At 39.4% G+C, this 60,948-nt stretch overlaps 1 protein-coding gene across 1 annotated transcript; it reads left to right on the forward strand.

Moving 5' to 3' along the window:
• The first annotated feature begins 10,397 nt into the window (after positions 1–10,397).
• On the forward strand, positions 10,398–60,542 carry Slc5a8 (solute carrier family 5 member 8). Its single transcript, XM_027392580.2, has 15 exons — positions 10,398–10,748; positions 16,397–16,462; positions 18,542–18,593; positions 31,976–32,043; positions 32,993–33,147; positions 36,155–36,295; positions 37,493–37,622; positions 39,142–39,230; positions 40,444–40,556; positions 42,625–42,692; positions 48,516–48,602; positions 49,492–49,697; positions 58,719–58,822; positions 60,011–60,090; positions 60,417–60,542. The coding sequence occupies exons 1-15, from the start codon at positions 10,398–10,400 to the stop codon at positions 60,540–60,542; spliced, it is 1,836 nt and encodes a 611-aa protein (XP_027248381.1).
• Positions 60,543–60,948: the final 406 nt, after the last annotated feature.

A 60,948-nucleotide genomic window follows, 5' to 3' on the forward strand; every position in this document is an offset into this window, starting at 1 on the left:
AATGTCCCTTTGAAGCAAAAGGATAGCATGAGAAACCCTGACCAGCACACACACAAGGACACACCCCCAGATGCTCCCTGGCTGCTTTTCAGATGTTAGCTTTGGGGGTTATTTTGTAAACTTAAAGCTTTCTCCTTTTCCAGCAAATGTAAAGCTTAACTGAAGCATTCAGGAAGTTTGCAAAATCCCACTATGCTAACTGTGCTGTCAGCCTCATCTTCTGTGGTACCTTGTGAGCACGGGCTGGCAGTTGTCTCCCGGTACTCTCCATCACAAGTCCTTTCATTTCTTTGAAAGGAGCAGAGAAAACAAGGAGACCAGTCTACTAGCTCCTTCTCATGTTGGAAAAGGGCTCCTGCATCCTTGAAACTTAATTCCTGAGTATCTCTCTAGGAAAACGGACTTAGGGAGACCTGGAAATATTTCAGGCACTTTATAATTATCCAAAAGGCAATGCTGTTCACTGGGCAAAAGAAGGAATAGTAAATGTGTTTAGACTCTCATAAGACAGAACTCTTAATGTCATTGGATTTGAAGTGTAGGGAGTCCCATACAAGTCACATTCCTAATTCATTTTAAAACATAAGAATTCATACCATTCCCATGTTATTAAAACACTATGCGGCACCTGTGAGGCAATAGTGTTTTACTGCTTGGCTTTATAATGATAATAAGGCCACAAGGAAACTAAGACTTTCCTTTGGAGATTCCAAGGCCAGGCCAGCACTGAAACTGGAGGAAATAAAGTTAAGAACAGCAGCGCCTGAGCCAGACTCCAATGAAGGGATTTCCCTCATCTTTGTTGACACGCTAATGCAAATTTCTGTTCTTTTATTGTTGTTCCTTGTGGTTTTTAAGAAGACTAGTTGATCTGGCCCATGTTAAAATAAGGGGAAGTTGATTTTACAAAGGCTACAAGGAAATGTTCATTTGCTAACTTAAAAGGCAACTGCATGCATGTGGTACACACACACACACACACACACACACACACACACAGAGAGAGAGAGAGAGGGAGAGAGAGAGAGAGAGAGAGAGAGAGAGAGAGAGAGAGAGAGAGAGAACAAATCTTTAAAACTTGTGTGTGGCACATTTCCCCCATCTCAGCTCCTCACCCAGATCTTGCATGTAACAGGTATTCAATATATAGTCTGTGCTGATTATGACATTTACAAATAATTTCCTCTGTTTATACAAAAAGTCAAGGACTATCTATCACAGAAGCCTGTTAAACTAGAGTATGTCTATCTTTTTTCTATTATGATTGTACAGAGAATCCCTGTCTTGAATATTTTTCCTTTCAGAAGGAAAATGAATCACCAATAGTAGGATAATAATTGATCAGACAGTAGCTAGCTTTAATTGACTACTTATTATATGGCAGGATTTAAGCATCTGGCATGTGTTAATTCATTAATCCTTAAAATAAGTCTTCCAGCCACCGGTATCTATCTCAGCATTGTTCTTAGAAACTCATCTGAAGGGCTGGAGAGATTAAGAATAATTGTTGCAGCCAGGTGGTGGTGCTGCACGCTTTTAATCCCAGCACTTGGAAGGCAGAAGCAGGCAGATCTCTGTGAGTTTGAGACCAGCCTGGTCTACAAAGCTACACAGAGAAACCTTGTCTCAAAAAATCAAAATATAAAAAAGAATAATTGTTGTTCTTGTAGAGAATCCAGGTTCAGTTCCCAGCACCTACAGGGTGCCCCCAAAGCACCTGCCACTCCAGTTCTAGGGGATCTGATTTGTCTTCTGGCCTTTGTGGGCACTGCATGCATATGGCACACAGACATACATTCAGGTGCACACACACACACACACACACACACACACACACACACACACACACACACACACACAATTAAAAATTTTTAAAAAGAAGCTGAAGTATTTGCTGATTTTGTGGAACTAGCGGATGTACTCTGTGATCTTAGTTGACACAAGATGGTTACTTGATGCTCCTCGAAAGACTTTTGGGAAATGATTGATACATAGGTGCAAAGGTGTGGTACCTTTGTCACAAAATCAGGACTTGTAGTGTCACACATTGAGGAGTGATGAAGGGAAGACATTGTTTCTTCTGGTTAGAGATTTTGAAACTGAGAGGCTGATGCTATGTGATATGAAAAGCAGCTTACTCAACGAGACTCTGTAGTCCCTCCCTTCGAAACTTCATCTGACCACACACAGAGTGAGTGTACATGCAAATTAGAGAAGACTCTATTGAAGGCGCACAGGACTTACAGGCTAGCCTTTCTAACACAGTAGATTCTTCCATCTAATGATCTCAAAAGCTAGTGTCCCTTTCCTGAGGTTGTTTCTGAGGGAAATGAGAGTCAGATAATAAAGAAAGCAAAGAGAAGTCAGCACCCCACCCAAACCAGAAAAGCAAGAGCCCCAACACCCTGAGGTGTGCCTCTTCCTGCCAGTCAGGGGCAGGGCTTCCGGACAGGTCCCCTCAGTCCTGAGAACAGGTCACACCATTGAGATTAGGACACTGAGCTGCCTCCTGGACTGCAAGAGAGTCTGAGCCATAAAGAAAAGAACCACCCTCAAGACTGCCAGGCGTGAACACGTAGTGCTGCCTATTTAGAACGGCCCATTGACATTCTATCTCTAGCCAGAACTGAAGCATGGATAGGGCTCATTCCAGCAGCAGAGAACTAGAACTTGGGAACTGGGAAGCCTCATGCCTGCCATTTACCAAGAGAGAAAACCAAAGCCTACAGATGCACAGACAGACTCACCTAAAAGTCATATAGCAGCCAGTTCTGGAATCCAAGTTGTGGACTTCAACAAACTTTTATTTGTGATTTTACTTAAACAGTAACAACAATATTTCAACTTTAAAAACACTTTTTTTTTCATATTTAGTTGTTGAGTGCCTCTTGGAAGTAAACATTGTAACCCTGTTCTTTTTCTGCCCCACTTTTTTCTTTTTTGGTTCCTGGGGTTGAACCCAGGGCCTTGTGCTTGCTATGCAGGCCCCCTACTTTTAAGCTACACTTCCAGTGTCTCAAGTACTGTTTTAGATATCACAATGTCGGTATACTTACAGAACTAGCATTCTGTTGGGGGTAGAATGAAGAAACAAGCAACGAATTATATTCTCCGGTTTATAAAAGTCCTTGTAGAAAGAATTATTATAGGTGGAAATGAACTTAAAATAATTTCAATGGAAATAATGTTTTTCCTCTCAGGCCCCCAAATTAATATCCATTTAAGCTAACATGTTCAAATAGGCAATTATTTCACAGGCAGTCACCATAGGACTTACAAACATGCTCACAGAGCATTCAAGACACTCAGTGTATGTTCAATTAAATATTCAATGCAAAAAAGAAATGATCAATAGAGACCCATGATAGTTGCTTCCTTGGGAACTTCAGGAGCCAATGAAGGTGACACGCACCACATTCAGGACTATAAGATGATGTGTCATAGTTTATGTTGAATTTGCTCAATCACTTCCTAGGCCCTGGGACTCTACGTCAGTGCTCTTAAACGTAAAGAATGCCCATATGCTCAAGTTGAGGTTCTAAATACTTTTTATCTACTTGTGTCATGGGCTCTTATTCAGAGCAGGAGTGAGTAGTGGGAAGGCAGGGTGTGGTGAATGGTAGAGAAAATAATCAGAAAAAAGAGTGGGAATGATGAGGGATGGGACTGAGCGAGGCAGGGTGTATCTTAGGCACAATCATCAGGGAAAGGAAAGCCAAATGGGTCAAAAGGAACATCTCTGGACAGCGTGAATGTAAGTCAGGGGATCCTGGAAACCAGTGCGTCTCATTCTCTGCCTCCCAGCCTGCTGGGGGTCCCAGAAGATTAGCAAGAACACTGGTGTGAGGGAACCTAGTAGAGAAGAGAGGCAACATTGATGGCCAGGGACTACATTAGGAGTGCCTGACCTGTCACTTAGGTGTTTGTACTGGGAGATGGGTAAGCTGTTTTGAACAAGGGTGACACGGCAAGAATTACATGTGAGAAGCTGGCTGTGAAGCAAGTGAGGAGACTCTAGTGGGATCCAGCTGGGAAAAGAGGCAGCTTAACTCAGAGTTGCCTTGGTGAAAGTAGAAGCAATGACAGTTGAGTTGTATTTTGAATATAGAGCTAATAGAATATGCTTTGTGTTAAATGTGATACATGAATGAAAAAGAGGAATCCGTGCTTTCAATAATCCTGAGGTATGCATTGTGTCAAGTCCTATGATATAGACTCCATCGCTGTCCAGAGCTTTCTATCAATTGTAGCTTCAAGGCAAAGAATGATTAGGGACTTGTACTCAAAATATATTTTAATTTTTCTCTCAAAAGGAGAAAAAAGAGTCTCCTTACCGCCTTGTCCCCAGTGGAAAGCCTGTGAGTATGCCTTCTTTATTCACGGATCAGTGATAGCCCACTGAGATTTCCAAACCTTGCATTTAGAAATCTTTGAAAATCTCAGTAATGTGAGCATGGCAGCACATTTCCTTATGCAACACATAATGCTGGTGATTTACTGAGATGAGCAAGCAGTGGTTCTTTCCCATGTAGCTTAGCATCTCATACAAGAGAAGACAAGGCAGAGTTGATTAATAGAGGATATCTCAGGCACAAAATGGAAGACGATGAAGCTTCAGGTGTGTAAGTGGGGAAAATACCCTCCTACAGTGACAGCTCACCCCCTTACCTTCCTTAAGGTCAATCTGGGCAGCTGCAATGACAGTCCTGACACCTGGCCATTGCTGACATTGTTACAGGTCCAAGGACATATGACCTACACTATACCCTATACCTCTGCAAGAGATTTAGAATTAGAATTCAAAGATGCTAATTGTCCTGTACTGCCCAACACTGAGGGCTTATATGAACTGCCTTGGGCATTTTGACCAAGTGCTATGATAATGCAGAGAAAAATCCCTTTGGTGAGACAAGAAAGAACAAAACAAGTATGTAGATTGGCTTCTGAGTTTACTTCATGAGATCCACGAGACACTCCTATTCTAGCAACCCTAATGAAAGCAGCTGAAAGCCAGGCATGACAGTACATGCTGTAATCCCAGTCTCATGAGGCTGAGGCAAGAGGATTATGATGTAGTGCTCACAAATTATGATACACGGGATTGAGATGAAGTAGGTTAATTTTACTGGGGAGAAAGCACTTACATGAGAAACCGATAACCCAGGATCTGTACTCCAAACATTGGGGTTCAGCTGCCCTCCGAGAGCCGGCCAGAAGCCAGAGAGCAAGCGAGCCTGCTTTCCCCTCAGACATAAATCCTACACGCTCACATTTACACCTGTGACCACACCTGTTTGGGCGTGGTCAGCGCCATGTACCTAGAAGATCTCTCACTACATTATGAGTTTGAAGACAGCCTGGGCTGCATAATACACCCCTGTCTCAGAAAAAAAAAAGTGAAGAGAGAGAGAGAGAGAGAGAGACTTGTAACTATAACTTGTATCTTGCCAAAAACTTTTTGTTTGTTCCTGTCACTGGTAACCATGTTCAGTGCTATTTGGTAAAATAGGTAAGAAAAACATGATGGTAAGTGAAAGAAAACTTTAAGTCTGAAATACAGTTTCAAAATGAAAAGTACTTTTTGATGTGTATTCCTCAATTTTTACTTTCAAACTTCCCATGAAAATTCTAAAAAAAACTAGGATTAAACCAACATATTTTAGAGGCTTTTCTATAAATTCCTTTTGCTGTCCACAAGTTTATTAAGAATGCACACCTACCTTATACCAGGTTGTTCTAGACCCAGGAAGTATAGTGGTAGACAAACAGACAGAATCCCTGATTTCATGACTTTCTATGATAGTGAAAGACAGCAGATTGCAAGCAACACAAAGAAATGCAACACCAGGATGCACATAAAGAAGTAAGGTAAGCAAGAAGAAGGTGATGATGGCGTTCCCAGGAAAGACTTCCTGGAAGAGCCGATGTTTGAACCTACACAAGGGAATGGGTCCTGGTGATAGCTAGAAGAATGTTCCAGACAGGGTAAACTATGCAAACTCTCTGGGACAGGCAAGTTTCAATATCCCAGGCACAGTAAGGAAGATGATGAGGCTGCAGGTGTGTAACTGTGGAGAATAAATGTGAGGAGATGTCTGACAGCTTGTTAGAGGCCAGGTAATGTTAAATTTTTAAAGGCCACGTTTTGATGGTGGTGTTGTTTGAAATGGGTTTCCTTGAAACCTCAGTTGTCTTTGAACTCATTCTATATATAGTCCTCTGGTCTCCATCTCTGGATCCTCTTACCTTAGCCTTCTGATTACTGGGATTGCAGGCCTGTACCATCATATTTAAATGAAGTAACACACACACACACACACACACACACACACACACACACACACACACACACACACACACACACACACACACGGTGCTTTCTTGTTCACATTGAGATGGAGATACCTCATAAAAAGAAATCCTTCTTGTTTAAATTGGGTTTAGGATCGATACATGAATCACCTGCCAAGTATTGGATGGCCTGTATTCTGTTGTCTATATGATGCCCACTGATATACCTACATGTACAATCATAGGTTGTGTCCTGGCTAGTTTTGTTTGTCAAGTTGGCACAAGCTAGAGTTATTAGAGAATAGACACCTCAACTGAAGAAATGCCTCCATCCAGATTGCCTGTAGACATGTCTGTAGGGCATAGATAGATCACTTTGGGTGGTACCACCCCTGGACAGGTGGTCCTGGGTTATATTAGGAAGCAGACTGAATACATGGAGAGAAAGCCAGTAAGCAGCACTCCCCCATGGTCTCTGCATTAGGTCCTGCCTCCAGGAGCTGCCCTATTTGAGTTCCTGTCCTGATCTCCTTTGATGATGAAGAGTGATATGGAAGTGTAAGTGAATAAACCGTTTCTTCCCTAATTTGCTTTAGTTATGGTGTTTCAACCCAACAATAGTAACCCTAACTAAAACACTGTCCAGTGTGGGGTGGAGGTACACCAACGGCCCAGAGAAATGAGAATACCTTCAAAGATTCAACAAAATGAAGCATGGACTAAATAAAAAAGAAATATACAGAAAGCAGGCGCTCTTAACTGCTAAGCAGTCTTTCCAGCCCAAAAGCAGCATCCTAAAGCTAAAAAGACTTTATAATGGTTTTGATATTTTTATTTATATTAAAATGTAGAAGCAGATGTAGAATCCACATCAAGGGCAGTAGAGTAGAGCATGCCATTTTAGACACTGAAGCTAATGCCATAAAAGACAAAATCAGGACCCACAGGCTAAAGGGGAAAAAAGAAATACAGATGAAAACTACAAATTACTCGTTGGGGTTATTGAAGGTTTTAGACTTCCATGAAAGAGTCTGGAATAACTACTACAACAGCAAGTTTTAATTTTAAAAATACTTTGTGTGTGTGTGTGTGTGTGTGTGTGTGTGTGTGTGTGTGTGTGTGTGTTGGCACCTTTGGAGGTCAGAAGAGGGTATATCCCCTGGAGTTGGAGTTACAGTAGTTGTGAGCTGCCTGGCATGGGTGCTGGGAATCAAATTCTGGTTTTCTGCAGGAACTGCAAGTGATCTTAACTATAAAGCTCTCTCTCCAGCCTCTGACATTCCCACTTAAAAAGTCATAGTTATTTATACTGCAGGGATCACTTTGATAATCTTGAAAAATGTGCTATTCTGGAGATCACTGAAAGTTTGGGGATATAAGAATTGAATGATCAGCCAGAAGACCAGCTATTTATGAGAAAACAAAGATCTGGTTGAGCCCAGTTCTCCATTAAGAAATGTCAGAAGGTAGACGATTCTTGAAAATTTTTGAAGGAAAAGACTGTGTGGAGGTAACACATGATGACTCATGGGTCCATAGGCACAAAAACAGACCACTAACATATTCTTCTTGGAGATATTGTTTGAAGACTTAAATCAGGACATCCAAGATATGTAAAAGGACAGAGTGTGACTTATACACAGCCCACAGCATTACATAAATGTTATAAGCAAGGGGAAACAATGAGGGAAATGCATGTATTTAAAAGTAGACCTTCTAAACTGTAGCTTTTTACCAGTCCATTATTACTAAACTGGAAAGCAAATAAACATTTACCCAGTGTCAGTACTTAAACATGTCAAGGCCTTTATTCGTGTGTCATGTCATTTAGCCTTCTACAATTGTGAGATAATAATCATTATCTCTTAGAGGCCAAGAAGATGGATCAGCAAGCAAAGACTCTTTCCACCAAGCCATCCCTGGAACCCATGTGGTGGAAGGAGAGAATCAAACAGTTGTCCTCTGACCCTCACACACACATATACAAGTAGATGTAAACATAAAACATTGCTAAGTATTTTGAGTAAAGGAAACTAAGACATAGAAGTAGGTTCCTGTCCAAGGCGTGGCTAATGGGTAAGAGGATGCAAAAATTCTGAGTTGGCAAATGTAGTTTACTGCTAAGTGACTGTGGTGATGCATTGCTCATGGGTAGCCAGAAGTTCTGTACTTGACTTTAAGTGTCAAAGGAAGGAGTTTCACTTAATTCCTTTTCTCAGATTTAGGCTTGTTGATTTTACAGGCATTTTCAGAAGCAGATTCATTTCCTAGAAGCATTTCTGTCTGTGTTGTGTTTACAGTTTGAGATACATTTCTCATGGATGGGACAAAATTCCACTCAACATCTTGTTTAAATGACTGGGTTGCTTTGATTTAGCTTGTGTTTTCCTCCACAGATGATATATAAATGATAACAGCTGATTTTAAAAGTCTGATAGAGCTTTCTTCAGGCTGTATTGGGATGACTACTGCTTTCTGCAGATGAACTGGTAAATCATAAAGATGTATGAAAATGAGCTAAGAGAGTTCAAAATTACTAGAAGTCTGGGTACAGTTGGTTGGAGGGGATATTTTGGAAGGAAACCCAGAGAATCATATTATTTTATAAATGTGTCACATGTTGACAGTAATATTTAAAAGTAAGATACTTAAAACATGCCTTGAGTGGTACTAGAAATGATCTTTTCAGAAGATGGCTCTTTAAGAGCACCGGCTGCTCTTCCAGAGGACCTCGGATGGACTCCCAGCACCCACGAGGTGGCTCAATACTGTTTGTAATTCCAGGGAATCTGACGCCCCCTTCTGACCTCCACTGGCACTTCATGCACATGGTTCAAAGCCACACATGATGGCAAAACACACATACGCATAAAATAAAAATAAATAAATCTAAGAGACACCATTAAAGATATTTTAAGTGGCTTTAAGTGTGACATTCATGTCTACCTTTAATACATGAGCCCGGTTAAGAGACTTCGTCTCCATCATTTCCTTGGGTAAGTGACTCACCTCCTCTCCTACCCTTTCCTCCTCTTTTCCTATCTCTTCTTCCCACTCCACCACCACCTTCCTCCTTTCCTCTCTCAGCAGGGTCTCATGTAGTTCTTGCTGAACAGCCGAGGATGACCTTGAACTTCTGGTCTTCCTGCTCCCACCTGGCAAGTGCTAGAATTACAGACATGTGCCTCATGGCTGGTGACTTCACCTCCACCAAGCAGTTTCCTTCCTTAGAAAAATGGAGATAATTCCCACCGTAAGGGTAATTGTAAGAATCACATTCGATACTGTAAAAGGCACTAGACACATCTGGGATTTTTGTTTTTGTTTTTATCGTAAATATAATTAGAGGATAACAGTTGTAACTGCTACTGCAGGCTCTAGTAGGGGATCACATAGACTATAAGGGATCAGAAATGTTTGGCGAGTGAAAACTCAAGCAACCCACAGAAAGCCTCTTTCATCTCCTTTATAATTGCTCACCTGACTAACCACTGTGATCTCAGTTACCACAGTTGTCACTCCCATCACCCATTAATCTGTCAAGTGATGATGAGCCTCAAACTCTAGGTGTACCTTCAAGCAAGGACCTGGACTGTGAACTGGAAAGCTAAACTTAAAGGCGTGACAACTGCCCTTCGATCCACACCCCCGCCCCAACACACCCATCACCTGCCTTTTTAAATGGTGCGTCGCAGCCGCTGTCACTTAATGCAGAGAGCGCGCTGTGGATTCGCTGGACGCGGCGGGAGGCTCCAGATCTCACCCGCCCCAGAGTCGCTTGGTGCCTAGGTAGTCACAGTTCGGGGCCACTCTGGTCTGGCAACTAGTGAGCGCTCCGCGCCAACGCGCAGACTTCCCCAGGTCCCAGGCTGCCGGGGACGCAGCTGGCGACAGGGGCTCCCCCACCGGGTGATTGGCAGCGGGTAGCTAGGCTCCCACCTCCACGAGGATCTACATCTGCTGGACGTACCTGGTCTCCGCCGACGCCACGCCAGCCGCAACAGGGAGAAAGAAGGTAGCGCTGTCGGAGGCTAAAGCGAGCGACCTGTGCTGCTGAGCAGGCCACCACTGTTCACTCCGGGCGGGCTCAGGTCACCGCGGGGGCCATGGACGAGTCGCGGGTCATTGGCAGCTTTGTGGTGTGGGACTACGTGGTGTTCGCAGGCATGCTGCTCATCTCGGCAGTCATAGGCATCTACTATGCCTTCGCGGGGGGCGGCCAGCAGACCTCCAAGGACTTTCTGATGGGTGGTCGCAGTATGACCGCAGTGCCGGTGGCTCTGTCTCTCACCGCCAGCTTCATGTCCGCTGTCACTGTCCTGGGCACCCCCGCCGAGGTCTACCGTTTTGGGGCAATGTTCAGCATCTTTGGCATCACCTACTTTTTTGTGGTGGTCATCAGCGCAGAGGTCTTCCTTCCGGTGTTTTATAGACTGGGGATCACCAGCACCTACGAGGTAAGAGGTGAGGGGAGAGAGTGAAGGCTTGCTTGCATTTTCAAGCTCCTGAAGGAACTTTCTGGGGGCAAGCAGTTTCTGCCATATGGGAATCTCTTCTTGTGGGTAGGTCTCGGACTCTGGCCCCCTACTCCCCATTAAGGCATATGTCTTCTAAGTGGGATAAATCCTTGGGATTGAGTTTTCTGAGCTGAAATCCAAAGTAAACTGAGTGGAAGGGACGAGTACTTGCTCAAGTCTTTCCAAAAATGTGTGTGTGTGTGTGTGTGTGTGTGTGTGTGTGTGTGTGTGTGTTTTGGGTTGGAAAGGCTAAGCTATTCCAGTCTCAGATCCTCCCTCTGGAAGATGGAGAAAGAATTTGTCAACCCTGAGCGGTTAAGAAGTAGCTCTTGTTCCAGAGCTTGCCTTAAGATTGAATTCCACCACTTACTTGTGAATGACCTTGGGCCATTAATTAACCTCTTGTACCAATGTCTTCTCTCAAGAAGAAAATGGTACCACCAACCTCATCCGATTGTGGAGAGAATTAAATGAACTGATGCAAGGTGTTTCGTTTAGAATAGAGCCTAGAGCAGAGCAGATGCTGGGTAAAGGCCGAATGTAATTACTGGGATGGAGGTTACCCTGAGGTGATTAGAAAAATGCCACAGTGAGATCTCTAAACAGCCCTGCCGCCTTCCTATGGGAAAAAGGAGACCCACATTTCATCCGTTGCAGCCTTCCTCTGGATGTCTTCTTAAAGTTGCTCCCAGAAAAAGGGTTTTCGAAGATGAAGAGTGTTTGATTTGGCTTAAAGAGATGTCAAAGGTGAATGTGCCTGTGCCCCTGTTAAAAAGCTCAGTCTCTTGGGAGACAGGGGGTGTCCTTCACCCAGGCCCCGACCTACAGGCTTCACAGACAAGTTTCCACTGTGCTAGGCCATCAGCCAGAGGGCTCAGAGTCCCCTCAGGCCTGGGGTTTGTGACCTGTTTCCTTGAAGCTCAGGGTCACTGGAAGGCGGTTTCAGAGTGACCTGTGCTGGGTACCTGCCTGGATGGCATGGCAAAAGTGATGTCCCCTGGGTCTAGGCATGTCCCAGGCTGAATTGTCTTCTAACTGTGGTCACCGAATTTATGGAAACAGTCTTTGCCCTGTTGGTGAGGGGAGGTGACAAACTGGCTGTCCCAGGTCAAGTTCAGCTTTCATTGCCATTTTATTTTGTTTTTCAAAACATTTATAAGAAGCCCTTATTATTTTGTTTAATAAAAAATGTTAACTTAAGAATTTAATGAAGAGAAAGAGTCAAATAAAAATTTCAATGTCTTTTGAAAACTTGGAAGGCTGATGACATTGTATCCACATTTCCTGTGACCACTGGGCATCCAGCAATAGCCACTTCTCTTGTTCTGTTAATGCCTATACCGAGGCTTTTCATGCCTGAACACCCACTTCTCATGGCAGAGAAATCCTTTCTTACATACACGTCCTTATGAAAATTACACATGGAAAATGACCAGTGCTGAAGGGGCCCTTGTTCAGTGAGTTATGTGACAGAACATATTTCTTAGTGGCTGTGAGGAATATTCCAGCATCTTTAGATATGCACACCCCTGGCTTTTGTCATCACGTGTGTTTCCAGGGTGGGCTATGCAGGGTGTGAACTCCTGACCTCTGTCACTCACGTGCCTTACCAGGTGGACTATGCTGACACTGATGTCTGTGAGCTCTGACCTGTAGCTAACCAACTCCAAAACTTAGAAAAGGGTTCGAATAACCTAGCAAGAGGACTGCAGCCCTGCCAGGAGAACACTGCTCTGAGAACCCGTGGCCCATGCCTCTTCAGAGCTGTAACATGAACTCAACCAGAAAGAGAAGTCTCCTATGCTTTTAGTGACAGAAGCTGAGTTAGTAAGGATTCTGGCTAAAAATGACAAAAAGCCAATGTTGATTGAATGCTTAATTCATTCCAGGCACCAGGCTGAATGTTTTACACGTATTATGTGATTCAACACCCAACAAAATTCTTGTAAGTGTATGCTTACAGCCCTGTTGCTGGATGGAAAGCCTCAGAGCAAGTTAAGCCAGTGTGTGTGTGTGGGGGGGGAATGGGGATCCACGCCAAGCAATTTACTGACTGCCTCTGAGGGCTCTGGTGAGTTGTTATAACCCCAAGGCTTATGCCAGCTCTGAGCGAGCCAAGGAAGTCATGGAGGACCCTTGAACTTAACAGCATGCTGTACTTGTCCAGTTAGGAGTGCTAGGTGTCGGAGAGAAGGGAGTTGAGCAGCTTTGCTGGGCCTGCTTGTTCAATTAGTCACAGCAGAGGATTTCTTGGGGGAATTGCTTTGTGGCTTTCCTGAGGACACGTATACAGATGTTGTCCAACACGGAGTAATGGTCACCTTCACATTCTTTCTCAAATATGAATTATCTCTATGTTCCTATCTCTATAGCCCAATTTGGTGGGCCACAACCATTTTTCCTCTATCATTGCTGCCAAAATATAGGTTGAGTAGGTGTTTAACCGTGTCCAGACCCACAGATTGGCAGGAAGCCTCTGGCAGGCATCTGGTGCAATTAATAATGTCTTCAGGATCACTCAGGCTCTACTTCTATTTTTTAGTTACTTTATTTATGAATATCAATGGAAGCCTTCACATTTCTAAGTTATTCTGAATTCCAAAGACTATGAAAGTTCTTTGTTCACTGTATGCATCTATTATTCTGTAGTTTTGCTTGTAAACTCTGGATCTGTTCTCTAAGTCTATTGCAATAGGACCAGGGTTTCTTGTTAGGTCTCAATGTATTTCCTCTGAAGTCTAGCAAAGGATCCATGGCTGTTTGGTTCTGTCTTCAGTTGGATTTATGTAAGCGTAAACATATTTGTCAGTTGATTTGGGGGACAATTTTAAATGTAAAAGATTTCAAGTTATTTGGTTCAACTTGCTCCATTTTTTTCTGCCATAATCTCTCTTTTTTAATTCTTAAAACAATCTTATTTTACATACCAACCCCAGTTCCCTCTCCCTCCTGTCCTCGCACTCCCTCTACCATCTCTCCACCCTAGCCTCATCCTCTCCTCAGAGAGGGTGAGGCCTCCCATGGGGAATCATCAAAGTTTGTCACATCATTTGGAGCAGATCCAAGGCCATCCCCTCTGTATCTAGGCATCCCTCCATAGGGAATGGGCTCCAAAAAGCCAGTTCATGCACTAGTGATAATTACTGGTTCCATTGCCAGCAGCTCCATCGACTGTCCAAACTCTCCAACTGTCACCCACATTTAGGAGGCCTAGTCCTTAAGCTTTGTGTATTCTCCAGCAATTGCATGCGTGGACCTAGAAAAAGACTTCTCTATTTATGCCCACTCATGTATATTACAGATTTACTAAAAAAGTTCTTCAAAAATAGCACCACTCTGTTTCTAGTTTTCAGAAACTTCTCCACTCTCCAAAATGTCTTCCAAAATACCCTAACATGTTTTTGATATAATTCACAAGGTCCATGGATTTTTGATTCTACTAATCTTAAAATCTTACTTTTGAACAGTTTACATCTCCTTGTCAACTTTTATTATTGGATTCTTTCTTTCTTTCTTTCTTTCTTTCTTTCTTTCTTTCTTTCTTTTTTTTTTTTTTTTTGGTTTTTCGAGACAGGGTTTCTCTGTGTAGCTTTGGAGCCTATCCTGGCACTCACTCTGGAGACCAGGCTGGCCTCGAACTCACAGAGATCCACCTGCCTCTGCCTCCCGAGTGCTGGGATTAAAGGCGTGTGCCACCAACGCCCGGCCATGGATACTTTCCCTTGCAAAATAAAAGGGAAAAATTGCTTGATTGACCCTCATTTTAAACACAAGGAAGCCGAGAGAGTGAGAGAGAGAGAGAGAGAGAGAGAGAGAGAGAGAGAGAGAGAGAGAGAGAGAGAGAGGGCCTCAAGTTCATTAGTCAGGCATGGGACTAGTCAAGAGCTGAGACTCTGCTGCAAATGCCTTGCACTGTGTTGGGCATTTGTCATCCTTCAGTTGTTTTTGAAAGTCTTATTGTCTGTGGCTCCACATACCTATTGCATCTCAAACTCATTGTTAGATTATTTACTTATATACACAGATTACATGTATCCAAGTTTCTAAGATTTTGTGTTACATTCCTTACAACAATTAGGTTACAAGCTTGGTCTTCATCTCTAACACAGTGCCTGCTTCACAATGTGCACAGCAAGTACACCAGATGTGTTAGTTGTGATTATGGAGCAAAAATAGCCATATGTCTTTCCATTTAATGATTAGCTAATGTCAACATCTCCTCCTCCTCATGCTTCTCTGTCTCCTCCTCTTTTATACAGCAAGACTGCTAGGCTGTGGCTTCTTTTTACATGTACTAGTAATATTCAAGTTAAACAGTATCTTGGACTTCAACTCTGAAATTCTGATTCTAACTCTGTAATATATTATTATATATTATACAACACAGGAAATAAACAGAACATATTAAAAGCTAATGCAGATTTCAGGGAGAGTTAGAAAAAATGGCAAGATCTTGGCTCTATACAGAAGCTGACTTGACACTCAAAGACTGAAGCAGAAGGATGGGAAATTTGAGGCCAATCTGGATGACACAGTGAAACTCCATTTTAAGAGCAAAAGCAAAGCCAAGCCAAAACTGACACAGCTAGCCACAAATTGTGGCATATCATGTAATTCACATGTAAAGGGCAGGAGGAGCAAAAGAAGACCAGCCTGGTCTACACAGCAAGACCTTGTCTCAGAGACAGAATAAAACAAAACAAAGCAACAACAGAAAATTTAACCTGGGTGACTTATGTTACACACACACACACACACACACACACACACACACACTTAAACATATATACACAAACTTGGACACACACAAACTTACACACATGCATATATATATGTACATATACACACATTTAGACACACATACACACATCACACATTTACACACACACACACAATTGCAGAGGAAGGAACTTGAAGGTAGTTCACACAACAGTATGGGAGGTTGAGTAAAAAGCTCCTGGAAATGACAAAGCTTCAACAGATTCTTTAGTTCTTAAGGTTATAATCAGTTAGTGTCAATCCAATCCCTACCCAGTTTAGCAGCTACCAATGTGGAGAGAAAGTGATTGGGTGTATAGGGGTCACGTGACTTTCTCCTGCTCAGAAAAGGCAGGGCAGCTGATGCAGATTTCCACTTAGAAATAGAAAAAGGTTGAATTCTCAATCGAATCAAAGGGAATGTAGAGTGGTCATGAAGAAGAGGGAAGAAACAATAGTTTGCATATTATTTAAAGAAAAAAAGCTAGACTATAATTCCATTTATGTGATCAATTTTCCAATTTTTCCAGACCAAACTGGGGAGGGAGTTGAAGAAAAGATTGGTTACTGATAGGGGCATCACGAGGGAGTTTTCATGCACTGATTATGTAACAGAATTACATAAATCTTATGTATATTAAACATCATGGAATTGTAATATAAAGCATCAATATTGTTATTTGTAACAAATAACTAAAACAAACACAGAATGCAAATAAGTTATGATATTTCTTTAAATATCTTATGCTTTATTTCTAGAGCTGATTTTTAATGTGTTTAGAACATTTACATCACTGTTTTTCGGTTTTATTTATTTTTTTTTGCAACAGTATTTGGAACTTCGATTTAATCGATTAATTCGTCTCTGTGGGACAGTCCTATTCATTGTTCAAACAGTAAGTACCTCTCCATTAATTTACTTCCTCTTCTGTCCTCTAAAATATGTTTTGTCCTTGGCCCTGGGTGAGTTTTGCTTGGGAAATACATGGAAGATAAAATAGAGATGAATACAATATGAGGAAATGAAAAAGAAACAAAACAAAGAAAACAGAACAAAAACATACTTGTCATCACAAAGAACGAAACCTGAAGATCCCTAGACCGTGAAGACGTTACTTCCTGGAAAAACAATGGTTTAAGTGAATTTAAATACTGTATTGGTCAAGGAATGGTTATGGAGCTTTAGGAAACTACCCTTTCTTACCTTCCTCACCCTGGACCAAAATGACAATGAGTGCATGATTTAAAAGACAGAAGTATTTGAGGGATATATATCTATATTTAATATATATCTCTATATAATCTGACAGGAAGACCTTAGGGAACAATTTTGTGTAAAAATGTATCTTAAAAATGAATTGGCATTCTTTAAAATTGAGCTCTTAGACTCAATTGGAGCAGTATAGTTAGCATAGGAGAATCCTGAGCTCTAGAAGATATTTTGAAGACACATCCACAATGCAGTCATTCAAGAACATGCAAATGTGGACATATTGATGAGCATGAATGGAAAGCAAAGGTTTACCAAGTGGCTGGTACAGATAAGCATCACTGCACTGATGCTTCTGTAAAAGGCTGCTGGAGGGTTTTCATGATCATTATCACATGGTTTATATCTCTCTCCCTCCACACTGAGCTTTTAGGTTCAGATTTGGTAAGGAAGGTTGACAATGTGCATTTCTCCACTCAAAAGCTGCTTGAGCATCTGCTCCAGAGAGATGTGAGACAGGGTGCCTTTTCCCTCTGTTTAACTTGGTTTTATTTTATATCTTTGTACATTTTATCAGGTCTTAGTATTCTCGGTATGAAAGACAGGTAACTTTGGGGTCTGGTGGAGATTCTGATACTCTAAGGCAACTTGCTTGTATGTCTAGACAGTGGTTCTCAACCTGTGTGTGGGATCACATATCAGATATCCTGCATATCAGAAATGTACATTATGATTCATAATTAGCAAATCACAGTTATGAAGTAGCAATGAAAATAATTTTATGGTTAGGAATCACCACAACATGAGGAACTGTATTAAAGGGTCACAGCATTAGGAAGGTTGAGAACCCTCTATGTTTGAGTTAAAAATGTGTACATGAACAAGAATTGGGAACAATTGTTAGGAAGATAGCCCATCACATTTCAAATCTTCAACACAGACAGACTATTGACTAGGGAAACTAGCTCATTTCTTTTCAAAACAAGGGGACTTTAGCACATCCTTTTTGAAGGATTTGCTTCTATGTAGGATAATTAAGCATTCAATTCGCAAATAATGTTTTTATAATGTTACTTCGAGTTAACTGCTATAGAATGTATTTGAAGGGTGGATGCAATAAAATATTTTGAGGAGCAGATAATTTTTCTTAACTATTGTACTCAAGGTCAATAAATATTTGTTGAATATATGAGTGAAAAGTGATTATATAAAATAATGGACTATAATATTTGAAAGGTTTCATAATTTTTAGTGTACGTTTACACTTTTATCTTAATTATTTTAAAACCCAGTTTTCAAAAATTTTACTTTGAAAGCAATCATTTGAATGGTTGGTTTGTTGCTTTGCTTTAGACTGTTTCTTATGTCTGTGTAAGGCACTGGATTCCATCCCCAACATAGATAAGAAAATGGTGATTAGCAATATTTGAAGGCATATATTAAGAGGCCAACCTAATATTCCTTCTTTGTAGTTAAGTATTTTAAATCTATGAAAATTGAATTTAAGCTAAAGGTGGTGGATCAATGAACCTATTTTTTTAATTACACACTTTTACAAAAGATCTTCATAAGAGATTTTTTGTGATGTTTAGCAACACTGCAGACAGAAAATAAAAAAATCAATTTTATTTAAATACTCCCAAGTTATAATTAGACATTAAATATATTTAAAAATATCAATTCATATTTGATTTTATAATTGTCATATGTAACTCATTAATTTCATACTTCATATTACTCATTATTTTTCTTCTCTCCCCACTAGATTCTGTATACCGGAATTGTTATTTATGCCCCTGCTCTGGCTTTGAATCAAGGTACATTTAAAATGTCAATCAAGGAGCTCACAGTGTTGGGTTCAGTTTTGCTAAGTGCTATTCTGTCCTTGGAGAGATAGACAGATGGAAAAGGACTTCTAGTAGTCCTTATGGGTTTTATGGGGGTGGTGGGGTAGGCTTAGTGTCTGTACTAGCTTCTTTGGTGTTTCTATTGGATGGTTTGAAAACATCTATCTGTAGGCTTAAAGGACAGACCTAGACCTTACTGGGGATGGCATGGAGTAGGAGTGGTTGCTTCTGTGTTGTATACTACTCACCAGCCATTCTTAGTTTCTTCACAACCTGTGCCCCTCTCCACTGTAGGCTTAATGACTGTACTCCCTCCTTTTTGACTAATCCCTGTATTAATTTGCTTTCTATTGATTCCATAAGCACCATGACCAATAGCAACTTGGGGAGGAATGGATTTGTTTTGGCTTATAGCTTACAGTTCATTATGAAGGGAAGTCAAGGCAGGAACCTGTAGGCAGGAAGTGAAGCAGAGGCTATGGAGGGATGCTGCTTCCTGGCTTGCTGCCCGTGGCTTGTTCAATTGTTCTTTGCTTTTCATATGAAAACCTACTTTATTATTTTTTTTAATTTTAATTATACTTTATTGGGGATTAATTTTCATATAATCAGATGTGTTGGCTCCAATGCCAAGTTCAATGAAAGTGGACATATGTTAACTCATGTAACCAATATCACAATTAAGACATCACATCAATGTTTTCTCTCATGCCTCCTTAGAATTAATCTTTCCCTGACTCTAGGCAACCTGGATGTGTTTTCCCCCCTTTTATTGAAAATAGATTCTTTTCCCACAAAGTATATCCTGATTACATTTCCCTCCATTCAACCCTCTCAGTTCCTTCCTTTTTCTCCTCTCATTCAGCCCACACCCTTTATATCCATCATTAGAAAACTAACAGGCTTATAAGAGATAGTAACAAAATATAACAAAATGCCAGGCAGTGTCGGTGCATGCCTTTAATCCCAGCACTAGAGAGGCAGAGGCAGAGGCAGATTAATCTGAGTTTGAGGTCAGCCTGGTCTACAGAGTGAGTTCCAGAACAGCCAGGGCTACACACAGCGAAGCCCTGTCTTGAAAAACCAACCTCTAACCAACTAAACAAAAAACAAAACAAAAGACACAAAATAAAATATTATAAGATAAAACAAAAACTATCATATAGAAGCTGGACAAGACAAACAAACAGGAGAAAAAGAGCCCAAGAGAAGGCAGAAGAATCAGAGACCCACTCATTCACACTCTCAGGAATCCCACAAAAACACTAAGCTGGAAGCATAATATATATACAGAGGACCTGGTGCAGACCTGTGTAGGCCCTGTACATGCTGCCCCAGCCTTTGTGAGTTCATATAAGCCTTGCCCATGCTGATTCGGAGGGCTTTGTTCTCCTGGTGTCCTTGATCACTCTGGCTCTCATATTCTTTCTGTTCTCTTCTGAGGGGATTCCTTGGTCCCCAGGAGGACAGATTCGATGGAGACTGCCCATTTAGGGCTGAGTGATCCAAGGTCTCTCACTCTCTGCATAATGTCAAGCTGTAGGTCTCTATATTTGTTCCCATCAGCTACAGGATAGCACAGTGTCATTAGGGGTCACTTTATCAGTACTCTTTTTTTTTTTAAGAGTTGGGTTCCTGGACCCCAGCAGTGTCATGTATCATCAGTCTCATAGAGTGGTTCTTAAGTCAAACCAGGCATTGGTTAGCTAGTTCCACAAGTTCTGTGCCACCAATTGCAGCCAGGACTATTATAGATAAAAGGGGTGTGGCTGGCTTGAAATAAGTATAATATAGGGTAAGCCTACTAACTCCATACTCCATTCTCCTGATTTTATGACAGGTGTGGTAGTAACTGTTACCCTAGTATGTGAAATATGACAGCATCATTACAAAGAAGAACTCCATCATATAATGTCCTCTTCATGCCTGCATGTCAGGCATGATCCATGTCAGCATCACCAACATCAGGAACAGGTTATTTCATATCTTAAGAACTGAGTTTTTATTTAAATTAGAAACAATCTTATTTTACATATCAATCCCAGTTCCCTCTCCCTCCCATTCTCCCATTCCCCTCACCAACCCCCATCCCATGTCTCTTCTGCTCCCGAGGGAGGGGTGAAGCCTTCCAAGGGAAATCATCAAAGTCTGTCACATCATTTGGGGCAGGGCCTAGGCTGAGAGAGTAACCCTCTATGTGAAATGGCTCCCAAAGTTCATTTGTACACTAGGGATAAATACTGTTTCACTACCAGAGGCCCCATAGACTGTCCAGGCCTCTTAAATGACACCCATGTTCTGGGAACCTGGTTTGGTCCTATGCTGGTTTCCTAGCTGTTAGTCTGTTAGTCTAGCGCCCCCTTGCTCAGGTCAGCTGTTTCTGTGGGTTTCCCCAGACTGGTCTTGACCCCTTTGCTCATCACTCCTCCCTCTCTACAACTGGATTCCAGGGATTTGGCTTAGCGCTTAGCTGTGGATCTCTGCTTCTTCTTTCATCAGCTGCTGGAAGAAGGCTCTAGGATGGCATATAGGGTAGTCATCAATCTCATTTTGAGGGAAGGGCATAGAAGGTAGCCTATTGCTTAGATTCTTAGTTGGGGTCATCCTTGTAGATCTCTGGACATTACCCTACTGCCAGATTTCTCTTTAAACCTATAATGGCTCCCTCTATTAAGGTATCTCTTTTCTTGCTCTCCTCTATTCTTCCCCGACTCAATCTTCCTGGTTTCTCATGTCCTCCTCTCATCTCCTCTTCTCCCCTTCTCTTTCTCAGCTATTGATTTACATGTAATTAAAAGTATCTGGATTTTGAAGTGTGTTCTAGGAATAATCTGAGCATGGACATTGATCTCTGATGAAATCAAGGATTTTGTCCTCTCAGTCTGGAGAGTTCTGGAGCCATTTTCTAGGTAATCAAAGCCAGAGGGATTGCATTTGGATGATTAGAATATCAATTGTCTGCTGTACCTGGGAGAGTAGCCACAGTACCTGTTGTACCCAGGAGAGAAGACACAGTACCTTCTGAACAGCAGATGCTTGTAAAGCTTCACAGAACTGGAACTTAGTATACACAGAATTATCTTTATAGATTTCATTTTCTATTGTTATGGAAAAACTTCAAACAAACATTAAGATAGGGAGGAGAGTTCACTGAACCTTGATGTACTCACCACTATATTTTAGTAATTATCTACTCGTAGCCAAATTTAACCAACCCCCTTCCCCAGTAGCTTTATTTGCTGTAAATCTGAAATGTTGCATCAGTTCATCTGTATTTCAGTGAGTCCTTAAAAACATAATAATAGTCCATCATCATATCTACAATACTAATATCAAAAGATCCTATCATATTAATACTAGATTTCCCTGGTATGTTTCTCAGTTTCTTAGAGTCAGAAAACAAAGTAAGTCTGCTTAATCACAAGTATATGTGTTATTTTTTTCCTGTTTTTAAAAGTCAAAAGCCAGTTTTTATTGAGGTACAGTTTAGGTGGACAGTTGGATGAATCTTAAGAATTGCATATTCTCATGTAACTATAATCCAACTCAAGATGTAGACTATTTCCATAATCTACTTCCAAGAAGTTTCTTATGCCACTTTCTAATACATTCTCCTACCGTTTTATGTGATTCTTTTTTTATTTTTATCCGAATAAGTCAGTTTTTACTGTTCTTAGATTGTGTGTAAGCAGAAGACTAGACAGCCTTTGTGTATCTGGTTTCTTTGGTCAGCCAACTGCTTCTGAGATCCCTTTATGTTGCTATATGAATAAGTAATTCTTTTATGTCTTTTTGTCTCTCTCTCATGTGTGTGTATATGTGTACCCACATGTGTGCATGTGTGGAGGCCTAAGGCTGACTCAGGGAATCAGCTGCAATGGTTATTCACTTTTGGGTAGGTTCCTTCAGTTGAAACTAGAACTCTCTGATATTACTCATTGAGTTGGCAAGCTATTCTAGGGTTTCCCTGTCTCCCCCTTCTTAACGTTGCACTTGTAGGCAAGCAGCCATGCACAACTAGCATTTACTGGGGTTGGGGATTCCAAATCCCAGTTACCACATTAAATGGCAAACATATTAATAATGAAGCCATCTCACTAGCTTAGTTCATTACTTTTCATCACTAGAGATATTTCACAGCATATACCCACCAAAATCTATTCATCTAGTCTTTTGCTGATGGCCATTGGAATGCTTCTAGCTTTTTAGGCTACTATGAATTAAAGACACTAACAACATCTTCATACAGATTTATGTGCTATTTTGCTTTCATACCTGTTTTTATTTGATCAGAAATGAAGTATGTGAAGGTATAAAGTTAAACATACATCTATTCTGAACTAAGCTAGGACAAGTGTATGCATGAAATTTAAGAGAAATTGCCAAATAGCTTTTCTAAGGTTTCCCCAATTTTATATGCACATTCCACAATATCTGAGAATTCAAGTCATCTTTCATCTTCGACAACACTCAGCATTCTTTTTTCTCATTTTTAGTAATATTAGCATATGTTATAATTTTGCAGTGTGGTCTTGATTTGTTTTTCTGGTGACTACTCATGTTGAGTTTTTTTGGTTCATGAAATGATCAAAATAAATTTGCTATTTAGTTCAATTTAGTATTTGGGATTTCCCTTTTGTTGTTCATGTTGTTTTGAGACAGGGTTGCATGTAGCCCATAAATATGCTATATAACTGAGGCTAGTCTTGAAATCTTAGTTTTGTTTTTTATATCTTATTCATTGTGTATGTTAAAGAGAAGTGCCCACGAGGAGATCAGAGGACAACTTATGGGAATTGGGTTTTCCTTCTGCTGTGTAGGTTTGGGGGATTCAACTCGGGGTCTTCAGGCTTGGTGTACCCTTTACCCACTTGAGCTCTATTCTTGAACTCCCAATCTTCTTGTTTCTACCAGTCAAGTGCTGGGATTACATATATGCATCATCATGCCTGGGTAGGACTTTTGTATTTATGAATGGAGATAGATTTTTTGTTCCTTCTAAAAGGCTAGAATCCTTTGAGTATGTGCTAAGGGGTGGCATAGCTGGGTCATAAGAAAGTTCCTTTTTTAGTTTTTTTAGAGAATGGAAGATTCTGGAAAAGTGATTTCCATATTGACTGCAACAGTTTATACCCCCATCAACAGTTAACACAGGTTCCTCCTTCTCTACACGTTTGTCAGATTGGGCACCATTTGCTTTCTTGATATCCATTTTGAGTGGGACAAAATGAAATCTTGAAGTAATTTTAATTTGCATTTCTCTGATGACTAAAGATGCTGAACACTTTAAAAATTATTTATTGGCCATTTTAATTTCTTTTGAGAATTGGCAGTTCAGTCCTTTAGCCATTTTTTTTTTTGGTTGAGTTGTGTATTTTCCTGGCATTTAGCATTTTAAAGGTTTTTTTTTTTTTTTTTTTTTTTTTTTAGTAATCTATATATTTCCTGTTGGATATATAGCTGGAAAATATTTTCTCTTATTCCATGGCCTATCCCTTTACTTGATTAACTTTTTCCTTTCCTGTAAAAAAGGCTTTTATTTTATGAAGTCCCATTTGTTGACTGTTGGCCACATTTCCCAAGTGACCGGAGTCCTAGAAAAAAGACCTTGTGTCTTGTACTGTTTCCCTAGCTTCTTCCTTCTGCTGTTTCAGATATTAGGTCTTGTACTAACTAAGGTTTTTGAGCCATTTGGAGTTTAGTTTTGTGTAGGGTGAAAAAAAAAAAACAGTCTAGATTCAAGCTTTATGTGTAACTCTCCATCTAGCTTACTCAGCACCATTCAGGAAAATGCTATCTTTCTTCCAGTGTGTATTTTGACAAAGCTGTCAAAATCAAGGTGGCTGTGGCTGTGTAGGCTTACATGTAGGAACTCTGACCTATCCCATGGACCCATGTTTCTGTTTGAGTGCCATTATCATGCTATGTTTGTTACTATGACTCTATAGAACAATTTGAAATTAGGTATGGTAATACCTAAAGCATTATACTTTCTGACTGGGATTCCTTTGGATATATGAGCTCTTTTGTGCTTTCATTTGCTTCATAACATTGATTTTTTCCCCTATTTCTGTGAAGAATAGTGTAAGAATTTTATTGGGTAGCGCATTGAATCTGTAGGTTGTAAGGCAGCCATTTTCACAATACTAATTATTCCAGTTCATCAACATGGGAGATCTTTACATATTTTAATGTCTTCCCCAATTTTCTTTTTCAGTGTTTTAAAGTTATCACCATAGAGATCTTTCACTTCCTTTGTTGAGTTTCTTCCACTATTGTCAAGTGGGTTGTTTCTCTGATTTCTTTCTCAGTATGTTTGTCATTGCAATGTAGAAAGGCTACTGATCTTTGTATGCTAATTTTGTATACTACCACTTTCCTGAGTTTATGAACTCTAATAATTTTATGGTGGAGATTTTAAGGACTCTTATATGTAGAACCTTATCATCAGAAAATAAGAATATTTAACTGCATCTTTTCTTGTTTTTTTATCAATTTTATTTTCCTATCTTGTCTTAGTGTTCTAGCTAAGACTGAATCACTATATCGAACAGGAGTAGAAAGTGTGAACAACCATGTCTTCCTGATTTTAGCAGAAATGATTTGAATTTTTCTCTATTTACTATGCTGTTTAAGCTGTAGGTTTGTCAAGTATAGCCTTTATTATGCGAAGATACATTTCTTCCATCCTAGTCTCTTCAGGGTTTTTAGTTATGAAAAAGATAATGGATATTGACAAAGACCATTTCTGCATCTCTTGAAATGATCATATGATTTCATCTTGAGGCCATCTACGTGATGAATCACATTTACTGATTTGTGCATGTTGAACCATCCTGTATCTCTGGAATGAGGCTAAGTTGATCATGATGAATTATCTTTTTGATATGTTCTTGAAACCGGTTGTAAGTTTATTGATAACACTTTACATCTGTGTTCATAAAGGAAGTTGTCTGTGATTTTCTTTTTGTATATTTACCTGGTTTTGATATTAGAGTGACACTGGCTTCATATTGAGTTTGGAAGTGTTCTTTCATTTTCTGTTTTATGGAGTGATTTGAGGATTGGTGTTAGCTCTTCTTTAAATGCTTTACAGAATTCTTCTCTGGATCGATCTGGGCGTGGACTCTTTTTAGTAGGGCCATTTTAATCTCCTGGTTCAATCTTATTGTTTGTTACAGATCTGTTTAACTTATTAATCCCAAATTGGTTTAAATTTGATAGGCCAAAATTATAAAAATTTATACATTTGTTTTATTTTCCAAATTAGTGGACTGTAAGACTTTAAGGTATGTCTATGGTTTTCTGAATTTCATAGGTGCCTGTTGTAATGTCTCCCTTTTCAGCTCTATGTTATCAAATGGCCTTTCTCTTTCTTTTGGCTTGGCTAAGATTTCCCTATCCTGTCCGTCTTTTCAAATAACCAACTCTTGGGCCAATGATGTGACTCAGTAAGTAGAAGCATTTGCATGCAGGTCTGGTGGCTTGAATTGTATACAGATATTTATATACACACATACGTTGTTCTTATTTGTTCCTCTTCATTGTTTTCCTCTTCCCCGTCTCCATGTATTACTGGTCCCCTTGCTTCCCCCAATAGTCCTTTCTTTTGCTTTCATGAAATAAATATTCCATCATCCTGCCTTTTCCATACTTGACTTAAACATCTTCTTCCCCCTTCCTAGTGCTCTTTCTAATTTAATGTCTTGTACATGCTATGCATGCATACACATACATACACACAGACACACAGACACACAGAGACATACACACACATGCCAAGACACACACACATACACACACATACACACACACACACACACACACACACACACATTTATATCTAGATTCTACATCAGGGAAAATGTCTGACTTTTTTTTACTTAATAATGATCTCCAAAACCATTCATTTTTCTCCAAATGTCATGATTTCATTTTTCTTTACAGTAGAATGAAATTCCATTTTGTATATGTATCACATTTTTCTTATCCATTTATCTGATGATGGACATATGGTCTTGTTTCATATCTTGGCTGTAGTAAACAGTGCATTATGTATGGGTATCCTGGAGTCTTTGATATATTGACTTAGAATCTTTGATTCTATGTACTGGAATGGTGTATCAGGCTCATAGGGCAGTTCTACCTTAGTTTTTGAGGATCCTCCATACTGATTTATGTCATGGCTGCATTAGTTTACATCTTTACTAGCAGAGGATCTTTTTTTCTTCATCATTGGTTATTTTCTTGATGACAGTCACCTGACTGAGGTAAAAGGGAATCTCTAAGCATTTCTCTGATGCCTAAGCACATTGAACACTTCCCCAAATATTCATTGGCCATTTGTATTTTTCCATTATGTCTATTTAACTCATTAACTATTTTTTAATTTGAGTGACATTTTAATTAGGGTTGCTATTGCTGTAATGAGACACTATGACCAAAAGAAATTTGGGGAGGAAAGGGTTTATTTGGCTTAAATATCCTGAATCACAAGCCAGGTGCTGGTGTCACATGCCTTTAATCCCAGCACTTGGGAGGCAGAGGCAGGCAGATCTCTGTGAGTTCGAGGCCAGCCTGGTCTCCAGAGCGAGTGCCAGGATAGGCTCCAAAGCTACACAGAGAAACCCTGTCTCGAAAAACATGCTGTTTCTCATGTCTTGTTCAACCTGCTTTCTTATAGAACCCAGGACCACTGGCCCAGCATGCTGCCACCCACAATGGGCTGGGCCCTCCCTTATCAATTACTAATTAAGAAAATTCCCTACAGCCTTATCTTACAGAGGCATTTTCTCAATTGAGGTTCCCTCCTCTGAAATGACTACAGTTTGTGTCAAGTTGACATAAAGCTAGCCAGCACAGATGACTTTGGGTTTTGATATTTAATTCTTTTTTTTGTTTATTTCTGGAATAAATTTCTTTTTTAATTTAAATTAGAAAAGGCTTGTTTTACATGTTAATCCCAGTTTCCTCTCCCTCCCCTCCTTCCCTGATGCCCCCACTAAGCCCTATCCCTTCCCCTTTCTGCTCCCCAAGGAGGGTAGGCCTTCCATGGGGGAATCTTCAAAGTCTGTCATATCATTTGGAGCAGGGCCTAGGCCCTCCCCAGTGTGTCTAGGCTGAGAGAGTATCCCTCTATGTGGAATGGGCTCCCAAAGTTCATTCTTTTGCTTGGGATAAATACTGATCCACTATCAGATGCCCCATAGATTGCCAAGGCCTCCTCACTGACAACCTCATTCAGGGGGTCTGGATCAGTCCTATGCTGGTTTCCCAGCTATCAGTCTGGGGTCCATGAGCTCCCCCTTGTTCAGGTCAGCTGTTTCTGTGGGTTTCCCCAGACTGGTCTTGACCCCTTTGCTCATTACTCCTCCCTCTCTGCAACTGGATTCCAGGAGTTTAGTTCAGTGTTTAGCTGTGGGTGTCTGCTTCTGCTTCCATCAGCTACTACATGAAGACACTAGGATGGCATATAAGGTAGTCATCAATCTCATTATCTGGGAAGGGCATTTAATGTAACCTCTCCACTTCTGCTTAGATTGTTAGTTGGTGTCATCCTTGTAGATCTCTGGACATTTCCCTAGTGCCAGAATTCTCTTTAAACCTGTAATGGTTCCTCTATTATCCTCTATTATGGTATCTCTTATCTTGCTCTCCTCTAGTTTTTCCCCAACTAAACTTTCCTGCTCTCTTATGTCCTCCTCTCCCCTCTTCTCCCCTTCTCTTTTTCCTAGCTCCCTCTCCTCTCCCCCCTATGTTCCCAATTTGCTCAGGAGATCTTGTCCCTTTCTCCTTCTCCGGGAGACCATGTATGTCTCTCTTAGAGTCCTCCTTGTTTCCTAGCTTCTCTGGCAGTGTGGAATGGAGAGCAAACGATACTTAATTCTTAATGGTTCTTTATATATTCTAGACTATAATTCCCTGCGGAATTAATTATTGGCGAAGACTTTTCCCTCCATTCTGTAGTTCACTTTGCTGACTGTATCACTTTCTATGAAAACCCTGTTTGTCACTTTTGGGCTTTTATCTCTTGGACTCCTTTTCAGAAAGTCCTTGCATATGCCTTTTTTTCTAGTGTTTTTTTTCTTTAGCCAATATTTTATTACAGTATTTCAGGTTTTACATTAAAATATTTGACCCATATTTATTTATGGTGCGTGATGATATGGACCTAGTTTCACTCTTTTAAACAATGGCTTTATTTGTTTTTTAATTATATATATATGAGTGTTTTGCTCATATGTATGTTTGTGCACCATGTGCATGCCCAGTGTCTGTTGTGATCAGAAAGAGATAAACGATGCCCTGGAGCTGGAGTTATGGATGGTTGTGAGTCACTAAGTGGGTACAGGGAATCAAACCTGGGTCCCCTGTAAGAGCAAGAAGTGATCTTAACCACTGAGCCAGTTCTTAACTCCCTCTCCCTGCAGTTTGATGCTTGTATATGTGACTATCCAATTTTCAAACGCCATTTGTTGAAGAGGCTGTATTTTCTAACATGTTTCTGATGCCTTTGCCACGTATTAGGTGGTTGTAGCTATGTGGGCTCCTTTCTGGGTCTCTTGTTCTAACACATTGTTCTATGTGTCTGGTTTTCTGTTAGTATCATGTTGCTTTAGTTCCTATGGCAAACCTAATTATATAAATCAGTGAGAGGTAATACAAAATAAATACTAAGTTTAAAAAGTAAAATAAGTAAAAATATTAGTAAAAGTAAAGTATAATGAAAAAAGGGATGGAGCACAAGGAGCCAAAAAATAGGAAACAAGTATTAGAATGAATTTATTTTTGGATCTTGGAGGCTGCCAGATGTTCGGGTATTCAAGTTCTAGGTTTTTGTATTTCTGTGATTTACGCTGCAGTTGTATCTGTATCCAAACATCCAACGTCTTCCTGAGCTATCTTCATTGTAGTAGCTCCTCCCTACTCTCTTTTTTTTTTCATTCCAGTTGCCTCAGCAGACCACACTTTGCTTTCTAGTCTGTAGGCAGAGTAGACTCACCAAAATTCTGGGGACTTCTCAGTTCGAATCCCCTGAGATGGCTGGTATTCTGAGGTGTCTCCAAAATATGTTGGGAGTGTGAGTGACAACTACAACACTGAGATATGAACAGATGAATCTGTTCTTTGCTTTCAAAACATAGTCAACATTCATCATTGCCCTGTGGGTATCTAGGATACAGAAGCTTCAGAGGTCTCAGACTCTATAACTGCAAACAATGGCCAAGTAGGTGGTTCTACTTGCTGATCCTAGGATCAGGGCTATTAAACTCCAAGTTATTCTCAGCTGAAGAGGCCTGCTCCCAGACACTAAGTGTAGACCTAGTTTCTCTGTATACTCCACTGCCTGGGCTGAGCCTCTTCTTGCCTGCACTTTTCTGGTTTTTAACATCTGGCCTCCTGCCCTCTCACATATGCCTCCTAGAACTAACTTCTCTTTGGGACTGTGGCAGGTTGAAGTCAACACTTTCTGATTGCTGATCAGTCCCTGTTCTTGGTTCCAAGAGCAGCTTAGTTTTCAACGATAGATTCCTCTCAAGATGGTGCCCCACCACAGTCCTTCCAGCTATTTCCTTTTCTCTGCTTTCTATCACAAAAGAAGCGTCCTCAATAGTGTCTAGAACTGTATTTGTGGCTTTTCAAACCTATGAGCTTACCCTATGAGTAGGACCGTCATTCTCTTTTCCCCCGGGCTTGTGTTTTAGATGCAGCTTTTGTCTCCTTTTTCCCTCCAGTGAATCATGTGGCTGGAGCTGCATTCAGCTTTCGTGTCTGCTTTTGGATGCTATACCCAACAGAATCATCTCTGCACTTTTCAGCTTTTTGCTCACTCCTTTTGCCAATTTCCAACAGATTTTCCTCTTTCTCTCTTTGGAATAGGGTAGATTTTTTTCTTATCCTGACATTCTCTTTCACTGGATCACATGGAGACAGCCTCTGGTCCACCATCTTCATTGGATGCTCTCTACAGTGTGTCCTACTGGTCACTAAGGATGCCACCTGTTGAGTTGTTTATTTCCGCCATTTTGTTTTTACTAGATGTAGTTTGAAACTCTTTTTTTCTTTTTAATTTTTTGTTTTTTTTTTGAGACAGGGTTTCTCTGTATTGTTTTGGAGGCTGTCCTGGAACTCGCTCTGTAGACCAGGCTGGCCTCGAACTCACAGAGATCTGCCTGCCTTTGCCTCTTGAGTGCTGGGATTAAAGGCATGCATTACCAATGCCCGGCTTAAAGTTGTTTTAAAGGTTTCTTTTAGTTTATAAATTCCATCTGTTTTTCACTTTTAACTTATGTTTATTTATTAAAGAAACTGCATTATTTGTCCCATCAAGCTTCTCAGGGTCTTCATTAAACTGACTGTACCCATATTGGGTCATTCAATATTTCCCAAGTCCTCAGTGTTTCTTATAAATAGTATATTGAGAGTTCGTAATTTTCCAAATGCAGGTCAAATTTTGGAACTGTCTTCTAGGCAATAATAAATATTTGAGGGCCTTTTCTTTTTTAGTTGTTAGACCTTATTACACATTATATTCTAATTTTTTAATTCCCTTTTCATTGATTATATAGAACACACCTAAAGAGGAAGTTTCTTTGTTTGACTATTTAGTTACTCTGAAAAGTCATTTGTATAGGAATGGCAGGATAGCTGGTTCCCCCTTTACCTACTAGTTTTGAAAGTAATAAATTGCATATTAAGTATATTGCTCAGTTCTTAATTTTTAATTTCATGAGGTCCTTAGCTTCAACCTCTCCAATTGTGTAGAATATATGATGGTTTCAATGTTAAATCTATAAATAAAAATGTATTTGAAGAAGTCCAACATAGCTCCATCCCTTCTGTCCTTTTTATCTTTTATATACAGCAGGTAATCCTTTTCTGTTGGCTTTTATTTATCTTTCCATTAAAAATATATTCTTCCACTTCTTAGAAAACTGGTAGCAAATAATAGACTTTCCTACCTCAAGTCTTATCTTAAAAACACACATTTCAGGGTCTGATGAAATAGTATATTTATATAAACCAGTGGGAAGGAATGGGAAACTCCCCTTGATCCCATTTGGTCTGATGAACTACTACACAGAATCAAACAGTTTCTTAGCTTAACTACCATATAAATCCCTTTCTATGTATTTCATTTAACAAGTGTTGGATCTATGTACAGTGTCTATTAATATAAACAAGCAGCATGTCTGTTGAACTTAACAAATACAGTTTCCTACTCCATTTGTCTTTGGGACATCGATGATTCAAGTTTTAAGCAAGTGGGTATGAAATTAGATCTTGAGAGGAGATGTTGTTACTGCCAATTTCACAGTCGAACATGTGTTCTCTCTTTTTTTTTTTTACAGTTACAGGATTTGATCTGTGGGGCGCAGTAGTGGCAACTGGGGTGGTCTGTACATTCTACTGCACACTGGTATGTAAAGAGTGTCATTTCCCTTTTACTCTACTTGCTTTGCAAAACTGGAATTACAAGTAGTCATGTGCTGTAGACTGTTCATACTTAACTCTTTTTCTCTGGGCTTCTCACAGTACAACATTTTTGTAAGGAATATTTGGTCCTTAGATATGGATTACAAATGAAAATTTTTTCTTTCATCTGAACCATGGCACAGGTCTCTATTTTTGTCTCTTGATTCCTTCTTATGGTTTTCAAAGTATTATAGATGTGCTTATATAATAACTCATCATAGAGACTTGTAATAATGGTCTAATAACTATAGACACAGGTGGCAAAATATATGTAAAAACCATCAAGGCTTGATGTTGCTTTACTGTGGAGGCAGGTTCTTTGCAGCAATGCAAATTTATGTGATCTTTAATAGTCTCTATATTAACCTTTATTTTGCTTGATCTTCTAGGAAGTAAGATCCTTACATAGAGCCTGTTTAAACCCAGGCCATAGAGGCTGAAGAGAAATATTTGTGGCAGTGGCTAGTATACAACAATTTTAGTGTCTTAATAAATGATATGGGTATCTGGGTATAAACTGAGTGTTAGCCCACACAGTGACTTTTATAATTTAATTCTGAATTGTCTATCCAACACTCTCCTCATCTCACTTATCTCCTGGCTACATTCAGTAGACTATGTACAGTTTTCTCCTCTTCTACTTTTTCCCAGGCCATTTTCTGGCCTTGAGGGGGGAAACCTTCCATCTTTGCCTCTGCCTATGCTTGAGGGACAGGTTAAATATCTTCTTCTCTATAAATATTCTTTGAACACGACCATCTCTTTTGCGTGACCTTCTTGACCAAACTCTGTGTTTCATCATTTTTTTTTTCTACTATGGTACATTCACATTTAGACAGACACATAATCGCATCTCATAGAAGTATTAATCCTAACACGCTTTCTTCTCAAAGGGTGGTCTTAAAGCAGTTGTCTGGACAGATGTTTTTCAAGTTGGGATCATGGTGGCTGGATTTGCATCTGTGATTATACAGGCCTCAATAACTCAAGGTGGCTTCAATAAGATTTTAAGTGATGCCTCCAGTGGTGGAAGATTAAACTTCTGGAAGTAAGTTGCTGTTTACCTTCTGGTAAATAGAATGCAGCTTTTGTTTTCTTTGTAAGAAATAGTTTTGTTGGCATATTGTATTGGAAAATAAATAAATTATAAGGGTGTGGTCTGTAAAATTAAAGTTGGCAAGTCAATGTTGAGGGAGTTTTTGCTGGTTTTTGAGGGATTAAAGCAAACTGAAGCCTTGGGGTCATATGTTTCCTTTTCCAAAGAGGGATATTAGAGCAAAAACGTATTTTCTTCCAGAGCCTAGAGTCCGAAACAGTTTGAAAGTAGGGTAGGAAAAAATGGTGAAAGGTAAGCAAAGGAAGAACCTAAGAGACACATACTGAAAGACAGTAACTTCATAAGGATAATGCTTTATTTTAACCAACACTGAGAAATTCTCTTGATATCACTCTGGTAGCATGTAGCATATTAAAATGGCATATTGTTGAACAGTATTTCATGTATGAATCTCTATATTATTTCCTAAAAACTGGCCAGAGCCAGGTGGTGGTGGTACTTGGCCTTTAATCCCAGCACTCTGGAGGCAAAGGCAGGTGGATCTCTGTGAGTTCAAGGTAGCCTGGTCTACAGAGTGAGTTCCAGGACAGTCAGGGCTACACAGAGGAATCCTGTTTTGAAAAATCAAAATAAATAAATAAGTAAATAAATTTTAAAATTAAAGAATAAACAAAACTGACCAGAAAAGTTATGGCTGGTGTTTCAAATGACAGCCTGACATAGGATAAACATGTCTGAACAATGGAAAACCCAGATAGTCCATCCCAAGCATATCAGACAATCTAAAAGAATTATGAAAACACGTTTCTATATATTCACCTTGCTGCACCATGTTCAATGTGGAAAGAGGTGCATTTTGACATGGACCATAGTCTCCTCTCTTTAAATAGTCGTAAATTGAGGTTGGAAAACTGCAATCACTAGTGGGGAAAAAAAAACATGATTTTTTTTTTAAAAGATGGCTCGTTTGTGTCTTTTAAAAATAGTCCTCTTCTTTTGAAAAAGGCATTTTCAGAAACTAAACAGCACCACCCTGCTTACTTAGAGGAATCTGTGCCAGGAAATCATGTTTAACTGTTTTCATTCAATACTTGTTTCTCCCTTTACGTCAAGATTCAGATCTGAATCTTTTTTTTTAAATTTATTTATTTATTTCCATTTTTGAATTTGAATTAGAAACAAGATTGTTTGACATGCCAATCCCAGTTCCCCCTCCCTCCCCTCCTCCCCTACCACTCCCCCAACTAAAACCCTACCTAACACATAACCTTTCTGCTCCCTAGGGAGGGTGAGACCTTCCATAGGGGTTCTTTAGGGTCTGTCATATCATTTGGAATAGGGCCTAGGCCCACCCCCTTGTGTGTTGGCTCAGGGAGTATCCCTCTATGTAGGATGGGCTCCCAAAGTCCACATCTATGCTAGGGATAAGTACTGCAGATCTGAATCTTGAGAGCTTCCAATTGGACTACCTTTGGTTCTTTCCATGGTGAGGGCAGAGCAAGAAGATACTTTTAATTGATATTTACTCAGATTAGTCAATGAAGAAAGCACATTGATTTTACCAGGAGAGTGGAAATATATCACAGGAATTGGAAATGAACAATGGTTGTATAGAAAATATTGATTATGTTCAGTCTCTTCCAGAATGCCCAGGCTGAGGGGATAAAATACAAAGTACAAAGCCAATCATTTTTCTTCAGGATAACTGTCACTGTATGCAGAGGACATATATATATATATATATATATATATATATATATATATATGTGTGTGTGTGTGTGTGTGTGTGTGTGTGTGTGTGTGTGTCTTAATATATTAATAAGAGATCCTTTAAAATAAAAATTAGATACTTAAATAACCCTATCTTTGAAGACTGCTAACCACTAAATGATAGTGAAAAGGCCCATTGTGTTTTAGATTTTTCAAGAATGTTCCCTATTATCCTGAAATGTGTTGTGATATAATTAGCAAAATATCTTTTCTGACTGAGAAAAATGAAAAAAAGAACTACAATCTCTAAATTGTGTTTTTCTATTCAGATAGCCCACTGAATGTTTTTGACCCTTTTTTTGGTTAATGTGGTAGGTAACTCTCCACAGGAGAAAGGGTCCATGCTATGGGATAAAGCAGTGGTTTTCAACCTTCTTAATGCTGTGACCCTTTAACACAGTTCCTCATGTTGTGGTTACCCCCAACCATAAAATTATTTTGTTGCTCCAGTTATGAATCGTAATGTAAGTATCTGATATGCAGGGTATCTGATATGTGACCCACATGTTGAGAACCACTGTGAGAGAGGCTCTCAGTTTTCTAATTTCCAGAAAGTGCTCATGAAAGCTTACTTTGTGGGACGTTTTCAAGTGTGTATTTACGTGGAGATGAGCAGACTCCTCCCTTCCAAGGTGACATACTGAAGAGTTAAGAGGTTCTTCAAATGGAACTGGCTCTTTCCCTAATATGGGCTTATGTGCTTACCATAAAGTGGTTTTAAACCTTTAGTATTTGCACACAGAATTCTAAGACAGCATAGTTATAATGACATGATAATTTTACCAATATATACATTTAGAGTGCATTGTCCTCTTAAGCTGAATTAAGATTTGACATGTGCTAGATGAGGAATGATGACCACACAGTGTGCTAGATTGTATTTACTGGGGTATGATATCTATTTACATGGTACACTTTGAGTCCTCTCCTGCCAGTATAACATGGCCAATTCATTTTACAGTAGTTTCCAAACACTATGGGAGAACAATTTATCTAAATGCTCAAAGTGTTAAGAATGTGTATTTTCTTCTAATTCCATCTAGAATATCCTAATATCTGAAATATCATTGTTTACTTAATTGCATTTAAAGTAGAAATATTTGTATTTTGACATAAATTTGGACATTTTTATGTACGTGTATATGCTTGCATTTAAAAGTCTTCTAGGAGGGTTGTCTTTGGTCTCTTGCAAACAATTTGTATTTGCTTTCCTCTCCTTTTCATTCAGTTTTAATCCTAACCCTTTGCAAAGACACACATTCTGGACAATTATCATTGGAGGGACTTTCACATGGACCACCATCTACGGTATCAACCAGTCTCAAGTACAGAGATACATTTCCTGTAAAAACAGATTCCATGCAAAACTGTAAGCCTAACTATGGTGTATGAATCATTAATAACTACCATTGCTCTTAAGGGAATGCTTCTATAGTCAACTTTAGTTCAATTTCAAGTTTTTTTTTGTCTTAAAATGCCCCAAATAAATGATGAACTAAAGGACCAAATTTGGCTGTGTGTGGTTCTATAGTTGAGCCAAAGTGGTACTAGATGTTCTCAATCAAGCATTTGAAAATATTTTTATGAATTATTAAGGAAGATGCCCTCATCAAGTAAATAAATGTCTCAAGAACCTATGGAAGTTAAAAAATATAAAGGAGAGCTCAATGAAAGAATGATTAATTACCTAGCTTGCTAGATCCCCACAAAACAACTTTGTATATGAGGAAATTTAAGATCAAATTGGAAAAGTATATGCAATCTGGAAACTGTGAAATGACAATGGGCAGGAATGTAAGTTCCTCAAAACAATATAAGAGCGATTATTCCCGAGTGGGTGTAGTTGCATGCATCGTATTATTAGCCTTAATCATGGGTTATAATGCCCTCTAATTTACTACGTGGATGTCATTGTACAAATTACTTAGTTTCACTGAGCTTCAGATCTACACTTGTAAATGAGTACAAGAAACCCTGTGACCACATGTGAAGTTGGGGACACACATGTTGGGCACACGCATGTAAATATTCATTCTGCTATAACTAATGGGTTGTGAAGAGAGAACTAATGGGTGTGAGAGAACACGGTTTGAGGAGAAACCTGTAATACAAGGTGTGTTTCTTGTCCTTAGTGGGTATTCTTAGAAACCATGTTGGAAGAACTTTAGTGGATTGGTATATAGATGCTGCCCATGTTTAGCAGCTTATCATTAAACTACCTTTTAAAGGAAAACGAGCCAGTTACTGCTCCAGTGCCTATTAAAATCCTCACTTTATTGTAAGAGGACTCGGAGTATTATAATTAGATACTGTTATAAAGCCATGGATGCCTGTGGATTTCAAGTAGGAGAACAGTCACTGAGAGATGGCATGTACCTGAAGGGTTTCTAGATACATTGTTGACTGACATCAAAGAAGACAATTAGACTAGCAATCACTTTTGAGAATAAAATATTATGTGCATTTATTAAGTACAATCATGACATTATCTCTTGTTATTGTAGTGGTTTTCTTAGTCTTTTGGATAGAAAGTAGAGCTGTTATTTGCTGGCATCCTCTCCTTTAGGTCTCTCTACATCAACCTTGTGGGCCTCTGGGTGATCCTTACCTGCTCCGTGTTCTGTGGGCTCTCCCTGTACTCCAGATACCATGACTGTGATCCCTGGACATCTAAGAAAGTGTCAGAAGTTGACCAGGTTTGGAAACATATCTCTCACACATGTGCACTGATGACATTACAAAACATGCATGGTGCCAGGAAGAAAAGTTCTTGTTCCTGTAGAGACCCAGCAAGTAGGCACAATACAACTAGACACCTTTCACTTCTATAAAACATTCAGCAAAACATTTGTAGTACTTAGAACACCTGTGACGATTTCTGTATCTAAGACTAAATTGTTCACATACCGGGAGAAATTTCAAGCCAGATTTTGGGTAGGAAAAAACCTCAGGGTTGGAGGGGGAAAAAAAGTAAGCTTGGTTAACAGAAACTATACACAAAACACGGTACCATAAGAAGTTTGTGGATATTGTTAGAGTACTCACTTTCAAATAATCTTCCAGTTTTAATAAAATTGTACATTTACCTGTTTTGGTTTTGAGTGTGAGTATTTTGCCTGTATGTGTACCGCATGCTTTCCTGGTACCCCCTGGAGGTCAGATGAGGGAGAAAGATAGCCCTGACTTGGAGTTACTGATGATTGTGAGCTGCCATATAGGTGCTAGGAACAGAATCCGGGTCCTCTGCAAAAACAGCCAGTGCTCCTAACCACTGAGCAATCTCATCAGCCCTCATCGTCCAGTTGTAAATGTAGAAACAGACTAAGAAGGGAACAGAGTTTACATCCTATGCATCAGGATTCCATGTCAAGAGTCTTAACATGCTTACTTTCAGTTCCACAACACTAATCCCAATTTCATAGAGAACACAATGAATCCCAGTGAGTTGTTTATGTTTTGTTTATGAGATGGGGATCTCACTATGCAGCTCTTACAGTACTGGTTGGCCACTGTCTATGTAGACCAGGTTGGCCTCTGTCTACCTGCCTCTGACCCCAAAGTGCTGGGATTAAAGCAGTGTGCCACTAGGCCAGACTCAGTGAGGGTTTTGACTGGCACCAGGTCATATGTAGAATTGCAGTGAGAGCTCTTTGGTCTTTATAATAGGCCAGACACTTTGGAATATGCTTTATTGAAAGTCTAATTTTTTACTTTTCACAGTTAGAATCTGAAGCAGAGTGTATTATTACTTTCCTTTAAGAAAGCAAGTGAAGAGTTGGATAAGCAGCTGGCCTGGTAGGACCATGCTTCAGACCCAAGCCCAGCCATTAGAGCTCCTGGAAACTCTATATCATGCACTTTCTTGTAAACTTGTTGCACAACTTAAATTTAGCATGTCCTGATTCCAAGAGCCTAGGATCCTACAAAACCTACTTCTTAAAACCTGCTGGGGCCTTGAAATGAGGATGGGCAAATTTCACTGGTACAAATATAACTCCCTCCCAATATGACTGCGGGATTAGGAAATGATAGGATCATTTTAGATTATTTTTAAAATTTATTTTTTGAGAAGTCAAATGAAGCATTTTGATTTAATCTTACATATTTGGATTTACAAAGAATATTTCTCATTCCTTTGGAAGAATATGAAATTGGCTAGGTATTAATTTTGTTTAATAGCAACTAATACTTGGGTTAAATTTTGGAATTTTTCAGCTTATGCCTTACTTGGTACTGGACATTTTGCGAAATTACCCTGGAGTTCCTGGACTTTTTGTGGCCTGTGCTTACAGCGGGACATTAAGGTATAAAACTGTGATTTTATGAAGGTGTTATTCCTGTAAGGATTTATGTTTGTTTTGCTGTTATTGTGACTGATGCATGAGAAAAAGACATGCAGGAAGGAATTACTTATTTTAGATCATGATAGAGTCCCCAGTGGTATAATAGCAGTGACTCATTTCATCCAAGCAGGCTCTACCCTTTACCTATCTACCCTCCTCAATAAAGCTATCATGGCACACGCAATGTCATCACGATAAATTCAGGGATGAGTTTCACTAATCCCCCAGGTATTTCCCTATCTAATCAAGTTGACAATCAAGATTAACCATCAGAGTATCTTTATTTTTTTTATTGGTTACTTTGAGAGGTAAAGATGAATTCTGGACACAGTCACAAATTGCCTAAAATAGGCAAACTGCTCCATGCATCCTTCTGTTGGTCAGCTCCCTATGGAACCATTCTACTGCCATCATGCTCTACACTTGACTAGGTCCCTGCTCTCAAACACAGCATTGCATACCGAATATGGTCATGGTGATGATGACCACTTGATGGTGGCTTTACTATTTGCTGAGTATTAAACATGAGTGGCTTCTGTCTTGGTAACCTGCAAAACCAGACTCAAATTTCCTAATTTACATGCTGAAGAATACTGTACATCTTCTGGACATTTTCATGCACAAAGACACTATATGTTAAAGTTTTTTATGTGATAATCTGAGTAATATGTGCAAATTCATTTTATAGATACAGAAGAATAACTGGGAAATAGAAGCAATGCAACCTCATCTGCTATCGTTTACTGTCAAATCTATCTGTGTTGCCTGACTCATTCATGAAAGATAATAGCTTCCAGAAAGAGGGTATTATGATCACTAAAAATAAAAAAACGTGATTCCATTTAAATTATTTTATTATTTTGTGTACCTGGACATTGTGCCTACATATATGTATGTATGTGCACCACATGTGTGCAGTGCTCTCAGAGTTCATAAGAGGGTACCAGATCCCCTGAGACTTGAGTCACAAATGGCTGAGACTCAGCTACTGCAGGTGCTGGAAATCAAACCCCGGTCCTCTGGAAGAGCAACTAGTACTCTTAAACACTGAGCTATCTTTAGCCCCATCTGCTTCTCTTTCAGAAGTGCCAATTTGCTTTCTCCTCCCTCATTTCCACTAAAAGAACTGTTAAAATTAACATATTATAAAACAAAGTTTTTTTCTCTCTTGTAGCACAGTGTCCTCCAGCATTAATGCCTTAGCTGCGGTGACCGTGGAAGATCTTATCAAACCTTACTTCAAATCACTATCAGAGAAATCTCTATCTTGGATTTCCCAAGGAATGAGTATGTTTCCTCGTTTCTTTCCTCATGATTCCATTTGGGGGAATCTTTGGCTTTGTTTATGAGACACTAGAAATTGTCCCCTGAAGAAGCATAAGCATCTCTAGTATGAGTACATAAACAGGAACATGAGCTTACAATGCGCAGGCATGATTGTATCTACCAAGAAGACTTGGGCACTAATTCAAACATTTAATATGGCAGTGGTGGGGCACAATGGTAACCCTGGCTCTCAGGGTTGAGGCAGAAGGATCGTGAGTTCATGGGTAACTGGGGTTAGTCTAACAAAGAAAAGAAAAACTATCTAATTGTTAGTGAGCCACTGTATGTGTCACCCTGATCATGCCTCCGGGGGCTGGCTATAGGTGTGCCCTAGGGGGCATCGACAGGGTGATGTGAGGGTAGTTTAAGAGTTGGGGGACACACGTGGGAAAGCCCCTCTTTTCCCTGCTGCTTCGGCTTGCTCTGCTTTCCTGCCGGTTGGCTAGGTGCTCAGTAAGTAAGGCATATTCCCTAATAAAATACCTTAATCATATTGGTGAGTCACCGTTTATATCCGCCTATAAGCCACAAAGCACAATGCCCAAGGATCCTCTGTGGTTGTCCTTGGTGATAATTACTAATAATAATAGTGATAAGACTCTCATCAAGTTTGAAGCAGGGTTTTTCTTTGCAGCTCAGCCTGGCTTGCCTGAGTGTTGAGATTACAGGTGTTTGACACCACACCAGGTCTGACTTTCATTCATTTTGAAGGATTCTATGCTATCATTACACTGAGGTTTATGTAGTCAAGGGCATCACAGACAACGTGACAGTCGACTTGACTTTGCATTAATTATGGGCACCAAACCCCCTAATGGCAACCATTCATTGCTTATCAAATGGAGAATTAAGTTAAATCACTGAAATATTATTTATATTTAGATTGGGCCTTATAGAAATTATTACAAGAGCCCTTTGTTGGAGGGAGTTGTTTTTTCTTTCAGTTGTGATCAGATAATTTCATAACATTCTTAACAAAAGTATGAGTTCTGGGACAAAGAATCCAGTACCCACAACAGAAGGAATGCACTAATTTTATAAGAAATAGATCATCTGTCATTTTTCTTGTTTTTTTTTTTTTAATTTTGAGCATGGGAAATTATATGGGTTGATTGCCATAAATTTTTTTCCAAATGGATTTTTTTTAAAAAAACAAAATACTTTAGGGAGTAATGTTGTTTTTTTAATTTTTAAAAGCAACACATTTGCTGAAGAGAAAGGAGGAGGAGCAGATTTAGGGGAGAGAGAAGGTGGGAGGGCTGGGGGAGTAGAGGGAGGAGAAACTGTGGTTGGGAGGTAATGTATGAGAGAATGATGATGACGACGATGACGACGACGACGACGACGACGATGATGGTAATGATGATGACAATAAAATCATCAAATAAAACGAAGGTAAAAAGGAAAAAAGAAGACCCCTACTATTTACCAGCCAGTAGTGTGTTGAGAACTCCTGTAAAGCAGTTTGGAGAAAGGAACATGGAATATGATATGGATTAAAGTGACCTTTCTTTGCTAGCTTACCTGAGAAGGCTTGGGTATTGCTGATGGAGATTATGAGAGGGCTAAAGAACCTAAACCACGGGTTGGTGTGGGTTACCACTTCCCAGAACAGAGGAACAGCATCAGAAGGCTCCAGCCCTGGTGTTTGTTATCCCCTTACTCCTCCACATTGTCCTGAGCGGAGTCCTGCACCTCCCTTTATAGACAAATGTTTGTGGGGGATTAAATGGATAAACAATGGTGCTAAGTTTTAAAACCCCTGTAGTTAATTCCAGGGACTCTTTCTTATATAATCCATTGTTGTGACTAATCCCCGGGTGCAGTATAAGGCTTTGTTTGTCTTCTTTGCACCCTGTTGGTCTTGTAGAAAAATGCCTCTTTGTCTTGTCTTGCTGACTTTAATGTGTGTGCCTTTCTCACCTCAATGGTATTATTCACTTTGACTCAAAGGTGTGACCTTCCTTTTATTGAGGACTGTAATCCTCCAGGTCTGCATTTGTACACTGTCTTTTATGTTGTCATGTAGGTGTGCTATATGGAGCGCTGTGTATTGGAATGGCTGCTGTGGCATCCCTGATGGGAGCCTTGTTACAGGTAAGAGCTGAGTCTGAAGACTGGTGTCATAATCATTATTATTAGCCTAAATGTTCACAAGACCACCTTTACTCTCTCTCTCTCACTCTCTCTCTCTCTCTCTCTCTCTCTCTCTCTATATATATATATATATATATATATATATATATATATATGTAATTTGTATGTATCAAGGCGCAATGGCTGAATTATTTTTAAATCTTAAAAATATTTTTTCTTCTTTTACTTACATATATGTGTGTATGCCTGCTTGTCTGTATGTGTACTATGTGTGGACAGGTACCCACAGAGGTCAAAGGGCACCAGGAGCCCTGGAGCTGCTGTTAGACACAGTTTTGTTAGCTGTCTGATGTGGGCACTGGCTACCGAAACTGGGGCCTCTGTGAGGTAGTAAGCACTCTCAATTGCTGAGCCAGCTCTCTAAATCCTTATTTTTAACATTTGAAGAATATGTCTCCAGATAATTATAGATTTATATGAAATTAAAACAATGCAGAGGTATATATCACTCCATAGCAACACCTTACAGAAACATCTGGCAATGGTAACATCTTGATAAGAAGCCATTATAGCCGGGATATTGGGGTTGAAACAGTGAAGATACAGAATGATTTGACCACCACCAGGATTCTCCTCTTGTTACCTTTCACAGCCTCACCTACATCTCTCTGTCCTCACTCACGTCACTCATCTCCGGCCTTTGAGAATCTCAAATCTATTCTCCATTCTTATCACTTTTTCGTGTTAAGAATGTTATAGAAAGAGATCCGTATGACGGCTCAGGTTGCTAAGCCTGATGACTTAGCTTGTTCCCCCAGAGGGTGGAAGGAGAGGACGGCCTCCTGGAGGGTTTCCTCAGATTTCCACACAGGCACTGTAACACACACACACACACACACACACACACGCACGCACGCACGCACGCAAGGGCGTGTGTTCAATAAAAATGCAACAGCCCTTTATAAAGTACTGTTATATAAAAGTGTTGGGGCAGTGGTTCAGCAGACACTGTGCTTGCAGTGAAAACATGAGAACTTGAGTGTAGGTTCCTAGGACCCACATAGAAAAGCCTGTAACGAAGATGTGAGGATGTAGATCCAGGAGACTTGTTGGCTACCGAATCTAGCTGGATTGGTGAGCTCCAGATTTAGTGAGAAACTTTCTCAGAAATAAGGTGGAGACCAACTGAAAACGACAGTCCGTGTTGGCTTCTGGCCTGCACATGCACTTTCTCATGTGTGTGTGTGTGTGTGTGTGTGTGTGTGTGTGTGTGTGTGTGTGCACCTGCACAAGCACATGGAATAATAGTATGTAAATGAGATGCACACACAGAAGAATATTATGCATATGAGATCTATTAGTAAGAAATGTTTTAGGTCTTCTCGTTCTTGCTCTTAAGAGTGAATTTTGACTGGAACCTGACCTTTTTCATTAGGAGGTGAACTTTTGGATGTCAGACTTTCTATTTTAGCAGCTGACAGTGTCAGAAGGGTAACTGGCTTTGCTACCACTTTGAGTTTAAAATCCATTTAACAACAGAGTAGCCTGTTGTCGTGTTGGGTGTAGATATGTAGTATGTTATGAGACATATAACAACAATAAGGTTAATGACAGTTGTAGACTCACTCAAGTGTCTTGCAGGGTTGAGCTTATGTGTCAGTTGGTACTCTAGCACACCCTGACCCTAGGGGTTTCTAATCATGGTTCTCAGGACTTCCAGGAGTCAAGGCCATTTCAGCACACATGCTAAATCTTCTAAACCTTAGAACAAAGTTTGCCCTTACCAGGATACCTTCAACTCCCTTTGTGGGAGAAATGGCTGGTAGCAGGCCTACTGATTGCAGGTGTAGAAAAAGGAGGAAACTACCCCCAACTCTGGTTGGTGTTCTAGTCAGTTGGTCTGTCCCAGATTGGGGACACTGGCTGGTGCCTCCAGCAGTTGTGCACAACATTGCCAGGATAAACTGCTCAAGGCATGGCCACTATTTATCCTTGATGCAAATGGAACAGAAAGTGAGAGATTGTCCCTGAGGAAGTTAGTTACTAAGACCATGCCAAATCCCCAGATATGATGACTGAACACTGAATGGCATAAGTAAATGAACAAGAGAATTTTGACACTCATTTCATTTCTTTTCAATTTTACAGAAAGTCTTCAATTTGTTGGTAAAGAATAAACAGAGTAAAAGTTATTTTCTGGTCCATTTTTTTTTAAACCAAGTATATATTTTTTCTTTAAAATTTTTTTCAACAGAAAAACCTTTCCCCAGTTTCTTCTTTGACAATTTCATTCGGATATAATATATATTCTGATTATTGTAACTTTGAATCTCTTTGACTATCCACTTCTCCTTACAAATCTCTCCTCCCACATTCATGACATTTTGTTATTTTGGGTTGTCTTATTAGTGTTGTTGTTATATATTTGAGACTCTGTTTACTGGGTTTGGAACTATGTGCTGATGCCAGGTGGGCTCCTCAGTGAAGACAATAGCTGTCCCTCTTCCTAAACCCATCAGTAACTAGTTCCCAGCAGGAAGGGTCAGGGACTCATAAACTTGTCCAAGATCTGTGACTGTTGATAGGCCCATTTCCACCCACTCAGTTACATTCCCACCAGGTTGTTCTGAGAACACCAAAGACTGCATCAACAGAAATGTGTTTGAGATTTGACAGATTCCCAAGTGTGGGTAACTTGTTACTGATCCTCTTCAGAGTCAAGAGGTCAAGCATGAACCTTACCATGGCTATACGATAAATGATAGCCATAGGCCTGTTCAAGTGACTGTGACTATGAATCACTTAATGTTATAATATAATCCTATCCTGGAGAATTCCAACCTACTCCCAGGGGTTTCCAGCAACCAGGCCATCTCAGCAGATATAACTTTGAGAAACCATAACCAGATTTACTCTTATCAAACAAATTCTCTTTATGAAAGAAAAACAATTAGCAACTAACCTGGATTGAATACTGGTATAAAAAAAAACATAGAAGGATAGTCCAAAGTTTGAAGATGGTCGCTTGATAGACATTCTTATGATCCGCTGTACAGAGACACTGACTTCTATCTGTCTTTAAGAGGGCAACTAGAATGAACTACATGCTTGAGAGCATGTTTAAGGCATGTCTTTTTTGAACATTGAATTGGGAGAGAAGGGCCTTTTTGTTTTATATTTTTGAGGGCATTAGTTAATTTCAACATCTCCAAACATGCAAAGTGATTTCTGCTGATACCATGGTGAAGGTAGCTGCCTTACTTCTTTGCCTTGGTGACGGCTTGTTTTCTACAAGGTCTCCTATGATGGTGCCCAGCAAGGAGGAGCCTTGGTACAGGTAGCAATGTACAGTCTCAATTCCTCATTGACCTTTACTGGTATGGGTGTGTGAAAATGTTTTCCTCCATCATCTGCACTGTGGCTGGTAGCTACTATTGTGCCTGGCCTCTCTTTCTTCATCAGTACTGGAATATATGGAGAAAAATCAAATAGCAAAATCATCCTAACTTCAAGTCTAAGCCCTAATTCCTTGCTGTATTACTAACTAAGGTCACTAAGGTCTTCTTTTCTTTTTTTGTGTGTGTTTGTTTTGTTTTTGTTTTTCAAGACAGGGTTTCTCTGTATAACAGCCCTAGCTGTCCTGGAACTCAGTTTGTAGAACAGGTTGGCCTCGAACTCACAAAGATCACTAGCCTTTGCCTCCCAAGTGCTGGGATTAAAATCATGTGCCATCACACCAGCAAAGTCTTCTTCTTTAATAGAATGTTTTTTGAGGCATCTTTATTATTTATATAAATGTGGCTCTCAAATCATGTTGTAACTGGCTTCATGGCCATGGAATATCTTTTACACCTCACAGTGAAGTCTATTTCACATCTTATGACTAATTCCCCTATCATATCCCTTAACCCAATCCTTCTCACACACCATTTCTCTTTCACAGTGTCCACACATTCTCCACTTCACAGTGCAAACTTGAAAGAATTCATTGGAACCAACGATCCAGCACATATCTTATAACGTTTTCTGTGTATACTCTCAGATCTATTCATTCTTTTGTGGTTTGCTTCTTGGTGGACAAATCACCGTGTTTCCACTCTTTAATGGTTCTTTTTACATTTTAATTGATACATAAAACTATATATTTAATATGTGCATGATATCATATTGTATTTTACTACATTCAAATGTGATTAAATATATCTACCTACTCAAATATTCATCATTTTTAGTGATGAAAATATTCAAAATCATTCTAGTAGATTTTTTTGGAGACATGTAATCCATTACCACTCTCTATCATCACTCTACTGAGCATTAGTCCATCAGAACTAATTTCCCTTATAAAATTATAACCTAGTACTCATCAGCCAACCGTTAGCTTTATCCTGCCTAGTCTTCAAAACTAGACATTAAGTTATTGAAGTTATTATGTAATTAAGAGCACACATCTCTTGAAGCATTATTTGCATTTTCTCTTGTTTCATATTAGAAATCTTTTCAGTCTCATTGCTGTAGTATCTCCATATCAAAGAAAAGCTTCAGTCATCCAAATAGATTTTAAACCTTTCTCTGCACCATTGGATCAATTATGTTAAATCCAACTTTCAATCTTATTACATATTTATCAGATCAGACCAGGGATGCTCATAGGTTTTAGCATTATCTCTGGCCAGTTTGCAGTTCTCATCCACAGTCTTGTTTGGAGGAATATTTTGAGACCACCAAAGCATAAGAGTCTTGTGATTTATCAGAACAAAGTTGAGAAGGGGGTGTTTTGGTCTATGCACTTAGAGAAGTGGTCCAAAGGTTTCATGACTCCTTTTCATTGTGATGCCCTTTTTGTGGTGTGTGTGTGTGTGTGTGTGTGTGTGTGTGTGTGTGTGTGTGTGTGTGTGTATACACATGTGTTGGAGAGGTGTTCTCATGCATGTGTGTGTATAAACCAGAAGCTGTCATTGGCTGTCTTCCTCAATTGCTCCTCACCTTATTTTTTGAGACAGGATTTCTCACTGAACCTGGAATTTACCAATTCAGTTATACTGACTGACCAGCAAGCCCCATGGACCCTCCTATCTCTGTCTCCTCAAGACTGGGATTAAAGCCATGTGCTGCCACATCTAGGTTTTGTGTGTGCATCAAACTTAGGTGCTTGTGAAGCATTTTATAGACTGAGCCATCTTCCCAGCTCCTTTTGTTGTCTTTAAAAATCTTTTTTAAATTGTGTAAATGTGTGTGTGTCTGGGTCAACATGGTGAGTGTAGGTGCCTGTGGAAGCTAGAAAAGGGCATCCAATCCCTTGGAACTGGAGTTATAGGCAGTTGTGAGCTACCTGATGTAGGTGCTAATTGAATTTAGGTCTTCTGCAAGAAAGATATGTACTCTTAACCACTAAGCCATCTCTCCAGTCCTTTGCTGCCTATTTGAGGGCACCTAAAGAGACAGAAAAGTCAGTTGTGATGGTGCACACCTTTAATCTCAGCACTTGGGAAGTAGAGGCAGGAGGATTTCTGTGAGTTGAAGGCCAGACTTGTCTATATAATGGGCTCTAGGACATCCAGGACTGAGATGATGCTGTCTCAAAAACAAACAAACAAACAAACAAACAAACAAACACCCAAAGGAACAGAAGACACTTAAGATAGAGAAACAGAAGTTTCCAGGTATTAATGATCTTTGCCAATGACAAGGCTGCCATGAATAAATTTATGATTTTTTTCTTGGAGGAGACTGAATACTTCAATACCTACCCTGATGAAATTGCTTAAAACATTATGTTTGTGTTTGAGATTTCTAACTGTTGATTTTATGTTATTTTTGTAGGCAGCCCTCAGCATATTTGGCATGGTTGGTGGTCCACTTCTGGGCCTGTTTTCTTTGGGCATCTTAGTCCCCTTTGCCAATTCAATTGTAAGTATAACTAATGGATATATCTAAAGATTACTTTTCCAGATACATTTTTTTCTTGTCAGCTGTAAAGACATTGTTGCTTTGAGATCTGTCATTAGTTATTTGTCTTGGTGACTAAAATTGTTGATTTTGACTTTGACAGAGTACACAGTTAAGAGCTATGCATTAAAGTCTTTCATGAGAGAAGCTAAGTGGAAACTGGCAGAACCATGTGGTGTTAAATACTCATCATGACAATAGACCAACATTTTTTGCACATTTAAAATCTTGTCCTCTTTAAAATTGAATATCAAGGCTTTAAGTAAGGAGATCAAAAGTCTTAGCTCCAAAGATGGCTTGTAGTCAGAGCCCAGTAAAGAAAGGTAATTAGATCTTTACTGCCTTGACCACAGAGTTTGTTCTTCTGGTGCTTCAAGCCATAGCTCCTGCATGTCATTCTAGCCCTGAGGAGGTGAAGATAATTGGGAATGTTTTTCAGAAAGAGGTGATATCTCTGCTATCATATCTAAACATGACTGTGTATGGCAATACAAAATTGTGTTTGGAATAAATGAAATCGAAATGACTTCTCTGAAAACTAACAGGAAGTCCACTTCTACTATAACAGGAAGTTCTTAATAGACTAGAATGTAGTAAGTGATGTCAGACATTTATAGCATAGCCATTGGTTAGAAAAAGAGGGAATGGGGTTAGTGGGTCTCCAGGACTCTGGGCAGAAGACCAGGGATCTATGGTAACCTTGACAAGAGGCAGAGATACTGTAAGGGAGGAGAGTCCGATAGGGGCTGGCCAGCTTGGCTTTGAACATTTTGGAAGTGACTTTCTCATGATAAATATACCTCAAAGAGAATGACATTATTTTTCCTTTAAAAGCACTCTTGTTTTTCAGGGAGCACTTGCTGGTCTGTTGGCTGGATTTGCCATTTCTTTATGGGTAGGAATTGGAGCTCAGCTTTACCCTCCACTTCCTGAGAGAACTTTGCCATTGTCCCTGGAAATCCATGGCTGCAACAGCACACGCAATGGGTCAGACTGGATGTCAACTACAGAAATGCCATTTTCCACTAGTGCTTTTCAGATACACAATGTGGAAAGGTATTAAGTTTCACATTTTTCTTCATACTATGTGTGACAAGTAGGGGACTCCAGTTGTTTTGTTTTCATTTGTTTGTTTGTTTTTTTTGTCTTGCTTATAACACTGCTTTTCCTAACCCTGAACTGGGTGGACCCTTGTGGCTTTCTTGCTGTGTTATTTTATAGTACTCCTACAGTATAAGGACACAGCTGAAGAATCAGCGAGACATTCTGTGTTGCCTAGCCTGGTTTACAAGCTTTCCCGATTGAGTTTGCATTCCTTTAACTTCCTAATAGTTGATGAGCATATCTTGGTGCTTAATTCTCTTATAATTAATGAAGTTGACCACCCTTTAATAAGTTTATTGGGCATTCAGATATCTACTTTTGTCACTTGCCTTTTGAGTACTATTCCAAAAGTCAACAGATTCTGCCTTTTCTTCCTTGTTTATTTAGGAGTTGTTCTTTATTCAAAATATGTTTTGAAGATATTTTTCCTCAATAGGTTTCATTTTTACGTTTTGCTAAGTTTATTTTTTTGTAAGAAATCATGACTTACCTTTTGTTATTTATTTATTAGTCTTTTGTGGTCTTGTTGAAGAAATCATTGCCTACTTTGAGGTCATATGAATACTCTTCTAATTTATTTATTTAGTTTTTGTTTGCTTATTTTCTCAAGACAGTTTCTTTGTGTAGCCCTGGATGTCCTGGTACTCACTCTGTAGACTAGGCTGGCCTTGAACTCAGAGATCCACCTGCCTCTGCCTCTAGAGAGCTAGGACTAAAGAATGTGCATCATCATGTGTGGCTAGTGCTCTAATTTTTAAATTAAAACTTTTATTGTTAACTATTCACATTTAAGAAATGTAATCCACTTGAGGCTGAACTGAATGGTATGATAAAGATTAATTTTTCCTCATGTGGAATTTTAATTAAGCACCTCTTATTGAAAGAAAAATCCCCCTGTTGTCCATCAAGATTTGCTGGTGATAAAACAATGTAAATCAAATGACAGTTTCCTGAAGGGGGAGGGGGTCAGCATTCTACTCTACTTTTTCCTGTCTTTGCTCAATATCACACTATCTCAACTTTATTAGTTCATCTCAGCCTGTTTCCCTTCTTCTTGGGTTTTTGGCTTCTGAAATTCTCATTTCCTTGATCTTTCCGGTGCCTTCAAAACCTATTTCCACTTAGTGTTCTTTTTTTTTTTTTAAATTCAAGTTAGGGAACAGGCTTGTTTCACATGTAAGTCCCTTCTCCCTCTCCCTCCCCTTTCCCCCATCCCTCCTCCCCGACCCCCAACCTATCCCCCACCCCATCCACCCACCACTCCCCAGGCAGAGTAGGGCCCTCAACAGGGGCTCTGCAAAGTCCACCAAATCTTCTTGTGCTGGTCCTGGGCCCTTCCCCATGTGTCCAGGGCCAGAGTGTATCCCTTCACGTGGGATGGGCTCTTAAAGTCCCTTCTTACACCAGGGAAAAATGCTAATCCACTTCCAGAGGCTCCCTGGAGTGCAGAGGCCTCCTTATTGGCATCCATGTTCAGGGTGCTGGATCAGTCTTGTACTGGCCTCCCAGATAGCATCTGGGGTAGATGTGCTCTCCCTTGTTCAGCCCAACTGTTTCTGTATGTTTCTCCAACCTGGTACAGACCCCTTCGATCTTCATTCCTCCCTCTCTTCCACTATATTCCAGATTTCAGCTCAGTGTATTTCTGTGGATGTCTGTCTCTGCTTCCATCAGCCACTGGATGAGGGCTCTAGGATGGCATAAAGAGTAGTCATCAATCTCATTTTAGGGGAAGGGCTTTTCACTTATCCTCTCTTCCATTGCCTGGATTGTCAGATGATGTCATCCTTGTAGATCTCTGGAGATCTCCCTAGTTCCAGATCTCTTCTCGGACCTATAGTGGCTCCCTCTAATATGGTATCTCTCATCCTGCTCTCTCTCTCCTCTATTCTTCCCCCTACTCAATATCTCTGCTCCTCCATTTCCTCTCCTCTACTCCTCTTCTTGTGCTCTTATTGTGGCAGCACCCTCTCCCTACCCTCATGCTCCCAATTAGCTCAGGAGTTCATGCCACTTCCCATTCCTGGGGTCTATTTATCCCTTAGAGTCCTTCATGTTTCCTAGTTTCTTTGGTGAAGAGGACTATAGGCTGGTAAACCTTTGCTCTATGTCTAAAATTAATATATGAGTGAGTACATACCATGTTTGTCTTTTTGTGATGGGGTTAACTCATTCAGGATGGTTTCTTCTAGTTCTATCCATTTGCCTGCGAATTTCAAGATTCCATTGCTTTTTTCTGCTGAGTAGTACTCCATTGTATAAATGTACCACATTTTCTCTATCCATTCTTCAGTTGAGGGGCATCTAGGTTGCTTCCAGGTTCTGGTTATTACAAACAATGCTGTATGAACATGGTTGAACATATGTCCTTGTTGTATGTACATGCCCTATTTGGGTATATACCCAAGAGAGGAATGGCTGGATCTTGAGGTAGACTGATTCCCATTTTTCTGAGCAACCACCATACTGATTTCCAAAGTGGTCTTACAAGTTCGCACTCCCACCAGCAATGGAGGAGTGTTCCTTCTTCTCCACATCCTCTCCAGCATAGGTTGTCATTGGTATTCTTGATTTTAGCCATTCTGACAGGTGTGAGGTGTTATCTCAGAGTTGTTTTGCATTGCATTTCTCTGATGGCCAAGGATTTTGAGCACTTTCTTAAGTGTCTTTCAGCCATTTCAGATTTCTCTGTTGAAAATTCTCTGTTTAGTTCGGCACCCCACTTTTTAATTTCATTGTTTGGTGTTTTGGTGGCTAGCTTCTTGAGCTCCTTATATATTTTGGAAATCAGCCCTCTGTCAGATGTGGGGTTGGTGAAGATCTTTTCCCATTCTGTGGGTGGTCGTTTTGTCTTACTGACTGTGTCCTTTGCCTTACAGAAGCTTCTCAGTTTCAGGAGGTCCCATTTATTAATTGCAGACCTCAGTGTCTGTGCTACTGGCGTGATGTTCAGGAATCGGTCTCCTGTGCCAATTTGTTCAAGGGTAATTCCCACTTTCTCTTCTAGAAGATTCAGTGTGGCTGGATTTATGGTGAGATCTTTGATCCATTTGCACTTAAGTTTCGTGCATGGTGACAGGTATGGATCTACCTGCAATCTTCTGCATGTCCTAATCCAATTGTGCCAGCACCATTTATTGAAGATGCTATCTTTTTTCCATTGTGTAGGACATGCAAAATTAGGTGTTTGTAGGTGTGTGGGTTAATATCTGGGTCTTCAATTCGATTCCATTGGTCTATCTGTCTATTCTTGTGCCAATACCAAGCTGTTTTCAGAACTATGGCTCTATAGTAGAGCTTGAAGTCAGGGATGGTGATGCCTCCAGAAGATCTTTTATTGTAAAGAGTTGTTTTGGCTATCCTGGGTTTTTTATTTTTCCATATAAAGTTGAGTATTGTTCTTTCAATATCTGTGAAAAACTGTGTTGGGATTTTGATGGGGATTTCGTTGAATCTGTAGATTGCTTTTGGTAGGATTGCCATTTTTACTATGTTGATTCTACATATCCATAAGCATGGGACATCTTTCCATTTTCTGGTATCTTTGATTTCTTTCTTTAAAGTCTCAAAGTTCTTATTATACAGGTCTTTCACTTTTTTGGTTAGTGTTACTCCCAGATATTTTATGTTGCTTGTGGATATTGTGAAAGGTGATGTTTCCATGATTTCTTTCTCATTGGCTTTATAATCTGTATACAGTAGGGCTACAGATTTTTTTGAGTTAATTTTGTATCTGCTACCTTGCTGAAGGTGTTTATCAGCTGTAGGAGTTTCCTGGTAGAGTTTTTCGGGTCACTAATGTAGACTATCATGGCATCTGCAAATAGTGAAAGTTTGACTTCTTCCTTTCCAATTTATCCCTTTCATCCCCTTTTCTTGTCTTATTGCTCTAGATAGAACTTCAAGTACAATATTGAAGAGGTATGGAGAGAGTGGACAGCCTTGTCTTGTTCCTGATTTTAGAGGAAACGCTTTGAGTTTCTCTCCATTTAGTTTGATGTTGGCTATTGGTTTGGTGTATATTGCGTTTATCATGTTTAGATATGTTCCTGTTATTCCTGTTCTCTCCAAGATCTTTATCATGAAGGGATGTTGGATTTTGTCAAAGGCTTTTTCAGCATCTAGTGAGATGATCATGTGGTTTTTCTTTTTCTGTTTGTTTATATGGTGGATTACATTGATGGATTTTGGTATGTTGAACCATCCTCACATCCCTGGGATGAAGCCTACTTGATCGTGGTGGATGATTTTTCTGATTTGTTCTTGGATTCGGTTCGCCAATATTTTATTGAGTATTTTAGCATCGATGTTCATGAGGGATATCGGTCTGTAGTTCTCTTTCTTAGTCATATCTTTGTGTGGCTTGGGTATCAAAGTGATTGTAGCCTCGTAGAAAGAGTTTGGCAATATCCCATCTGCTTCTATTGTGCGGAACAGTTTGAGGAGTACTGGTATCAGCTCTTGTTTGAATTTCTGGTAGAATTCTGCAGTGAAGCCATCTGGCCCTGGGCTTCTTTTTGGTGGGGAGGCTTTTGATGACTGCTTCTATTTCATTAGGGGTTATGGGTCGATTTAAAATGTTTATCTGATCTTGGTTTAATTTTGGTAAGTTATTTATCCAGATATTTATCCAGAAAACTGTCCATTTCCTTTAGATTTTTGAATTTTGTGGAGTACAGGTTTTCAAAGTATGATCTGAAGATTCTCTAGATTTCCTCAGTGTCCGTTGTTATATCCCCCTTTTCGTTTCTGATTTTGTTAATTAGCATGCTCTCTCTCTGCCTTTTGGTTAGTTTGGCTAGAGGTTTGTCTATCTTGTTAATCTTCTCAAAAACCAACTCTTTGTTTCATTGATTCTATGTAATGTTTTCCTAGTTTCTACTTTATTGATTTCAGCCCTCAGGTTGATTATTTCCTGGCATCCTCCTTGGTGAGTTTGCTTCTTTTTGCTCTAATGCTTTCAGTTGTTCTGTCAATTCTCTAATGTGACTTTTCTCCAGTTTCTTCATGTGGGCACTTAGTGCTATGAACTTCCCTCTTAGCACTGCTTTCAGAGTGTCCCATAAGTTTGGGTATGTTGTGTCTGCATTCTCATTAGATTCTAGGAAGTCTTTAATTTGTTTTTTTATTTCTTCCTCAACCCAGGAATGGTGCAATTGGGTGTTATTCATTTTCCAAGAGTATGTAGGTTTTCTGCCATTCATATTGCTGTTGATTCTAGCTTTAATGCATGGTGCTCTGATAAGATACAGGGGGTTATTTCAATTCTTTTGTAACTATGGAGGTTTGCTTTGCTGCCTACTATGTGGTCAATTTTAGAGAAGGTTCCATGTGGCGCTGAGAAGAAGGTATATTCTTTTGAGTTTGGGTGGAATGCTCTATAGATATCCGTTAACCCCAGTTGGGTCATAACTTCTTTCAGATCCTTTGTTTCTTTGTTAAGTTTCTCTCTGGTGGTCCTGTCTAGTGGTGTAAGGGGGGTGTTGAAGTCTCCTACTGTAAGTGCGTGGTTTTATGTGTGGTTTGAGCTTTAGTAATGTTTCTTTCACAAATGTGGGTACCTTCGTATTTGGGACATAGATGTTCAGGATTGAGACTTCATCTTGATGGACTTTTCCTGTGATGAGTATGAAATGCCCTTCTTCATCTCTTTTGATTGATTTTAGTTTAAAGTCTAATTTGTTAGATATTAGGATTGCTACACCAGCTTGTTTCTTGAGCCCATTTGATTAGAAAATCTTTTTCCATCCTTTTACTCTGAGGTATCGCCTGTCTTTGAAGTTGAGGTGTGTTTCTTGTAAACAGAAAAAGGATGGATTCTGTCTTCGTATCCATTCTGTTAGCCTATATCTTTTTATGGGTAAGTTAAGACCATTGACATTTAGGGATATTAATGTCCATTGTTCATTGGTTCTTGTTTGTTTTGGATTTATTGTTGGTGGTGTCATTGTGTGTGGATTTCGCCCTCCTACTTCTTTTTGTGTTTGTTAAAATTAGATTATCTATTGCCTGTGTTTTTGTGAGTATAGTTATGTTCGTTGGGTTGGAGTTTTCCTTTCAAAACCTTCTGTAGTGATGGATTTGTGGATATGTATTGTTTAAATCTGTTTTTGTCATGGAATATCTTGTTTTCTCCATCTATAGTGATTGAAAGTTTTGCTGGGTACAGTAGTCTGGGTTGACATCCATGCTCCCTTAGTGCTTGTATGGTATCTATCCAAGACTTCTGGCTTTCAGAGTTTCTATTGCTCACTGAACTACAGGGTCAGGAATCGCATAGGATGTTAATTACTTGTTGGTCATTTGTACATTCCAGGTAAGAATTATGAAAAAACAAATAAGGATCTTTTTTTTCTTCAATTGTCTTTATTACAGTAAGAGGAAATTTTACCCTTAATGCATAGAATCTGAAGAAAAAAATTTACATTTAGCTTTTAAAAGAGGCCTACTTGACAATTATTAATACAAATGTGAAATAGGGACCTTCAAACAAATACCAATTTCAGTAATAGTTTACACGCAACAATAATTTATTCTGAAATGTTCATTTAGTTTGAGACACAATTCATGTCTCATTAATAAAAGAGTAGCCATCTCACCTTAAATACCAGAATATATAGCAGTTACAGAGTAGCAAAAATTCTACCTACTTTTGATAAAATCTAGTTCAGTTAAAATAGTTTCATTCGGTGTTTTACAGTTACACAGATTTGAGCACAAAGTAGTGTGAATTGTTACACCATAGCTATCCTATGCACACCATGTGACCACAGAATCATTAATCATTACTCCTGAGATTGAACCATCAGTTTCAATCATGTAGTAAAGCATAGCAGACTGAGTAAACATATTCATTGGGAACCATATTACTGTGAATTTCACAGCCACATGATTAGTTATGACATTAGATGGATTCACAAGGACTACTTTTGCATAAATACCAAATTCTCCCTGATGTAACTTTATAATCTAGAAATGATTGATGACAGCAATGTATCATATAGTTTCTATCTGTAGTGTTATTTTATGTCAAGTGATGATTAAAGGACAATGGGATGGATGCTACTTAAATACATGTAAAACATACTGTACAAATATACTTGGCTTTACCATTTTTTTTCCTACCTAATAAGAGTGCTTCCCAAAATAAGTGGACTATCAAATATGGTTTCCAGAACAAAAACTCTCTAACAAGAATTAAACCTATTTACAAAAATTTTCAACCTTTAAAGTTTTCTTTAAAATGAAGTCTCTATACAGAAGTTTTAAGTCCTTCCCTTCCTGATATATCTCTGTCCACACATCCATCTGTTCAGGCTGGTGGATCTCCCATTGAATCTCAGCCCCACTATTGAGTACAATGATGGAAGACCAGCAAAGCACCATGATATCGCTTGCTCCCATTTTGAAAGTCCTTCCAGACTGCCAATCAACTGGGTAGGAACCTGGAAGTATAAACACAGCAAACACCCCTCATCCCTTCCTTGGGTGAACACTAGGAGAAGGAATGGAAGCTCATCTTCTATGCTTTCTGCCTCATCAGAGTCCAGTGAAAAAGCCAAAAGTGAGGAGGAAAAGCATGTGAGCTCCATGCCAGGCCCCAGACCAATGAAAGAAAACCAACTACCCACAAAAGGCACATGGAGGAAAATAAAAGAAAGTGAAATCTCTCCCACAAACAAGCTTTCTCAGACCACTTCCACAGGTGCTTCCAATGGTGCTGAATCAGACTCTGATTTATCAGACAGCACATGCTGTTTCTAAAACAGAGGATGTTAGAGTAAAAGGAGAGCAGGGTCCACTTGTTGGGTGGAGGTGGGACCTGAGAACAGTAGAAAATCACTGTCTACTAGAAAGATTCAAGATAAAAATAATGACAAGAATTTCTTGGGAAGAATGAGGAAATTCTACAGATTCAACATATGGGACTTCTACTCTGTTAGTCACTGGGAAGCCAGGCATGTTGTGAGAAAAGAGACTATAGGGGAAAAAAAGCACACAGGTTAGAATAATCAGAAAGCTAGAAATGAGAGGGAAGATGCTGTACTGGAGAGTTAGAAACATTCTTTTAGAAATAAAAGCATAAATTCAGGTTGCACTGGTCAGAATCTGGGTTAAAATTACTGCGCTGTCAGAGTTCTAGTGTGAACTGCACCCAGCCTCATCCATATGCTGTGAGAATGAAGGGTAGGAGGACCCATAGTTGACAAAGGAAAGCAATCCATCAGATAGGAAGCAAGGGAAAATAGTGTTTGTAGAGCAATTTAAAGCAGGATTACTTTTAGATTAATCATATGAACTGGTAATTATTAAATTTCTTTACAGTCATCTTCCAACTTCTTTCTACTCTCCCATACTTTCTCCATGGTTGCCACTGGCAACAATTCAAGAACTAGCTGTTGCCTCCTAAGAATGAGGAAATTCCACAGATCCAACATACCAAATAGATTAGAAATACAGCTGATGGGGGAGAAAAGATGGTTGGGGAAAGTTCTTATCATTTAACAAAATGAAGTAGTGTTTCTAAATAAATAAAAATAAAATAGTGTTTCCATGGCGGAAAAAAAACAAACCAAAACAAAAAAACAGAGGATGTTTGGGTGAGAATTGAGAACTGCTCCATTAACAAACAGGGATCTTTATGGGGCTATGTGATATTGCTGTGTTGTCAGAGAGTCCACAGGAACCTGCCTATGCCAGGCTGTAGTGACCTACGTGACTGTGGCCTCATGCTTATGATTCTCCCTAGCCAAAGAATTATGGTACCTTATTTTTACAGTATTAATATTTAAAGTCCTTTCTCACGGGCATGGTCAAAGTGAGGCCATATTTTAAATTCCTGATTTAAATCAGACCAGTTAATTATGACATTAAAAGTGGCTAAAAATTGTATTTTTACTTTTAGGATCATTGGTACACACACTTGTTAGGAACATGGTGAATTATTATAGTTATATTTTTGGTATCTTTCAGGACCCCACTGATGGACAATTGGTATTCATTATCATATCTGTACTTCAGTACTATTGGAACGTTGGTGACATTGTTAGTGGGGATACTTATCAGTTTATCAACAGGTAATTACCTTAATATTTTTATGTTCACTTGTAGATATTACAAGAGTTTCCTATGTATGATTTACAGCTCTTTACGACACTTTACCATGATCTTATTACTGATTTAAATTAATTTTAAAATTTATTCATGGGGTATTTAAGAGTCTAAACTTAAGGCCGAATAACTTAACCCATCACTATTGAAATATTGGTTCTGCCATTTAATAGCTACCTGGATTCAGGCAAGGTACACAACCACTCTACTCAGAGCCTTAGCATGGTTCTGTATAAGATGAAGATGATGGAGATAGGTTGCTATGAGATAAACTGAGGTGTAGGGGACTCTTAATTCCACAGTTGCTTATTATGAAGACAGGGAGAGCTGTGTGCATGTGTGGGCAACATTGTTATGCCTGGATGTTTCCATTATCCAATACATATCCTTTGTAAACTTAAGAAATGTACACACATGTAAGGAACAATAACTATAATGTTTATGTGTGAATATAGTATAAAGCCTTTCAAAATGCTCATAAAGTGTAAAAATGTTTTAATAATAAGTTGATAATGCACAGACTGTAAACTTATCTGGAATGGAGGTTTTATCCTGAGATTTTATTTTGTTCTCATTGTAGGAATTCTCTTGGCCCCCTTCCTGTGTTGTTATGTCCCACAACTTCTCACTTACGTTTGCACTTCTAGTTTATTTTAAAATCAATTAATATTCTTAATGTATGAGTATTTTACCCGTGTGTATGTAATTGCACTGTGTGTTTGCTTCATGCCCACAGGGGACAAAAGAAGGTGCCACATCCTTCCTCACTTGTTATTCTGAGCCACCATGTGGGTGCTGGAAACCAAATCCCAGTCCTTTGCAATAGTAAACTGCAGAGTATTAGAAACCTGTAAGAACCCAGATGGACACACTTGATTGACCTTCAGCTCCATTTGACTCTTTGCACTGAGTGGCTTGTTTTGTCAGTAAAGTGTGTGTGTGTGTGTGTGTGTGTGTGTGTGTGTGTGTGTGTGTGTGTGTGTGTGTGTGTGAAAATCAAGAGTTCAGTGGCCCCACAGTTTCAATTTGGTCAGGATCAGGGAGTGGTGGCTGGATCTTTAGGACTACTTTGAGGTTTTCTTTGCATTGTTTTGAGTGTAGAAAGCTGTTGTATGTGTCTGTATGACAGTGTAAATAATGTATTTGTTTTTCAGGAGGAAGGAAACAGAATTTAGACCCTCAATTCTTACTGACCAAACAGGACTTTTTATCCAATTTTGATGCTTTTAAGAAAGTAAGTTTTGTTTCTCTTAAATTAGGGAAGTAGGTTTTTAATCATCAGAATGTAATACTAGTTAGTCCCCAGCACTTTTCTTGAACAGACATACAGAAGGGATATTTTTATATCTACAGGTATACAGTTAATAGATAACGATTGGAGAGAATACATGGGTATCCATGTCTAATGTACACCATCCTATCTTCTGTTTACTTATATTGCTTGGCTATCACTCTCCCTTGGTAGATTTAGAGAAATGAAAACAGTAGTAAGGATTATCTGTCATGGCACAAATAAAGTTTCTTTCTGAAAAAATTTTCCATGTAACCTTTTCTTTGCAGAAGAATCATGTTTTAAGTTATAAATCGCATCCTGTGGAAGATGGTGGAACTGATAATCCTGCCTTCAACCACATTGAACTTAACGCCACAGATCACAGCAGCAAGATCAATGGGACTCGCTTGTGAAGCATCTCCAGGGCCAGAGGCTACTATCTCATCAGTGTCTTTTTGGTTTTAACGTGTTTTAGGCTAACTGTATCAGATTATTTTTCCCTATTGTAGGTATTTTGGAAGATTTGTTTTCGCTAAAGCTAAGTCCCGACTTGTTTTACTTTCTACACTGATTTATTGATGTTAGAGTTAAGAGTTTCAACATCAGCATATTCCAATAGAGCTACAGTTGTGAATGTGATGACTACATACAGTCTGAAAGGCAAATATAGACATACACACATGATGCTTGATGATCAAAGGCATATTCTTACATTTTGGCATTATTGAAAATATTTTTATGCCTTTGGTGCTAGTATATAAATTCTGGGATATTTATCAGAATCATAAATCCTGGAAAGAGCTTTCTTGCCTCCCCCTA

Source organism: Cricetulus griseus (assembly GCF_003668045.3).
Source record: "Cricetulus griseus strain 17A/GY chromosome 1 unlocalized genomic scaffold, alternate assembly CriGri-PICRH-1.0 chr1_0, whole genome shotgun sequence".
Lineage (NCBI taxonomy): Eukaryota > Metazoa > Chordata > Mammalia > Rodentia > Cricetidae > Cricetulus > Cricetulus griseus.

Excerpts from the sequence above, each read along its gene's own strand:
- Slc5a8 (XM_027392580.2), top strand. The coding sequence starts at position 10,398 with ATGGACGAGTCGCGGGTCATTGGCAGCTTTGTGGTGTGGGACTACGTG. Across the intron at positions 10,749-16,396 it reads GGATCACCAGCACCTACGAG|TATTTGGAACTTCGATTTAA; the intron begins GTAAGAGGTGAG and ends TTTTTGCAACAG. Across the intron at positions 18,594-31,975 it reads TGCTCTGGCTTTGAATCAAG|TTACAGGATTTGATCTGTGG; the intron begins GTACATTTAAAA and ends TTTTTTTTACAG.